The 58,385-nt window shown below is 32.7% G+C and overlaps 8 protein-coding genes across 14 annotated transcripts; 6 read left to right on the top strand and 2 right to left on the bottom strand.

Annotated features, from left to right (window-relative positions):
- The first annotated feature begins 578 nt into the window (after positions 1–578).
- Positions 579–3,729, top strand: LOC105256344 (HEAT repeat-containing protein 3). Its single transcript, XM_011266177.3, has 6 exons — positions 579–816; positions 951–1,211; positions 1,907–2,841; positions 2,929–3,211; positions 3,277–3,450; positions 3,525–3,729. Exons 1-6 carry the CDS (start codon positions 679–681, stop codon positions 3,645–3,647), a joined length of 1,914 nt encoding a protein of 637 aa, XP_011264479.1. The 5' UTR covers positions 579–678; the 3' UTR covers positions 3,648–3,729.
- Positions 3,730–3,961: 232 nt separating this feature from the next.
- Positions 3,962–24,130, bottom strand: LOC105256345. 2 transcript variants are annotated; one of them, XM_011266180.3, is made up of 7 exons: positions 23,871–24,130; positions 11,291–11,619; positions 8,891–8,958; positions 8,194–8,449; positions 6,381–6,500; positions 5,918–6,197; positions 3,962–5,344 (listed from the first exon to the last, which is right to left on the bottom strand). In XM_011266180.3, the coding sequence occupies exons 2-7, from the start codon at positions 11,491–11,493 to the stop codon at positions 4,313–4,315; spliced, it is 1,959 nt and encodes a 652-aa protein (XP_011264482.1). In that variant the 5' UTR covers positions 11,494–11,619; positions 23,871–24,130; the 3' UTR covers positions 3,962–4,312. The 2 variants fall into 2 exon arrangements, with proteins under 2 accessions (XP_011264482.1, XP_011264481.1); XM_011266179.3 differs by lacking the exon at positions 23,871–24,130 and adding an exon at positions 17,703–17,929.
- Positions 21,273–23,652, top strand: LOC112638394. Of its 2 annotated transcripts, XM_025410028.1 has the most exons (4): positions 21,391–22,164; positions 22,406–22,667; positions 23,309–23,386; positions 23,464–23,643. In XM_025410028.1, exons 1-4 carry the CDS (start codon positions 21,911–21,913, stop codon positions 23,611–23,613), a joined length of 744 nt encoding a protein of 247 aa, XP_025265813.1. In that variant the 5' UTR covers positions 21,391–21,910; the 3' UTR covers positions 23,614–23,643. The 2 variants fall into 2 exon arrangements, 1 of the variants encoding a protein (XP_025265813.1); XR_003122981.1 differs by lacking the exons at positions 21,391–22,164; positions 22,406–22,667 and adding an exon at positions 21,273–21,372 and having other exon boundaries at positions 23,487–23,652.
- Positions 24,131–24,473: 343 nt separating the features above from the next.
- LOC105256346 (solute carrier family 12 member 9) lies at positions 24,474–30,105 on the top strand. 2 transcript variants are annotated; one of them, XM_011266181.3, is made up of 10 exons: positions 24,474–24,784; positions 25,000–25,274; positions 25,352–25,486; positions 26,677–27,014; positions 27,387–27,600; positions 27,666–27,935; positions 28,018–28,225; positions 28,298–29,086; positions 29,165–29,587; positions 29,668–29,866. In XM_011266181.3, exons 2-10 carry the CDS (start codon positions 25,010–25,012, stop codon positions 29,864–29,866), a joined length of 2,841 nt encoding a protein of 946 aa, XP_011264483.1. In that variant the 5' UTR covers positions 24,474–24,784; positions 25,000–25,009. The 2 variants fall into 2 exon arrangements, with proteins under 2 accessions (XP_011264483.1, XP_025265834.1); XM_025410049.1 differs by lacking the exon at positions 24,474–24,784 and having other exon boundaries at positions 25,010–25,274; positions 29,668–30,105.
- Positions 30,106–30,591: 486 nt separating this feature from the next.
- Positions 30,592–32,475, top strand: LOC105256350 (enoyl-[acyl-carrier-protein] reductase, mitochondrial). Its single transcript, XM_011266185.3, has 5 exons — positions 30,592–30,982; positions 31,078–31,314; positions 31,393–31,614; positions 31,690–31,920; positions 31,999–32,475. Exons 1-5 carry the CDS (start codon positions 30,791–30,793, stop codon positions 32,227–32,229), a joined length of 1,113 nt encoding a protein of 370 aa, XP_011264487.1. The 5' UTR covers positions 30,592–30,790; the 3' UTR covers positions 32,230–32,475.
- LOC105256348 (protein OSCP1) lies at positions 32,472–34,232 on the bottom strand. Its single transcript, XM_011266183.3, has 4 exons — positions 34,055–34,232; positions 33,293–33,612; positions 32,935–33,212; positions 32,472–32,860 (listed from the first exon to the last, which is right to left on the bottom strand). Exons 1-4 carry the CDS (start codon positions 34,164–34,166, stop codon positions 32,497–32,499), a joined length of 1,074 nt encoding a protein of 357 aa, XP_011264485.1. The 5' UTR covers positions 34,167–34,232; the 3' UTR covers positions 32,472–32,496.
- LOC105256347 (ubiquitin-like modifier-activating enzyme atg7) lies at positions 34,053–39,286 on the top strand. 3 transcript variants are annotated; one of them, XM_020029096.2, is made up of 9 exons: positions 34,053–34,416; positions 35,712–35,944; positions 36,143–36,614; positions 36,729–37,048; positions 37,134–37,434; positions 37,655–38,002; positions 38,148–38,263; positions 38,416–38,707; positions 38,992–39,286. In XM_020029096.2, the coding sequence occupies exons 2-9, from the start codon at positions 35,739–35,741 to the stop codon at positions 39,046–39,048; spliced, it is 2,112 nt and encodes a 703-aa protein (XP_019884655.1). In that variant the 5' UTR covers positions 34,053–34,416; positions 35,712–35,738; the 3' UTR covers positions 39,049–39,286. The 3 variants fall into 3 exon arrangements, with proteins under 3 accessions (XP_019884655.1, XP_019884656.1, XP_011264484.1); XM_020029097.2 differs by lacking the exon at positions 34,053–34,416 and adding an exon at positions 35,107–35,200; XM_011266182.3 differs by lacking the exon at positions 34,053–34,416 and adding an exon at positions 35,116–35,415.
- Positions 39,287–42,778: 3,492 nt separating this feature from the next.
- On the top strand, positions 42,779–57,950 carry LOC105256351 (transcription cofactor vestigial-like protein 4). Of its 2 annotated transcripts, XM_011266186.3 has the most exons (5): positions 42,779–43,041; positions 48,868–49,156; positions 55,208–55,372; positions 57,092–57,286; positions 57,766–57,950. In XM_011266186.3, exons 2-5 carry the CDS (start codon positions 49,099–49,101, stop codon positions 57,843–57,845), a joined length of 498 nt encoding a protein of 165 aa, XP_011264488.1. In that variant the 5' UTR covers positions 42,779–43,041; positions 48,868–49,098; the 3' UTR covers positions 57,846–57,950. The 2 variants fall into 2 exon arrangements, with proteins under 2 accessions (XP_011264488.1, XP_025265869.1); XM_025410084.1 differs by lacking the exons at positions 42,779–43,041; positions 48,868–49,156 and adding an exon at positions 53,285–53,510.
- Positions 57,951–58,385: the final 435 nt, after the last annotated feature.

Raw genomic sequence — 58,385 nt, 5'->3', positions numbered from 1 at the left:
CAGGAATAAGAAACAGACCTATTCATATATTCATTCATACACAGAAAAAAAAGAAGTGTCAAATCAAAACTTATATATACTGAAACTAACGTGTTCATTGTTTCGTATATACGCAACAATTTATAGTCTTCTTGGAAGAATTTAATAATTTTAAATTTCAACAATATTATAATCTTATTTTAATATTGCAATTGTCACCTCAAGAATATATAATTATTTAATTTTATTTTAAGAAAATTATGATCTTTGATTTAAAAATGTTATTTTCTATCCAACATTGTTTCTTTTCCATTCAAGAAAATTAAATCTTAAATCATAAGAATATTTTTCTTGATTGAACTATGTAAAATGGCTTTATTCAAGCAATTATATCTTTCTTTAATCAACGCAATATAATCTCATTTCAAGATTTCCACGTTAAAACTAAATATATTTTCAAAACAATAATATCCTTTTTTTCTGTGAATGAGTGACTGACGGTGAATGGAATCATTCATGCATTCATTCATATGTAAAAAGTGAGATTGTGGAGACCTCTGTTGGACAACTAGAAGAGATTTGTTCTCTTAGCTGCGCTGGCGTGGACGTGCAACCATGTGCATGTCGTTTAACCTCCATTGTGAAACATATCCGAGTATATTTGATCATCTTCGATATATCTTGAATTAATTTTTTACAATGGGAAAGCAAAAGCGGCAGCGGCATAAGCCTCACAAGGAAAACCCCACTGGATTGCCATCCGTCAAAGAATTTGAATTAAGTGAGGGAATTACGGAGGGAGCCAAAGAGAAAGTTTTGCAGAATGCTTATGGAGATGTAAGCACATGTAAATTTATCAATGTGATGTATATTGTCCAACAAAGGATTAAATTAATATAATTGATAAAATTATATTAACAGAACAGAATTCTTTGATCTCTTTATTGTTTATAATATTTTTTCTCAAATAGGTTCAGTCGTGCAATCTTGAAGAGAAATTATCTGCTTTGCAAATATTGGCGTCAATGTCATGTGATTCTTCTATGGCCAAGCAAATTGCTAAAGATGGAATAGCAAAAATAATTGGACCGCTACTGATGGATCGTAATGCCGCTATACAAGCCAATACTATACATACTCTAAGAGATATTGCTGAAAATGGTAGGGAAGATGCTTATAATGATTTAATTAAGGATGATATTATGACTCCACTGACTGCATTCTTGAAACAGGTACAAAAAATGCATCATTAATGAATTATATATATATTTATTAATTATATATATATATATATATATATATATATATATATATAACACAAGCATTAAAACTCACCCTGTATATATATATATAATAAATATATATATATATATATATTTATTATATATATATATATATACAGGGTGAGTTTTAATGCTTGTGTTAATCTTTTTATCATGCAGGAGATTACTGACTGCATAATAAATTAATCAGTACATAAATGTCAATTATTTGGATTGACTGTATCTAAGGTCCGAATATAATGTGTACAATTAAAGCAAATTAAAAGCTGAAATTATATAGTATGGATTTATTATTATTATTATTAAAGCTACATATTTATTATTATTATTACTATTATTATTATTACTATTATACATATTATATTTAGGCCTTCGATACGGTTGATTCAAATAATTGACATTTATGTACCGATCATTTTTTTATGCATTCGGTAATCTCCCGCATGATAAAAAGATTGACACAAGCATTAAAACTCACCCTGTATAAATATATATATATATATATATATATATATATATATATATATATACATATATATATATTTAACATATATATTATATTTTAATATATCTAAAATTACTATACATTAAAATCAATTATTATAATATATAATAGTATGATGAATTAACGTTTTTGTCTATAGCATTCAGATTGGGAGCCGAAAAAAGCAAGAGAAGAGAAAGAGACATTTATTCAGGCAATTGATTTATTGCGAATATTATGTGCAAATAATGAAATTGCACTTAAGTGTGTCAATGAGGAGGATTTAGTCTCATTTTTAATCAAATTTTTAGATATTAACATTTATGGAATGGAAATTGTTACAATTGCTACGCAATGCATGGTATGTCTATCGGATGAGAATGACATTGCTATTAAGAAAATTAAACAGAGTCAGTCAATTTTATTTAATCTACTGGATTTGAAAATGGATGATGAAAAAACTGCCTCTAAAATGCTGGCCTTAAAAACTTCTGTAGCTAATCTATTAATCAATATAAATAATTATGCAGATAGTAATCAGATGCAGATGTTTTGCAAAATGTTATTGATACTTTCTGAAGTACTTGCTGTTGATCATAAACAAGTGTTGGCTTGTTTAATATCTATTTTGCCTCATGAAAATAATGCTGCCTCGAACGATAAAAGGAAAAAGGTACAAGAAAATAGAAAGATATTGGAGTCACAAGAACAAGCTTTGCAAATTCTAGCAAACTTATGTTACGAAGACGAAGACAGTGACAGTGACATCGATTCTGACATTGATAATCCTGAAACAATAGACATAGAGTCTGAATGTTTGGATGATGATTCTATGAATGACAATTTGAAAATAACGTCGACATTTCCAGTAGAACTGATTGAAGTTGTAAGCAATTGTAACTTAATTGATAAAATTTGGGATAAGACTGAACTCGTAGTAGATAAAGACAGCCAGGAAATATTGAATCAAACCACGGAAGGTAAAGCTGTAATAAAACAGTTTCATGATATTCGATGCGCAGCTTATTTGTGTCTAAACAATTTATTATCCAGCATAGAAATCGACGTTTTTGGTGGAATTGATAATTTGTACAGGTAAATTACCTCTAAATTCTTTGAACAGCAAAAACTACTATTTTTCTGTTATATGTTATAATAATTTTCATTTTATTACGTATTCAGGAAGTGGCTGGAAATCGGGACGGCCATATTTAAGGACGTCACTTCGAACGATATAGAGCTGCTGGAAGCGGCTACCGCTGCTATGAGAGCCATTCTTCAACAATTGGCAGAAGTGCGGGCGAACGTTTTTAAACAATTAACTGTTGACGACTGTCAGCCGATGTTAAATGGTGTACGTCAATGTTCCAACGCGAATGTCCGCGTCAACTTGATAAGGATGCTCTGCAATTTGGTACAGATCCTAATGAATAACAAAAATTCCGAAGATTACGAAATGATAAAGGTAATAACTTTCGCGCTTTTCAATCCAATTAGAATTTTCTTACAACAACCGTTTGTCATCGACAGTTTATTTCCACGTTCTTATTGAACATCTGTACAACGGAGACTCAAGCGTGGATTATAGCGGAATCTATAGACGCAATTATGGACATATATGCGGAGGACGAGACTGATTGTTTAGCAGCAGAAATCGAATTGGTGCCAAAATTGTTATCTATAATACCACACTTTAAGAGCAAAGTAATATATTGTTTTGTAAATACATTTCTTAGAATAATACAAATATACTATCGGTATAATTTTTCATTTTACAGGTGCGACAGCAGAAAAAACAATTAAAAGATAACATGTCAGTGGTATCAACTGTAAATGCAAACTTAACAAGGTTTATAAAATATAAACAGAAACAAATAAGAAATCTTAGACAAAAGAGTTAAAAAAACTCTGTTAAACGGTTATTTAAATGAATTATAGAGATCATGTGATTGGAGCTATTTTTACAATAAATAATTTATTCAAAAGCACTCCTTCGGAAAAAAAAAAAAAAAATATATATATATATATATATATGTATATATATATATGTATATATGTACTTGTTCTTTTTTTCAATCTTTGCACCCTTTTTTATTTATTTCAAATTATTGCTTAACTTATGCATTTTTAACTCAAAATAGGATTATATTTCTTATCACAGGATAGGATTTTAACTTTATTTCTATGGAGGCTTAGGTTTTATTTCTCATATCAATAAATAATGAAAAGTATACTTAGAATATTTCACAGTATAACATATCGCAATGTGTCGGAAACGTAAAGGTAAATCACTATAATCATGTAGCATAAAAGAAATGCTAGAATTCCGTAGCGAATTTTATCGCAGAAAGATAAGACATCGTTAGTATGAAATCGTCAATGATCAAAACAAGGAAACGTCGAAACGAAGACACGTAATATACAGCCTTCGAGTAATAGCTCGTTTGTATAGAAGTAGTAGATTCTTTCGTTGCATCAAAGTTAAGAACTTACAGGCGACATTTGCGCATAAAAATCGCGGTAAGATTTCACTGGTAAATCTGAAATCAGACGAAACTTCAAGATTTCAAAAGGATCCTCTCTTACCATTGTTTTCCAGGCTCTTGTTTCCATTCTTTGAGAGCCTGGACTCGGGAATATCTTTTAGACTTAGCGCGCTATGCCTCCTAGGCTTTGGTATGGGGTTCACCTCGTCCAAGAGTTCGGATTTGTGCCGGATCGGTTCGGAAATGTGTAGCTCAATCACCTTTACCGCGTCCCGTGGTGCCGCGACTGGTATTGGTGGATCTGTTAATCGGACAATATGAATATCTTTCTGCTCGCACGGTAACTTTTTAAATTCTAACTTAATCGGACCCGATGGACTATCCACCATATTCTCGAAGAAGTGCCGCCGATTCGTCTGAATGGACAATCGGGTGTTCGTCACCTGGTCGTGATCCGGATCGTGACACGTGTCATTATCGATATTTTCTTGTTCTTTGGACGCTTTGTTTCTACTCTCCAGAGCTTTGATTTGCTTTTCGATCTTCTCAATCTCCTCCTTTACGGAAAAACTATCGCTTCGCGTTAACGTTCCGGATGAATCTTTTTTTCTCAAACAGACTTCGTCAGATTCTGGATCGACATCCTTGATAATCTCAATTTTTTCTTGGGACGTTCTGTTGTACTCTATGTTTATAGGATCTTTTTCGATAGGATCCTCGGTAACCGTATTCGTCGTTTCCTCTGCCTTCATCTCCAGTTCGACTTCCTCCAAAGTTTCATCGGAGTTACACGCTGATCTTTCTTCTGAAGAATCCTTTTTCTCATTCACTTCAGGCACACAATCCTCCAAAACTTCACACGATTCATTTTTCTCGGTACTTTTCGCAATATCATCGGATAATGTATCTTCGGCAGTTTTTAATAGTAACTCATCCTGCTTCTCTTCTTTTTGCGTTGATTTTTCATTTAATTCCTCACAGCTCTTCTTTGTCATCTCATCGATATTTTCCGTGGCTTTCGTGATATCAATAGGCTCGATTATCTGAAGCTCGAGTTTACTCGCTTCTGGTTTAAGCTCTGTTTTATTCGTCTCTGGTCGACTGTCAGTTTCCTAGGAAAATATTGTACAATTAATTCTCTCGATAAATATATCATTTATTATACAGGGTATGTCAGATCACCCGTACCACCCATTTAAAAACTAGAGAAGTGGTTATTTCAAAAAAGTAAAAAACATTTTCTTTATAAATCGGGTGCGCTCTATCGAATGATATGGTGATATTTTCAATTTCTGGTTCCGGCCAGAAATAGGCGATTCAGACTGGAAGTGCATTTTTTTAAATGAAACCCCCTATTTTTCATTGCATATTCTTGTAGCTTACCTCGAGAGCTTTCCAAAACACTGTAATAAATTATTTTTCCATTAAGTATTTTTCGAGTTATGAGGCTTGAAATTATTTCTTAATTTTACATAAACCATAAAATATCTTGTTTTAAAAAATGCACTTTCGGTCTGAATCGCCTATTTCCGGCCGGAACCAAAAGTTGAAAATGTCACCATTTGATAGAGCGCACTCGATTTATAAAGAAAATATTTTTTGAAATAACCACCTTCTCTAGTTTTTAAATGGGTGATACGGGTGGTCTGAAATACCCTGTATATAAGTATTCTATTTCCACATACCAGAGGAGTCTCCAAAGGCTCCTTCCGTTTCGGTGGTTGCGGTGCTCTTCGTTTTTTACGTCCGTACGTGCTCGCCGTACTGGTAACGGATACGCAACTGTTAATAGACAAATTCGATTTCCTCACAGCATCTTGGCTGAATCTCTTGAAGACGTAATCTTCAGGCACGTTTTCATTCTCATCCTTCAAGCTCACGTTGCCGGATTGATTGGCCAGATCTTCCTCGAGGTCCGACGTGGTTCCGTTCAACCTCTGCGACGATCTATTGCCGAATCTTCGCCTAAGCCAAGAAATTATATCAATATAAGCAAACTTTGTAATAATTAAATTTATATCTGTAGTGAGGAATTATTTTGTATTGTTAATAGAAATTTAATTTCATTACTTGATACTTGCAACAACTGAAACTTTGAACTATCACAAGTGTTAAAAGGGTTAATATAAAAGAAGCAAAGGATCTTACATTGGTGGAACCGGAGTTCTTTCTGATTTGTCATGTAGACCACCATTTTGCTTGGGATGCTTCTCCTCGAAATTTAAAGGTGGTATCTTGTCCGTTGGCCTCGGGCTGACCTGTCCAAACCTAGATAAAATTATCGAATATAAATAAAATAAAGATGGGAAGGCGAAACTGTGCTGAGATGGACGTAGCGTATAAGAAGGTAAAAAATTGACTTATCATTTTTCAAACATATAATTGCAAGAATGACATTGCTTTATGTTAGATTTATTTTTGTTTACATGACATTGATAAGGATCCGGAATAGAATGGAAACGTACGTTTGTCAAATATCGTTAACGATTTATATTTGTTCTAATACTGTCAGCGTTTTACTTTTGCGAATTATTTTCCATGTTATTTTATAATGACTTCATTTTTGTCTGCTTTTGTCAATAAGAATATATGGTTAATTATTGATCACGACACCTAATTCTATTATTTTATTTTTACAAATAGCATTCTTGCAATTATACAGTGATGGGAAAAAGTTCCGGGACGGCTGGATAATTTGAAAAATACGCATCACAGAGGAAAATGACCTAGACAAAAGTTGTAGGATTTTTCCCGGGCAATCCGACGGTGACCTTAGATTTGACCTTGGATAGTCATTTGAAGGTCACATAAAGATTACCTTCAATTTCTTAAATGGAACTCCCTATTTTTCATTGCATATTCTTGTAGCTTATCTCGAGAGCTTTCCAAAACACTATAATTAAGTACTTTTTGAGTTATAAGGCTTGAAATAATTTCTTAATTTTACATAAACCATCTAGTAAACCATAAATATCTAGTAAACCATTCATTTTTCGATTATCTTACCTTCATACTTTTAGGTACAAAATAATGAGAGGAATCAATTGGTGTAAAGAAAACACATAGTTGTTTCTAAGAAAAAATATGTAATTTGCAATTAACAATTCCATATTTTTTCTTAAAAACAACTGTATGTTTTCTTTACACCAATTGATTCCTCTCATTATGTTGTACATAAAAGTATGAAGGTAAGATAATCGAAAAATGAATGGTTTACTAGATATTTTATGGTTTATGTAAAATTAAGAAATTATTTCAAGCCTTATAACTCAAAAAGTACTTAATAAAAAGGTACTTAATTATAGTGTTTTGGAAAGCTCTCGAGATAAGCTACAAGAATATGCAATGAAAAATAGGGAGTTCCATTTAAGAAATTGAAGGTAATCTTTATGTGACCTTCAAATGACTATCCAAGGTCAAATCTAAGGTCACCGTCGGATTGCCCGGGAAAAATCCTACAACTTTTGTCTAGGTCATTTTCCTCTGTGATGCGTATTTTTCAAATTATCCAGCCGTCCCGGAACTTTTTCCCATCACTGTATGTTTGAAAGCTGACAAGTCAATTTTTTACCTTTTTATACGCTACATCCATCTCAGCGCAGTGATTTCGCCTTCCTGTCTTTATTTTATTTTGATTGTTATCTATCAACCACTTTTATTAATTTTAATTTTTATCGAATATAATTTTAATTTTAATGAAAACAACTTCAATGCAACTCCCAAAATCGTATCTTTGTCACAGACTAATGATACTATATTTTAATTTCCGTTAAAAATTTTTAATTTATGTCAATTTTTTAATCTTAAATTCTAGCATCTTTGAACTTTAAATGCAAAATTTCTATTTATAATATCCAATTATATTAATCAATAAGAGAATCTCTTTTAAATATATACATATAATAATAATAATAATAATAATAATAAATTATTAAATGTTTTTAATTTTATGAAATCTCGCCTTCTGACTGGTGGTTTCGGTGTGAGATCAACACCCATGATAGACGTCGTTGTGTCTTGCGGATTTCCATCGTAGATTTTGGCAGGATCCCCGTTCACTGTCACATTCGAGCTGTATCTCGAGGAATTATTGTCGAGAGTGTACTTCCTCCTCCTCGTCAGAGTACCCAGAGCTTCATCGAACTCCTGCTGATCCTTCGAGAGACGTGGTGGAACTATTGGTTTATCGTAAGGCTCCCTCTTGTACGTCGTCGAAACTGCAGCACGCGATAAGTTGCATTTTAATTTACATGGTAAAGTACATCATTGATTACATAAACGTTGCGGCACTCCATTCTCTTATTTTGCATATACACTCTACGAAAAAAGAGCTTATTTTTACATTTCTAGATTGTCTTAAATATATGTAACATGAATATATGTGAAATTAATTGTAAAATAAAATATTACACATAAATATTAAATAAATATTAAATTAAAAATAAAATATTAAATAAATATTAAATATATATAACATTAATTATATATAAAATATATATTTATAAAGCACTTTATATAAAAATACAATAGATTTAAGACAATTTGGAAAATAATTTTCTCATTTATTATTGTATTCATATTATGGTACATTTTATTTTCCAATTTAATTCAGATGGAATATGTTTTATGAACGAATGTGATTAACTGGATGAACGAACCTGTTGTGATCGTCGACCGTTTTTCTACCGGTTCCGAAGGTTCTTTGCGCTTTCCAAACAATCCACTCCTAAAACATCGAAAATCAACATTGAATCAAATGTTCAATATTATCTTATTATTGAATCATAATAAAAAGGCGCAAATAGTGTTTATATAGACTGAGTTTTTAATTTATACAGGGTGTTTCAGATCACCCGTATCATCTATTTAAAAACTAGAGAAGTGGTTATTTCAAAAAAGTAAAAACATTTTCTTTATAAATCGGGTGCGCTCTATCGAATGGTGATATTTTCAACTTCTGGTTCCAGCCGGAAATAGGCGATTCAGATCGCAAGTGCACTTTTTAATGGAACCCTCTATTTTTCATTGCATAATCTTGTAGCTTACCTCGAGAGCTTCCCAAAACATTATAATAAATTATTTTTCCATGAAGTACTTTTCGAGAGTTATGAGGCTTGAAATCATTTCTTAATTTTACACAAATCATAAAATATCTTATAAAATATTCATTTTCCAATTATTTTACCTTAATACTTTTATGTACAAAATAATGAGAGGAATCAATTGGTGTAAAGAAAACATACAGTTTTTAAGAAAAAATATGGAATTGTTAATTGCAAATTATATATTTTTTTCTTAGAAACAATTATGTGTTTTCTTTACACCAATTGATTCCTCTTATTATTTTGTACATAAAAATTAAGGTAAGATAATGGAAAAATGAATATTTTATAAGATATTTTATGGTTTATGTAAAATTAAGAAATGATTTCAAGCCTCATAACTCGAAAAGTACTTCATGGAAAAATAATTTATTATAGTGTTTTGGAAAGCTCTCGAGGTAAGCTACAAGAATATGCAATGAAAAATAGAGGGTTCCATTTAAAAAAATGCACTTCTGGTCTGAATCGCCTATTTCCAGTCGGAACCAGAAGTTGAAAATATCACCATTCGATAGAGCGCACCCGATTTATAAAGAAAATGTTTCTACTTTTTTTAAATAACTTTTAAATAACACTTCTCTAGTTTTTAAATAGGTGGTACGGGTGGTCTGAAACATCCTGTATATAATGATAACTTTTTGGATTAATGTATAATGATTATGTCATTCAGTCAGGAATGCTCTGATTCCGCCAGTAGGCGACAAATAACAATCGCGTTTCGTGTTAGTTCCTTAACGGATTCACGTGGCATTTACGCGCACGCAAAGATGATGAAATTGCGGGCCGCGTCGTTTGACATACTTTGTACATGCGCCAGAAAATTTATAATCAAGCTAGCACTGCTTATCATTCACGTTCTAAAAATTTTTGCCAATTGAAAGATCTTTCGAACTGAAATTTAATTAAACTATACGACGTCGCTCGGCGAATTTAAAAATAAAATCGTGAAAGTCATCGAAAAAAATATCGTACCGGATATATACAGCACCCGTGACGTCCGCAAGCGCATTCTTTAGCCATCACATGCGAGTCAAGTGCCTCTAGAATGCCTCGAAACACATAATCGACTTATTGTGCGAAGGAAAGAAAGAGAGGGAGAGAGAGAGAGAGACAACGAATTCCCTAAAATAAGAGCTACGAAATTCTCCCATATGCATTTGTAGTCGTGTTAGAGGCGTTGATTGTATTCATCCTCATCATCCGTTTAATGTCACTTCCATTTTACCGACGATAATTTGAAGCGCACTTGTATTCGTCTCATTCCATGTACTCTCGGGTGTAATTTAACTTTCGGTACGACGCAGATTCTTCGGCTTCTCGCACTTTTCCGGTCAATTCGAAATATTCCGATTGCCAATCAGACCAGAACTCTCTGTTGTTTCTAATGAAAGTATTTTTAGTCACGCGAATAACGCGAGAGTATCCCTTTATATACAGGATTGACTTTCGGAAAAAATGTGGCACGACTTTCATACAATGTAATTATACGTGATATCGCGGATAATTAATTTTCCCGTTTTAGAAGAAGAATAGATTCAATTCAAAATTGAAAAAAAAAATAGAAGAGGCTCGCTAGGGAGAATATTATTATGTTTCATATCAATATCGATATCAAAATCAGCTGTTTTACGGATTATTTATATTTCTTTGTATCTTCTTTTGTAAAAATTGTGGACAGAAATTTCTGCACGATGCCCGGACGTGCATGTGTCGGAATTTTAATGCATCATAGTCTATAAATATCCTTTGATCGTTCGCCAAGTAACAGTGCTATCGATAATCTAAACCGCGAGTGCAAGTTCAAGTTCAATAAACCTGCGACGATAATTTGGGAATATCCGCCAATTTTGATTCATATACATTATCGCTGCTCGCATAATCTTCACAAATGTTTACATAATCTTATCATGCAACGAGATGCAAGGGCAAAGAGAAAATTTATTTCGAATCACTCACCAAGACTTGATCGAGAAGCTGTTCGACCTCTTCTTCCGGCTTCTGCCGAACGTCCAGAATTTGTGCTTGGATTCCTTCGATGATTTACCCTCGTGATGCATTTGCGACTGAGAATTCGTCGTATCATCGTTAAATGGATTTAAGTGCTCCGGATAATCGTAGATCGATACACTGGGTCGTCTGGACCTCTGGGACGACGACATGATTTACCCGTCAAATTTCGATCGGTGTCTCGAGAGAGATGTTGGGTGAAATGTCGTGGGAGTCCTTCGTGCACAGGTCATCGATTTTTCGTTACAGCTCCTCCCACAGTCCTCGCAATCTGCAAACTAATTTCGCCGGCATATTAATCCGAATCGATCGAGTAGGCTATTCATGTATTAAAAACCCGTGTTAGAATATTTAAATATCAGCGTATATCGGATACAAAAAAAATACGCCTCCAAAGTATTTAAAATATGAAACATTATAATTGCGTTATATATAAATATATATTTTTTAATTTTAATTTTAAATGATCCGCTCCCGACAGCTCGATCATGTAACTAAATTGAGAAAAAAATTGTAAATTTGACTAAACATTTTCAACGAATTATTATTTTTTTAATTGAAATATTTAAATATTTAAATTAAATACGACATATTAAACCTAATATGACAATCTACTTAATTTAAATACTTAAATATTTCAATTAAAAAAATAATTAGTTGAAAATATTTCATACATATATATTTTATTTATTTTATGTATTAATCAAGTTTACAATTTTTTTCTCAGTGCAGTCGTATATTAATCAACATTTTGATTTTAAATGGTTAAAGATTCAGAGAAGCTATAGAATGACACTTGGACGATTCTAGGACCTAATAAATAATAATTATGTTAACGCTAGATATTATTCCATAATATTATTAAATATAATCGCATTTATATTGTATCTTATAAATACAATTAAAATAAATTGATTGACGAAGTAATTAAGATAAAGATGAAATAAAATGTTTCGAAGTCGAAAAATAAATCGTCCTGCCGACTGTCTTGTACACTACTTTCATTAAATTAATGTGTTACGTCACTAATTGAAGATCACGAGAACGATAAAATTTGTCGGCATTTGTTCGCAATTAATTACTAAGCGAGCTATCAGCAGCTGGATCATAGACGATAAATGAGAGGAAAGGAGAGCGATAATTGTTGGACGTGCGTACGTCAATTCGGTTAAAATTGAATGATCCGGAATGAAGCACAACGGCCGATATTGCTACAAGCCGACGAGGAATTAAGTTGGTGACACTAAAAGACCGTAAACATGCGTCACGCATAACCAGGTTAACAAGATGTCTAATCGTCCGCTGGATTAAAACGCAGCTGTATGTCATTTACATGCAGTTACAATGCAATTGCAAGCTGTCCTTCTTATCCTTTCGATTACGCGATGGATCGATACTTTCATCTTTATACAATCTTAATGCAATTTTTTTTCCTCGATTTTAACGTAGAGTTTTTTATGACAAAATTATGAAAATATTCTGAAAATATTTGAAATCAAATATAGTTATTTTGATTCGCAAGGATTTTTATGACTTGGATCGTTTAAATGATTTGTGTATTTTTAGAAATAAATATAATCTTAGAGATCTTAAGAGATGGTAGCGAGAATAGGAAGAACGAGTGCGTACTAAAATGCGGATTGGTGCGTGCAAATAATGTCTAATAAATGCAATTAGTTCAATTAGCTCGTCGCGTTCGCGCTTCGTTTTGCTCATCTTACGCATAGCGACTCGGAATTATTCGATCATGCGTAACTTTCGAACACGGTTCGCGTGTGTATTCTATTTTAGTCTAAGACAACGGAACGCAAAATACGTTTGAAGGTTTTATGCTAATACTTGTCATATAGTGCTGATGCACGCGTAAGTCACTCACGAATAATAAATCGTTGATGATCTCAGGAAAAAATGTATAAATATCGGTAAATATACATATTTTGCGAGGCGGAAGGAAATCAAGATTGATCGATTTTTTATCGTTTAACATAAAAAATATTATAAAAAATGTTACTTGTAATAATTTTGCGAGACATACAAATATTTATATAGTTTTTTTTACTATCACACACACACACACACACACACACACACACACACACACACACACACGTGTTCATAAAATTAAATTTTCCACAATTTCTGTTACAAAAAAATTGTATTTTGACGAAAGGCGAATTTCATTGTAAACGACATTCGATTAAATTTTTCCGCAGTTATTTTGGAATACGTTAACCCGAGTGAACTTTATAAGGTATGCGAATGTCCAATAGTCATCCGAATCGTTTCATCTTGTAATCCGAGGCGCCATTAAATTACACAGGATATTCTACAGTGACCTTTCAACTCTCGGATATTTTGTCCAATTTGAAATTTGAAATTGACCTTTTCTCAGCAGGAATATCGAGGAAGGTCATTAATCATCGATGTTATTTTCCTGACATTTCCTTAATGTTGCTTAGTAAACAAATCTTTGTAAATAATCCACGCGTTATAAAATATATTAAACACGCTATTAAAATACGATAAAGAGAATTTTATTATCCTTTAGATTCTGCATCCCTGAAATTCGATTCTCAGAAAATAATTTCTAACTCTATCGTTTCGAAAAATTTTGATCGACTTTTCGTCCCAAGTTCATCTGCGGACAGATAAAAATGGCACGATAAATAATTTCGAGACACTCCGTATGCTTACGCGTTTTATTATCGGACGCCGAGCACAATCGATCGATCTTTGATTATGACGTAACCGTCTGATGCACAAGTTTCGCAACTCGCGAGTAATGCGCTTGGAAAAAGATCTCCTTGTGTCTCGAGTTAACACGCGTCGAGCTTCTCCTCCCCCTCATCATCCTTCCTCATGTGCTCTACAATGCATACCACGTGGCACGTATCATCTGCGAGAAGCGACCGGAGCGTGTCGCTAACATAACGAGCACAATAAGAAGGCATACTAAATATACTCAGGCGTGACGGATACATGGAAAAAAAATAAGTGTCAAAACTTACATACTTAAACTAACGCGTTCATTGTTTCGTATAGACGCAACAATTTATAATCTTCTTGGAAGAGTTTAATAATTTTATTAAATTTCAACAATATTATAGTCTTATTTTAATGTTGCAATCTTCTTGGAAGAGTTTAATAATTTTATTAAATTTCAACTGCAATTGTCACCTCAAGAATATATAATTATTTAATTCTGCTTTAAGAAAATTATAATCTTGGATTTTAAAATGTTAGTTTCTATCTAACATTGTTTCTTTTCCATTCAAGAAAATTAAATCTTAAATCATAAGAATATATTTTTCTCGATTGAACTATATAAAATGGCTTCAATCGAGTAAGCAATTATTCAAGCAATTATATTTTTCTTTAATTAACGCAATATAATCTCATTTCAAGCTTTCCGTGTTGAAACGAAATATATTTTCAAACAATGTCCTTTTTTTCTGTGCACGTACTAATTCCTTAAGCGAGTAATAAGCGACGTTCTCTGTCTCACCTGTTATTTTCCGAATAATCTGATTATCCAAGTAATAGATAGATCCAAGTAATTTGCTATAGATTCCGGGAGCTTCGGAAAATCCTTTCAAAGATCAGCCGCTGTGCAAAGTCGACCGCGGGCAGAGAGGGGATTTAATCTAATCTCTCCCTCTCTCGTTGTTGACGGGAGAAGCATTTCACTGCATAAGCAAGTGCCCTCGCACTTTATTTAATCGCTAGGATGACGCGAAATCGATCGCTGATTTCGATAAGACTTAATAGGGGCATCCCGTTTTTATCTCTCTTTTTATCCTGTCTATACAGGATATCGCGAAATTTTTCTTCTTCAAGCGTAGTTTACAAAATGTATAATAACAAAAGCGTTTCTGGTATTCTTTGATACATGGGTGACCGCGAAATAATTTCTGTGTTTTGCATTTGAGTTTACGTGGCGGTAAATCGTCCTTGAAGGTCGGATTGAATAATAATAATTTCAATATTGACGTTACCACATTTGTCAGCTGTATATAATTTAAACAAGCGATATATCTAAGTTTAACCGCAATGATTCATTATCCCATGGGACTAAACTCGCGAACAATGTAACTTATCTTATTCTCATCGGACTTTTCGATGCGTTGGAATGCAAACTGATTAAAAATTGAGTAAAAGATCGGGGTGATAAAAATAGTTAAAAACAAATATAATTAAAAACAAATATAAGTAAATATAAATAAATAAACAATATCTCTCAAATAAATCTCCCTTTTATTAATTTCTTTTTGTACTCTTTTTTAACAAAGATTGTGTTAATTTTAATTAAAAATTTTCAAAAAAATTTTTAATTAAAATTAACACAACCTTTATTAAAAAATACATAAATGGTCCAAATGATAAATCAATCATAATAATAAGATAGGGTTATTTAAGACCAGGAAAAGCGCAGGTGGTTTTTTCCAGCGGACTTTTTTTATTCAATAAAAATTGAATAACTCGATATAAATAAAAATAATTAAAAATAAATGAATAAAGGATATCTCTCGAATAAATCTCGAATTTTACTTATCTTTTCTGAGATTTAGAAAGAAATTGAAAGAGAGAAAAAGAAAGCTAAATTTCTCTTGTAAATGTATGTAATAAAATTACAATTAAAAAATTAAAATTGACAAATTACAATTAAAAAATTATAATTAACACAAATGTATGCGCTTTAAAGAAAATACGGAATATCATCGTCACTTACAAATCGAGCAGAACATAAGGAACGTTTTATATTAAATGAACAAGATCTCTATATAATTAAAATCAAGTACACATGAATGTACAAAAAAAGTATCGACGCATCGGGATCTGATGCGCAAAGCAAAGTCGAAAGTCCACTCGGTTAAGGATACGTAAAAAGCCTTTGTTAAAAGTAGGAAACTTGAAAATCGGGCCTCGCGCGTGTGAAAACGCAACAATTTTCTGGCTTCGACCCAGAATCGCGTCCGCTCTGTTTCACCGGAGATATATTTTTGGATCTCGAAAAATATTTTAACGAAATTACATGTCGTACGTGCCTCACGCGATATGATTCTTCTCCAGGATATCGCGGTTCTCTTTCCTTCCTAAAGATTTTTCTAGCTTTTTGACCAAGAAATTAACGGGCATCGATCAATACTCGAAAGTCGCCTGATTTAATTCAATAGTTCGCAGAAAAAGGAAATTTATACAATCAAAGACACGATTTATTTTTAAAGGAAAAAAATCTCAATTGCATTTTCTATGAAATCGTTAACTTCTTATTCTTTTTCAAATACGCGATACTGATATCGCAATTTTAAAATGTGCTTTTTTTACTTGTAACGCAGATAACGTAATCTCTGGGTGACAGCACAAAAGTAAATTCAGTAAAAAAAATCTTATTTTTTATCTTTTTCTGTCTCTCTCTTTCATTCTCGCATTGAGTGAAATTTATCAATTTCCGACAAATAGAAGGCGCAAAAATAAGAGCAAGCACTGCAGACGTTATGATTACGTTATACATGCAACGTTATGATTACGTTATATTGACGTTTCATGTTTGGCTGTGTTAGAACAAGTGTTATCGATCGATGACCTTCGTTACAAAATCACAGTCATAAAATTCTTCATGCAAGTTTCGATACGAATGGTAGAGGGGGACGACACGGTCGCCGGCTCTTAAACTTCGGGGAGACTTCATTAAAGGAGGCCGTTCGACCAAAAATAGAATCTCGTTACAAAGTCGCAATCTCGACGATCGGAAATCGTATTCAAAAATTATTTCGGAATGAATTCCGTCGCATGTGTGGATAGATTTCCGTATACAATATTCGTGGCACACGTAAATCATTAATAACTTTATTACGGGCCAAAGCGGGCCAAGGATTCGCGGCGCATTCGACGAAAATACGACGAATCGAACATCGCCTCGCTATAATTGCGAGACGGAGGAATTTATACGCTTATATCTCGAGCCTTTAACCATATTATCTCATTGGCAATTTTTAGGTATGACGATAACAAGTGACTTGCAACGGTTTACACACGGCTGTCATGTTTTCGTGAGCCGCAAGCGAGCTTATCGCGAACGTGCGGATTATGCTAATATTAAACGCGATATATATATTCGATTCCCGTGTCTCGACAATAAGACAACACGAATGAAATATCGTCGGCATGTGTTCTCCAATCGTTTTAAAAACATTTTGTACGTATACGCAATTGTACGCAAGTGACACTTGGCGTAGCAACTGTCTGCAAAGACGCATCGCGCGATTTATCACGTCGAGAGAAGCGGTGTCGAACAAGACGGTGAAAATTTGCGTTTCACTCTAGGTCCGCGAGAAACTCGCTGCGAAGTCATTGTACTTACGTAAGTGCATGTGTATGTGTGTGTGTGCTGTCGCCGTGACGTGTCGGACTAAGCGATCGTCTCCCAAGACGTAGCTCGATCAAGCACGATGCACTTTCACGAAACTGATCACAGAGCCGTATGGGAAACGCGCGAGGTGGCGAAAATCAAAGTTCAATATGCGACATCGCGAGCGTGCGAACGCGAGTGACGCAAATCCACCCTCCCCCTACGAGTCACGCCGGCAGACTGAGGCCGGCCCGGCCCGCGCGGCTGCGCCGCGTCGACCTTCGGCCGTCTTCGGCCATCTTCGGACGCCTTCGGCCGCCCGCGAATTTCGCGCCGCGTCCGATGATGCGCGAGATTAGCCGAGCGCGCACGGTGCGCAAAATTCAAACTTCGGGGTTGCGCTTCAAAATTTACTACTTTTAAAGTACAGCTGCATTTGATTGACATTTAGGATAGACATTTTCGTTTTTTGTTTATAGAATTCTTTTTTTCACAAAATTCTAAAATCTTCTAAAATTTACGAATCAAATAATTTCATTTGTATCATGTAAATTCTTCTTAATTTCTTAATCTTAATTTAATATTGTTGATTAACGACGTTTACAAAAAAAAGTTTATTAACTACGTTTATTGATTTCCAAGTTTACACAAAAAATGAAAAGTAACGTGATAAAAATCAATTAAATGCTACTGCTTCAAGGAATATTTAAATTTTAGAATGTAATCCAGAGACATGTCATGGTATATAACTGTGCTCATTTATTCATAATTTCGTAATATCATAGATTAACATTAATTTTATTATGCTGATTTATACAAAATTAACATTTTATTGTGCTACTTTTGATTTTTGTGTAAATTTAGAAATAGATAAATAGAGTTAATAAACGTTGTTTTAATCAACAATAAATTGGGAGATAAAAATCAAGAAGAATTTACCTAATATAAATGAAATTGCTTGATTCCTATTTTCGTAAATTTTGGAAGATTTTAGATTTTTATGGAAAAATATTATGTAAACAAAAAAAGTAATTAAAATTTAAACATTCTTTTTCTAATAACATTTATTTAGTAAATCGCAATGTTACATACGCTGACTAATGCTGATTGAATGCAAGCCCGCACATTTCTAAGTGCAGGATGCATGTTTATCGCGTAGGTAGGCGTTAGTAGAACTGGCTTGGAAAATTGCACAAGAAAAGTTGCAAGTAAAAGTACAGAGGCGCAAATTTTGCATTAAGAAAATTAAACCCATTCTACACGAATTAAATCTTTCGTCTCTTCATACGAAACTTTTCCAAATTTTTTCTTTTCAATTTCTAAGAATTCTAAGTCAATCTAATCTTAAGGAATAATTTTCAAATTTTGTTAAATATATTCGCACGTTAAATAAATAAATAAATATAGCACTCGATAAAAGAGACTCTGTGATAACACGAAGTTAAGATTTATTTTATTCGCATGATGTAATGCATGTTTGCATCAATAACGTAAAAATGCAGAATGATGTAAAAATTATGTCCAGAGCGAGCATTATTATTTTTTCTCTTTCAACATTCTCCTTTTATATCATCTCACTCATTGAGATACAATTAGACAGTGATCTCAACAAACGCGATATCTACACTGTATATTTTGATCGATGACATTGCGAATGAAACAACTACGCGTGACGCGTTTACGCACGAATGGCTGCATCTTTATACCATAATTCGCAAATTCGTGATCAACGATACGCACGTCTTCATCTCGCGAAAAATTCAGATGCAGGAATGATTTATCCCATGCTACACACCTCGATTCAATAGTACTGATTACATCGCCAACCTGATAAGATAACTTTTATCGTGCAACTTTATTCAGTAAAGTTTGTTAATATTCCCGGTAGGTGCCTGAGGCTTGTTGAAATTGATAAAAAAAAATATCGACAGGAAAAAAAAGGCGAGAAGGTCTCTTTGCTAGAATAAGGTATCGATAATCCCCGAAAAACAAGCAAAATCAGTCAACTTATAGATATAACGTTGAACGGCTTGAAGTCGTATTTAAGATAGGAAGGATCCGTGAATCTTTTGAAATCATTAGACTTTATTATCCCATAATTCGAGCATTGTACGCGAGTATAATGGAGCCGGCTTTCAAGACTGGCAACGCAATGAGACTCTCTATTGAAAATAATTATGGGTTGATCCCGATGCAACTGATACGAAAAGTTCACCGTACAAAATCTTTTTATTCCTTTGACCATCGGTCTAGTGACGTGACCTTGATGAGAAAAAGAAGATGTCACGCTTTTAAAATAAATGTCACGTTAATTCTCGTCACGGGATAGAATATTATCTATGTGAAGCTAATGCTAATCTCAACAAAAGAATTTCTTTGTGTTTTGCGCGATATATAGTTCGCGATTTTCTTCCACTTATATGAAGGACTAATAGAGGAAAATAAGATTTCCTTATCACGCGCGCATTTTTCAATCGAATTATCAAGTGCCGCGATGTGCTGTAATAGAAGAACAGCTTACGAGATGACCCATTTTCACCTTGACTTGACTGAAATGCTCGGTAGATCAACAACGTTAAACTTGGTTATATTATAAAGTGCAACCTCTATCGTCGCATAAAAATAATACAATCTTCTAAACATTCTTAGGATTAATAACACGAAAACTTGCTCAATTAAGAGATAACAGAGAGTAGATTTTACACAAAACAAGAGAATCAAAGCCACATATGCAGAGTCACAAGCAAGCTTCTCTAGATACGCTTTTAAAAAAAATGTGCTCGCCAGAGGTCATTCAATAAATGTCAGCTTAAACTGCTCTCCCGCTTCAATGACATCTTAAGGAGATCTTTAATGTCTCTTCGCGATTCGTCAAGAATACCCTGCATTATTATTATACGCTCGCAATTAGCTGCCAAATATAAATTTTGTTATACAGGGTGAGCCATTTTAAGTTACCCATCCCAATAACTTTTTTATTTTTCAATGTACAACAAAATGTTTCAAATAAAAGTTGCTTGACTTCGAGGGGGACAGAAGATGGTGGCAAAACATACAAAGAAAATATACAATTGTTTTTAAGAAAAAATATGAAATTGTTAATTACAAATTATATATATTTTTTTAAAAACAACTGTATGTTTTCTTTACACCAATTGATTCCTCTCATTATTTTGTACATGAAAGCATTAAGGTAAGATAATCGAAAAATAAATATTTTACTAGATATTTTATGATTTATGTAAGAAATGATTTCAACCCTGATAATTCAAAAAGTACTTAACGAAAAGGTACTTAATTATAGTGTTTTGGAAAGCTCTCGAAATAAGCTACAAGAATATGCAATGAAAAATAGTAGGTTCCATTTAAGAAATTGAAGGTGACCTTTATGTGACCTTCAAATGACTATCCAAGATCAAATTTTTGCCACCATCTTCTGTCCACCTCGAAGTCAAGCAACTTTTATTTGAAACATTTTGTTGTACATTCAAAAATAAAAAAGTTATTGGAGTGGGTAACTTAAAATGGCTCACCCTGTATATGAGACCGAAAATCGCGGTCGTGTCCTAAATAGAGTGATAATGCAGAATTGTCAGCCAGTCTTGAGAGATTAGCGGCGTTCGTCTAAACGAGGAATGAACGGGTGACGAATCTTTGCGCAAGAAATGCGTAAATTACGAAGGTAAGGTGTGCGAAAACGCATTTGCGCATCGCGCTAATTCTTATGTAACTGAAACAGAGGCTCAGAAATTGAGGCTTGTTCGGTGCGCGCGTACGCGATATGTGCACGCAAACGACAAATGGCTCGGCAACTATGCAAATTTAAGTGCAGGATGATCCATCCGTTCGTTAAACGGGGCGAAGGTCTTCGTCGCGTTAATTCACGTGATTTTTTTTTCACGCTTCGCATCGCGTGGAACGCGTGGAAATATAAAAGTCGCGGGAGGAGCTCGATTAAAACCGCGCGGAAAATCGTTGTCATCAAAATCATTGTTCTAAGGAAGATATAAAAATTAAATCGAGTTTTAACGATCATAAGATACGAGAACAATTTTTTATATCGCGAGTTTTCACTTGAACAGTGTCAGTGATTTTAATCGAACGCTACGAGAGAAGTTAACGACGAAAAATTTGTACGCATGATGAATGTATACATTTGTATGCATTGATGTATACATACTTCAGAATGTTGCGGAAGGAATTATCACGGAAACGTTAAAATGCTAGAAATTAGCGGCGACACGGTTTTAGAAAGACAATCAGAGGAGAATGCACACGAAGAGGATGAAGGAGAACAGCTGGAGGGAAAATCAATGGAAGAGATAGAAGTGATTAAGGGAGTAAAAGAAACAGAGAAGAATAAAAGGGACTTGGAAATTGATAAAAGTATTGCGACATTTTTGCGTGACAAAGGTTTGAGTGAAAATCTCGTCAAGACATTGATTAATGCTGGTCTTACGGATGAACATGTCAGGTTAACTGATAGTGAAGTTGATAAATTGCATAGATGTTTTTCGTATATTAATCAAAATTGTGTAATTTATAATCAAAATGTTATAAGAGAAATTACTTCCGATTATATTAGCAAGATGTAAATAAATATTAAAAAAATAATATGAAAGCTAATCTTAAGAAATAAATCCACAAGACTCATTTTCCTTCCGCGTATCTTTTCCTTAATTTTTTTGTCTTCTATGTTTCTTTTGTCTCTTCAGACTTTTAAAAGCTTTAAATCTAAATGATGATGACATCAACAATTTGCGAGATTTATGGAGAGCAAAGATCGAAATTAAAAGCGACGATTCTTTTAATTCCTCTACATCCGATTCATCATCCGATGACGTGCGCTTGTCATCAAATAATGTCTATTTAAAAAAAGTCTTGAGCAAACCTTTAATTCAAGCTCTTTGCGAAATTGTGGCGAAAAAACCGATCGATCCCGTGGAATATTTAGGCCACTGGTTACTTCATTTCAAGGTCAGTTAATTTGGAAATATAAAGATTCTTCAAACATTGTAACATTAAATATACAGGAGCAAAAAAAATAAAATATTGTAAAATAATTAATATTGTAAAATAAAATTACATTATAAACAAAATTATATTATATATTTTGTAAAATAATGAACTTAAATTATATAAATGAAGAGCGGATAAGAAATAAAGATAACAGAAAGTAAACTAACTCGTTTTCTGATAAAAATGTTAAATTTAGAAAGTACGAGTCGTTAAGATTATAAAGTTTCGATTTCTATTTAAGTCCTTTTTACAGCCTAACTGAATAAAACTTTAAATCTTCGATGGATATAATGTATACAATCTCTGATGTTCGGAGATTTCGTACCAATGAGTCATTATAGACAAATAATGTTTTTCGGATCTATTTATGTACTTATGATGTCATATTTCGTGTTGCAAGAATAATATTCGCTTTATTCAGTAAATTTCTCGATGATGAGAAGATTTGTAATTTTAACAATTTGTACTATAATTTTACTCAAATAAGAATTTTTTTTTTTAATGTCAAGAGTTCAAGAGTTTTTTTACATGTTTTTTTAATATAAATAAATAAGAAATATATAAAAGAAATATATAAATAAGAAATATATAAATTTTAGGTTTGTGAGGAGCGAATTATGCAGCAGAAAGAACGTGACTTGGAACTTTTGATCGATAGAGAAAAATTGAGACTGAAAGTATGAGTAATATTTTATGCATTCTATTGAATTTTCTAAATCATATTTTTCTGAATTATTTAATATTTGATATTTAGAAAATATTTACTTTGTACAATAGGAGGTTGAAGACGAACAAAATGTTTCTGTCGAGGAAAAAAAAGAGGACATATCCGGCGAGGATGGAAATTATATCAATATTTATAACGACACGTTCAATATTTATGAAGACACGAATTGATTATTAATTCAATTTATATATGTATATGCTTAAAAGAAAAAAAAGGCTTAAGAATTAAAAAAGTTTCTGAAATAATTTTACATAAAATATTCTTTATATTAATAATAAATAATTAATAAAATACTAATTATAATTAATAAAAAATAATCACATCCTTGTCATGAGGCAATTTTTTATCATTCTACCTTTGCATAAGAAAAATAGGAATAAAATATGAGCATCGAAATAAAGGAATTTTTAAATAAATAAAAAAAATGTACTCACCAGTATTTGTATTGTTCCTTCGTCTGCTCCATCGTACTAGGAACACAAATCGACTGAAAGACGCACTCAATTAATCCACGACAAAGTGTTCTAATCTTTTCACTCTTTATTCTTTGTATTCGCGCACGTACGTTACAATTTTATCGTACATGAAAACCAGTTGTTTGTCACAATATTCTTTATCAACATAATGATGGATTACTCAGTACTGGACTCTCCCGATTACACAATTAAGATAATTTGAAATACATTTCGTCAAGTACCGAACGATATAGAATCCGTTTGAATGACGTTATATCTGAAAATTATTTAATTAGATATGCCAAGTGACAGTTCCTTTTAATAACAGTATACGACGCGCCCTCTAGCGAGAAACTTGTCAAATCGGAATCATCTGTATAGGGAATTTTTTTTTTGCTTCCATGTCACGTTTGCCAACCTGAGATCGTATTCAGTGCAATAGGTCGCCCTTCTTGAAAAAATCGCTTATCAATGAAGAAAGAGAGAGAGAGAGAAGAGAGAGGTAGGAAAAGAGAGAAGATGGGGGGAGGAGAGAGAGAGAGAGAGGGAGAGAGAGAGAGAGAGAGAGAGAGAGAGAGAGAGAGAGAGAGAGAGAGAGAGCGTTATGTCAACTGTAGAGTGGAAGTCGTAGATGCCTTTGCGTCCAACTGTAACTTGGACAATTGCGCATTGATTGCGTGGATTATTGTGCACCCCGTGCACTCTAGTCCGGGAGTTTTCACCTTCAGACATGAAGACGTATATGACGTCAAGTGTACCCCGAGTTTATTAACCTGAAATCGAGACGCGAGTTTGACATAAGAACGCTGGGTCGATGTATGACATCACACTTGATATATGACTAATTCGGTCATATGTTTTTTTATATTTTCTTACGCATGCAAGTAAAGAGGGTAAGTTATTTTCCATTATTTTGCCATGTTTCTAATCGATGTCGTAAATTTAATTTCTATTTACTCCAAAAATCTGTCAACATTCATTATACATGATTAACTGTTGAATCGTTGATGAAGACTGCAACGTGTACATTTTTTCTTTACACGTTAGAAGAACGATTCTCTTACTTGATTTTGTGTGATTATTAATTGTGCTGAATTTATTTATCTAGCGATTTCGAGATGATTGCATCGGAAATTGGCTCCACGAACACAGACACTGTGAATGTTAGGATTACAAATGAAAAAGCCCCGTTGATCCATGGTAGAGGTGTGTTTCAACGACTGAGTAATATTTTTAAAATCAGAAGGACACATACGGAGGGAGATGGCTATGTCGAGTTTGGTAATCTTGGCGTGGACAGCACCCGTACATTGGGGACCTTTGCTGGTGTATTCAGTCCGGTTACTTTGTCTATGTTCAGTGCCTTGGTTTTCATTCGAATGGGTGAATAATAATTTGTAAAAGTTTGATATCCTATGATACACAAGTACCTGTCATTAACATAGATAATTTTATTACAGGGTACATTGTGGGCAATGCAGGATTATTTGTCACTCTAACTCAATTTCTCATAGCGTACAGTATTTTATTATTCACAGTCGCCTCTGTTTGTGCAATTTCGACAAATGGCGCTGTGGAAGGTGGTGGTGCTTACTGTATCCTTTTCTTATCGCAAGCAACAGTGGCATATATATATATATATATATACAGGGTCTACCAAAAGTGTGGAAACCCCTAAATATCTCGGAAAATATACGTTTTACAGAAAAGTGTTTCCAACAAAAGTTGTAGGGTTTAAGAAGATCTATATACTGATTCTATCAGTTTGACCTTGGATGGCGTCGTCAAGGTCAGGTCAAGGTCACATTGACTTTTTTAAATGACACCCCCTACATTTGATTGCATATTCTTATAGCTTAATTCAAGAGCTTTCCAAAACACTATAATAATGTTCATTTTTATTAAGTACTTTGCGAGTTATGAGGGTTGAAATAATTTCTTAATTTTACATAAACCATAAAATATCTAGTAAACCATTCATTTTTCGATTATCTTACCTTCATACTTTTATGTACAAATTAATGAGAGGAATCAATTGGTGTAAAGAAAACACATAGTTGTTTCTAAGAAAAAATATGTAATTTGCAATTAACAATTCCATATTTTTTCTTAAAAACAACTGTATGTTTTCTTTACACCAATTGATTCCTTTCATTATTTTGTACATAAAAGTATGAAGGTAAGATAATCGAAAAATGAATGGTTTACTAGATATTTTATGGTTTATGTAAAATTAAGAAATTATTTCAACCCTCATAACTCGCAAAGTACTTAATAAAAATGAACATTATTATAGTGTTTTGGAAAGCTCTTGAATTAAGCTATAAGAATATGCAATCAAATGTAGGGGGTGTCATTTAAAAAAGTCAATGTGACCTTGACCTGACCTTGACGACGCCATCCAAGGTCAAACTGATAGAATCAGTATATAGATCTTCTTAAACCCTACAACTTTTGTTGGAAACACTTTTCTGTAAAACGTATATTTTCCGAGATATTTAGGGGTTTCTACACTTTTGGTAGACCCTGTATATATAATACATTATTTATCAGAAATATGCCAATTCAGCCAACTTGTTATTTTGAGAGCTTATCAATAGATAGCTTATCAATAGATCAATTTACATGTTCTGCTTATATTTCCCAATATGTTATAATATGTAATTAAAAGAAACTTTCATTCTTTCTCTAAAGAGAAATCTACAAAATATTAATTTAATTATAACAATCTTTGGAAATTGAATCTAAAAATGTCAAGGATATTTTCCTATTAATTCTTATGTAGTTATGATTAGCCGTACATTAGGGCCTGAATTTGGTGGTTCTATTGGCACTCTCTTCTTTTTAGCTAATATAGTATCCAGTGCACTTTGTATCTCTGGATGTGCTGAGGGTTTGGTTGAAAATTTCGGTCCATCTGGTTATTTGAGCGGCAAAACTGGACTTATACCGGACGGTCGATGGTGGAGATTTTTATATTGTTCCGTGCTGAACACCGCTAATCTTGTAGTTTGTCTAATCGGAGCTGCAATGTTCGCGAAAACCAGTGTCGCAATCTTGGCGGTTGTCTGCATCTGTCTAAGTAGCGTTTTTATCAGTTTTTTGACACAAGGCGCGATGGAGGTAAATATTATTCCAATAAAATAATAATAATAATAAACCTAAAAATGTATTTATATTATATATTTAATATTTTAATTTTTATATTTATATTATATATTTAATATTTATTATATATTATATATTTTATATTTATTATATATTTAATATTTTAATTTTTATATTTATATTATATATTTAATATTTATTATATATTATATATTTTATATTTATTATATATTTAATATTTTAATTTTTAATATTTAATATTATATTATAATTAATTATAATTAATTATTATTAATTATTATATATTTATATATTTCATATTTATATATTTTATATTATATATTTAGATATTTAATTGAATTACAAAGTTAATGAATATCCCTTCAGATACCAATACCAGATGCGAATACGTTGGTACAAAACATAACGGAACATGTAAATGGAAGTTACACAGGTCTAGTGTCTTCTACGCTTTCTAGCAATCTTTATTCGAATTATAGCGCCGATTATTCAAGCGGAGGCACCATGACGAATTTTGCGAGTGTGTTTGGTGTACTCTTCAGCGGTGTAACTGGAATAATGGCTGGAGCAAATATGAGCGGTAAATAAAATTATTCGTTAATGTGTGATATAATTAACTTATCCATTTAACGATTCGTTTAACAGGCGAGCTGAGAAATCCTGGGCAAAATATTCCGCGTGGAACGTTATCCGCGGTATTATTTACATTTCTGTGCTATATTTTACTCTCGGTATTGACGGCTGCTACTACCAGCCGCTTTTTACTGCAAAATAACTTCATATATATGATGCCAATCAATCTCTGGCCACCATTTGTCGCTGTCGGCATTCTTACAGCAACTTTTAGCGCTGGTTTAAGCAATTTGATAGGTTCCAGTAGAGTATTGGAAGCATTAGCTAAGGATAATGTATTTGGTAAGTAATTAACGACAAAATAAAAGATGGAAATCTTCTTAAATATCTTAAATAATTTTTGTTTCATCTCTCGTGTTTCTAGGATCGGGATTAAATTTTATAATACAAGGTACATGGCGTGGCAATCCGATAGCAGCGGTCTTAACTTCGTGGGCTTTGGTTCAGACGATTTTACTCATTGGTTCATTGAATACTATCGCTCAAATTAATTCGGTACTATTTCTGTTAAGTTATCTCGCTACCAATCTTGCGTGTCTTGGACTGGAACTCGCTAGTGCACCAAACTTTAGGTACATATAATTATATTTTTAAATATATAATTTTGTATAATTTTATCTCAAGAATCTAATTTTTTTTTGCAGACCAACGTTTAATTACTTTACATGGCATACGGCGACTATAGGTCTCCTCGGAACGCTGATAATGATGTTTGTAATCAACAGCATCTATGCTTCCAGCAGCATAATATTGTGCTTAATCCTGATCATTGTGCTGCATTTATTCTCGCCGAGTAAAAACGCTCCATGGGGCAGCATATCTCAGGCGTTGATATTCCATCAAGTCCGAAAATATTTGTTAATGTTGGACTCGCGCAAGGATCACGTCAAATTTTGGCGTCCACAGATGCTACTGATGGTCGCGTCCCCGCGTTCTGCCTGTCCTCTCATCGATTTCGTGAATGATTTGAAGAAAGGCGGACTTTACGTTATCGGCCACGTGAAGGTCGGCGAATTTACCGGCCAAAATAACGATCCCACGATAGACGAATATCCGCAATGGCTAAGTTTAGTTGACCATATGAGAGTTAAGGCCTTTGTTGAGTTGACAGTAACGAAAACTGTGCGCGAAGGCATGCAACATTTAATAAGACTGTCCGGAATGGGAGCGATGAAACCAAACACGATCGTTCTCGGCTTTTACGACGAGGAAACACCAAGGAATTTTTTCCTTGATTCTCAATACGCGACGATGATGTTTGAAAATACCACGACACTTCCGAATAACGCTGTATTTCCCCTGAGACAAGCAACGGGTGAAAAGAATCTGGATTCTATTCAATATGTCGGTATGTGCTCGGATATTCTGAGAATGAAGAAAAATCTGTGTTTATGTAGAAACTTTCATCTGTTGAATAAAGCACAGTTAACAAAGTGAGTAAAAACTTTTCACAAAAAAAAACATTGCTTCTGCATTATTATATAATCACATGTATATGTCTGTTTTTTTAGAAATTCAAATCTAAAGTACATTGATGTATGGCCGGTCAATTTCTTTCAACCGACCGATCAAGATCCATTCGACACAACGTCCTTGTTCATGCTTCAGCTCGCGTGTATCATCAACATGGTTCCCAGTTGGAAGAACTTACATATCAGAGTGTTCCATTGTGAAATCGCGGACGGTACCGAAAGCCTAAGTATCTCAGATTCTCACAATTCGATAAGTGAATTCCCGAGAATCTCAAACGAGCATAGAATACGAAAGTCGTTAAATTTGCTGCGAATTTCTGCGTCGATTAAGAGAATCCCGGAATGGGGAGAGCAAGTTCGAGGATTAAAGGGCAGGACTCTGCTTGAACCAAAAAGTCAATATGAACCAAGCACCGATTCCAATAGTGCTTTGAGCAACATGTCTCGAGCTTATATATTGGGGTAAGCATCAACTTATTTTCTGATTACAATTTGTTCTCGCAATAATTTCTCTTACTTCCTTTTTTCATTTCATTTTTTAGCGTTAATCAACTGATAAGACAACATTCTTCTCAAACTGCAACGACATTTATTTATCTGCCTGCACCACCAGCTTCCAGCACCTGGGATGAAGACGACATGTATCGACAGTATTTGCAATTGTTGACGGAATTGACTGTCGATTTACCACCGACAGTTTTGGTGCACGGAGTTAGTGCCGTGACATCGACCACTTTATAACATAAATAAATTCAAATAGATAATAGATTCAAAATCTTCTAGTAGGGAGAAATCTACATGAGAAATATGTAAATTATATGATTTATTAAATTCTAATTTCACAGTCATATCATAGAGGAGATTTTGTACACATACACACATATATTTGTATATGTCTATATATGTATGTATGTGTATTTATTTTGTGTATATCAAATGCACAAAAAGAGATTGAAGATAATTGTATTTTTTCTGATTTTATGTATATTAATTAATTTGTTAATTATTTTATAATATATATAGTAACATAACATTACAAAGCAATAATTATTGGATTTTAGATCAGTAAATATCTCATGTTCGAAAACAAATTTGACATCTTAATACTAAAATTTATTACTGTGATAACAAGTGTATTATATAAGGGTCTTTTCAGAACAAGTATTTTTTAACAATGAATGATTCTAAAACCATGTAAATATATGAGATATCTTAATATATTTCCATATATACATAAGGAGCTATTTCTGTATTTCTCACTGTTTTATATACATATTTCATATTTTATCATAAGTATTATTTAATAATAATTACAAAAACATTTAAATAAAAATTTATTGAAAACAATTCTGATATTTATTTATTAAAGATCCAAAAACTGTGATTAAAACAAATCAATCTAATCGAAGAATTTAATTATCTTCTCATCTCCCGCCTATAAGTAACCTTGAATATACTAGGCGCAGTAGGCGTGACAGGTGACAGCTGATTATAGCTTCTCTCTGACAAGAGAGAAATTGATGTTTAAATTTATTTTTCTTCAATAAGATATATAATTTTTCAAAGTTTAAATTTTCGCAAAATATTAACGATTGCTAGAGTGATTTGAGATTATCTTATCAATGCGCTTAACGTTATCAAACGTCAAGAGCGTGATTCATTAATATGGTTATGTATGGAGGCAAATTGGCTTTATTGACTTCACGATTAGTCAAAAGTAGATTGATGAGCATTCGAGAAATGAGTACAGCGGTTAACGCCGATTGCGTAAAATCTCTATTGTATAAGGAGTATGGCGATCCCATCGAGGTTCTTCAAGTAACCACTCAAACGGTAGAACAACCAGCAAATGATCAAGTAAATGTCATTATTATACTAATTATACCCTGTCAGTTTTTTTTGCTAATATTTTCTAATTGTTACATAATTTAATTGTCTTTTTTACGATGTAGGTATCTGTAAAATGGCTATTGGCCCCAGTGAACCCAGCTGACATAAATACGATACAAGGAAAATATCCTAGCAGACCTCCATTACCAGCAATACCAGGAAATGAAGGGGTCGGAGAGATAGTAGCGATTGGTTCCAGTGTGCAAACTTTGCGCATTGGAGATAAGGTGGTGCCAAATGGCCCCAATTTTGGAACATGGAGAACATTGGCTAATTATAATTTTAAAGATGTCATGAAAGTACGTATTATTCTCACAACACCTTGTAGCATATTATATTTGCCGCTTGTATTATTCCTCAGCCTCTGATTTTGACAGATGCCGAGTGATGTTGATCTAGTTGCAGCTAGTATGATGAATGTGAATCCGTGTACAGCGTACAGAATGCTGAAAGATTTTGTTCCACTGAAGCCTGGAGATACTGTGATACAAAATGGTGGTAACTCTGCAGTTGGTCAATTGGTCATTCAATTATGTAAAATATGGAATTACAAGTCTGTCAGTGTTGTTAGGGATAGACCAAATATACAGGAATTGAAGGTACTTATTATTGTAATCGTAATAATTTTCTTATAGTATTATAACTGTACACATAATGTAACAAACTCTATTCAGAATCAACTGACAAGCTTAGGGGCGGACGAAGTTTTGACCGAAGCTGAAGTTCGAGGTACACAAATATTCAAAAGCAAAAAATTGCCCACACCTAGATTAGCTCTCAACTGCATCGGTGGGCAGAGTGCGCACGAAGTATTGAGACATCTTGCTCAAGATGGTATTATGGTGACTTATGGAGGCATGTCTAGGGAGCCATTGACCATACCAATAGCTTCGCTTATTTTTAAAGTAATCATAAACTATCTAGCAAATTGTACAAACATTGCAAAAGATTAAAAATATAATTTATATCATATATATTTGCAGAATATATCGTTTAAAGGATTTTGGATGACAGCTTGGACGCAAGCAAATACAGAATCTCAGGAAAGAGAAGATATGTTTAAAGATCTAGCGACTCTCTTTAGAGATAAAAAGTTGCAGCCACCACCACATAAATTGGTACCCTTCTGCGAGTATCAAGAAGCTATCAGTAAAGCGCTCAGTTTCGATGGTAAAACGGGTGTAAAATACATCTTAGATTTGACGAAATCTTAAAATTGTTTTAGTATTGCAGTATTGTACATACAAAGTCTGTTTTTGTATCAGAACTTTCACCAATGCATTTAAAATCATTGCAATATTTTGTAATATATGCGTAATGTTTTATATGATTCACATAAACTGATGCACTTTTTGTAAAATAGGGGAATCTTTATATAGAGGTGTATTTATCTTTAGCAAAAATAGTGGGAATATATAAATATGTGGGAAAAATATAGAACATATAATTGCAACTGCAGATTTCGTCAGTTAAAATTCGAATTATTCGATCTCGTCAAGAAGATCCAGCAAATCCATGCTGCGTTTTAAAGTTTCATGCTCGTCCTCGAAAAAATCCGCGTATACATTGTCGAGTTTAGCTTTATAATCCTCGTTCAATTTCGGCTTTTCATTTTCTACATTATTTCGTTTAGTATTGTTTGCTTCAGCATCGATTTCCTTATTTGCGTTATTTATATTCTCCTCGTCTACGTTTGAAAGTAGATTAAGCGTGAATGGTCTCTCATAATTGGTCTCCTCAGTCCCGAGCTGGACAGCCAGCATACCTAGTTCTGCTTTCGCCCCGCAATCTTTCAAGAACTGTTGACTATCTCGCCTTCCCATTACACCGTATGTCGGCAAGTATCTAGTACATAATGAAATAATAATTATTAGTAGCACAATATTATAGAATCGAATATTGGATACTCTTTGTCTTACATGTTCTTGCCTAATAATGTTTTTCTATCACCAAAAGTGTCAAAGGATCCGCCACCGTACGTTTCAGGGCTCACGTCTTTCAACTTCATGGCTCCTAGAGTATCTCTGTGCTCCATGTATCTCTCATTGTACCCATGAGGCGTGAGGTTGAAGCTGGCGTCCTCATTCTGTAGACCACGACGCAGGAGAATTGAGACTCGCACGTGATATGATTCCAGTTCCTTCAGACAGTTCTCCCGCGCATTCCAGATCTCTTCAAAAGTCAGGCATCCGTAGAACTGCCCGTTGGAAAGGAGTTGGATTAGTTCATCGTTGGTTCTTCGTACATCCCGTTAAAGATACGAGATATTATACTCACGTCAACGACCATCTCCTGTACTAGGGTGACGCATTTTTGCGCATTCACATCGCTGACCATGTCGCGTATCGCATCGATGTGATTCAAAATAATGAGAATGACTTCCCTAGGTCCAGTAGCTGCCTTTAATTGATACTTGACCATCATAATCATCAGGTCGAATAGTTTGTCCATACTAGTCCTGTCTAGCTTCATAATGGACGAGAGAACGACACTTTCCAAGGTGGTGCGTAAATGTGACACACCGATCATCGGCGACTCTATGAATATCGATGACAATATCTTGGGATTGAGCAAAGCGGCGGTTACCTCGTCCAATACTGTAATTAATTTATAATTAAATTAGCGCATTTTAGCGAAACATAAATATCTATAAAATCTTCCTAAATTAATATTATACATTAAGATAATAGAGCATACAAAAAAATTAATAAATATTCATCAATATACTTAAAATTAATTATTTCAAAGAATAGTAATAATAAAATAAAATATTTTACTCTTATCTTGAAATATTTAAAGACATTTAAGAAAATAATATATATATATATATATATATATATATATATAAATGATATAAATATATATATATATAAATGATATAAATATATATATATATATATATATATATATATATGAGATACAATTACATAAAAGATTTGTTATAAGATTAGAAAAATTCATTATACAAATTATATAAAAGTACATAGTGCAAAACATATATTTATATCTTCAAAATATTTTAAGCGTGCGCGGCCTCGCCTTGTATTGTTTTGTCGGCGTCGATTTTTTGCGCCTTCAGCCTTTGTCGCAAAACATACAGCATTTCACCGCCCATGTTTAAATACAAAATAGGTGTCGAATGTAGAGACATTTTTTTCACGTAGGAGCGCGATTATTGTTAGGATGATACATCGGACAAGTACACAAGTGGTAAAGAGCAAGGAAATTGATGCGTCGTCTTGACAACATAAACGTACATAATACTTTCCATTGTTGCGATCGGTACCGAGACTGCGCGAAAAAATTCGCGTGCGAATCCACAAGATTAACATTAATAATCTATTCGAATTTTTGTCAAGAAGATTTTGGAATTTTCATATAGAATACATAAAATTTCACAGGTAAATCTTGCGAACGTCTTTTTATACAACAGCTGTTTCTGTAAGTATGTATATGTCAGGCTTTATGTATATTTTTTTATCTGTGATATGTTCTTTCGTTTCGAAATTTCGATAAAAGATTATTAAAGATAATCTTATGATTTTCTTTTTTTGCAAAAAAATAAAAAATCATTATTCAATTATCAATTATTCTTTAAAAGAGTTTTTGTTTCATTATTCTTTGTCTTTTTTGTTAATTAATTATATTTTTATTCTTATTATTTAAATAAAAAAACTTTCTATGTCATATAAGTATTCAATAACTAAAATTTATTCTTTAATGAAAAGTTCACAATAATTATAAATAACATTAAACATGCTATTGAGACAAAACCTTAAGAAATAAATTTCTTCTTTAAAAATTAAATCAATAAATATTAGCAAGATTACAATTAATCATGATGCAGTCATAAAAAGTATAATGTAATAATAATAATATATTATATAATAATAATATATTATAATAATAATATATAATAAGATTAATTGTTCTCAAATTTTTCCTAGAAAAGATTCTGAATTTATGACAATACATTTATTTATGAGAATTCATAAAGAGTTTTTCACAGATAAATTTTGCGAATATATATTCTCTTATACAACAGCTGTTTGCTGTTTATCTTTTCACATCTGAAGTTGGTCACTTTCGTGATCGAACACATGTGATACGTTAACCTGAAAAATACCTAACTTCAGATAGGAAGAGGTTCGCAATACGCAGCATACGAATGTAACACGTAACAACGTGTGTTTCTTCATAAATATTCGTCTTTATTCGTTGAATATGCTCTCTTTTTGCACTTACTTTTAGTATAATTTTATAAGAATAATGAGTTGAGTGTGTGTTAATATTGTTTACTTTACAAGGACATTTCTGATACGTATATTTTTGTTGATGTCAATTTGTAGTTGCAAAAAATAGATTTTGGAATTGTATAAATCACACGCTATCAAAATAAGGTCTGCTATATTTTTCAACGCAATTTAAGAGATTTTTAGAAATGCTGATGTGTCGTCATATTTAACATTTAATTAATAAATTTGCTCCAAAGTAGAAAAGAACATTTTTCCATATTTATAACATAACTTTTGTAACAAAAAGATATGTTTTTTAGATTAATCTGTGTGTATATTTTAAAATATATCTAGCAAATGTTATTTATAACAAAAAATATACTTATATACTTTATTTTTACTTAATTTATAATATAACCTGTATAAACTGTATTTATGTCACAAGTTTTTGAAATTTTCAGAGTAAAATAAACCATTAAATACCAAAGATGACATCTGAAGTGGTAAAATTTAGAAAGTTGAGGACAGTGATGAAAGATGGAACTTTTTGGGCAAAATTTACAGAATTAAAAATAGACAAATTGAAATTAGACGAAGAGTCTAAGATACATTTATGGGCAAGTTTTGATCTTGATGAGTATGTAGATGATGGACTCACTACTCACTTGACACTTAATTGTACATCATTTAATGAGTGAGTATTATACAAATATAAGAATGAAGGTTTTCCATCCTTTTTATAAAAAATAGATTAATTTACTTATAAATTTATTTTTCAATACAATTTGCATCTGTAGTATAATATTATTAATCATTAACAATAATATAAATTGTATTGTACGACGCATCAATTGTTAAATATCAGAAGAGGCTTCATTTAGATGAGTTTCAGAAATTTGGATACAACTTCTCACAATTCAGGAGTAGCTTGCTATGGATATATGATTAATACAAATACTTATGAAGCATTTAGACAGATAAATCATGAAGAGTTTATTGACACCATGGGCAAATGCATTATTGATAGCATTATAGATGGTACAGCTTTGCAAGAGCCTTGGCGTCTCTCGATATTCTTTATGATTGCATATTCAGATTTGAAAAAGTATCGATATTTTTATTGGGTTGCGCATCCGACTCCTTTCACATTGCCAGAAATTCGTTTGATTAAATTAGAGAACATATATGTTGAATTTACAAAGAGTCAATTAGATAAATTGCGAAAAGATTTCCTTCACTTGGATGCAAAATCAAAGAACTTTTTCGCAATTTTTGTATCTGAGGATGATTTAAATATTGCGGATTTGTCAAAAGGAGTGGAATATATAAAATTAAACACTAATAGCCGTGGAGATCCAAAACAGGTATAGTTTCATGAACTTACTTATTTTTATTTTTTTTCTTACTGTTCATTTCGTTCGTTTATCGAATAAGACACGTACTAATAATTAATTAAATTTGTCTTTAATATTATTCAGGAAGGGATTAAAGTGTATTTTGTATTTTATGATCCTTGGGCAACTAATGAACCTGGATGGCCCTTGCGAAACCTTTTGTGCCTATTATTGTGGCATTGCCCTACATATTGTTTGACACACAATATTAAAGTTGTAGCTATAAAGAATATATTTGAAGAAGGTCTGCGAGATCGTGTATTTACACTTAAAATCAAAGCTAAGGATGTGGAAAGTATAAGGAAAGCTATTTCTGAGGATCATTTAGTAGGTTGGGAAACTAATAGACATGGAAAAATGGGTCCAAATATAGATATTTTAGCCAAGTTCATGAATCCTATCAAGTAAAAATTTTTTGAATTCATTGAATTAACTAGCATTGGCATAGATACTCATGAATATTATATTTATATTTATATGTTACACTAGTTTATCAGATGCAGCGGTCAATTTAAATTTGAAATTGATGAAATGGCGTCTTGTCCCTAAACTAAATTTAGAAAAGATTAATAGTCTAAAATGCCTTCTGTTGGGTGCTGGTACATTAGGATGTTCTGTAGCGAGAGCACTCGTTGGCTGGGGTGTTACTATTATAACATTCGTAGACGGCTCTAATGTCTCTTTTACTAATACAGTACGTCAGAGTCTATATACATATACAGATGCGAAGGAACATCGATTCAAAGCGCTTGCCGCGAGAGATGCTTTGCTCGACATACGTCCTAACATGGCAAGTGTACCTTTATCAAATTTATGTGTTTATATGATAATATTTTGATGAAGAAAAAATTTATACAAAAATAATTTCATAATAATATGTATAATAATCTCTTGTGACTTTATTTTTTAAATCTATTAAAATTTAAATATATAAGACATACTTTTACACATATATATATAATTTATATGTATACTTTATTGAAATTTAATCTTTAATTTTAATCTTCTAGATCGCAGACGGTGTGGTTTTGGATATTCCTATGCCAGGTCACGTGGTCGGCGAAAGCATGATGGAAACAACCAAGGAAGCTGTGAGAAAATTGGAAAAACTCATAGCCGATCACGATGTGGTGTTCTTGTTATTGGACTCGCGTGAAGCCAGATGGCTGCCAACCCTCTTATGTGCCAAAATGAATAAAATAGCCATTAATGCTGCTTTAGGCTTTGATTCGTATACAGTACAACGGCATGGCACGCGTGATCTTGACGATATTGTCGCACCCAATCTAACGATACAAAATCCTGTAGGACGAGATCTTGGATGTTATTTTTGTAATGATGTAACTCAACCCGGAAATGTGAGTGTGTGTGTGTGTGTGTGTGTGTGCTTTATTTCAAACATATTCGGTTTTAAATATTTAACATGAAAATATAAAATTGGTATATGATAATTTAAAATATATAATTTTTTTAATTCTATGATATTTTTCATTTTTATTCTAGTCACAAACGGACAGAACACTTGATCAACAATGTACCGTCACTCGACCGGGTTTGTCGCAAATCGCTGCAGGTTTAGCAGTTGAATTACTCGTGGCCATAACACAACATCCAGAAGGGTAAGTTACATATATAAATATATTATATAAATTTTGTTTTCATATAAAATTTGATTTATATATTTTATAAATTATTATTATAATATTTAATCTATTTTTACATAGATCTTGTATAAAACATTTATATTCATCTACTTTTATGTAATTTCAAGAATTTCAGCTAGGGCGTTTATGAATAACGATAGCAATGATTGTCAAGCGAATAGTTCGTCGATAGGATTATTAGGTGGCATACCTCATACAATACGGGGTTCGCTTTGGAACTATGAAACGAAACTGACAGTCACACACAGATTTCCATCCTGTACAGCTTGTTCTATACCTTTAATTAAAGAGTATGACTATAGTCGTTTTAATTTCGTACTCAACTCTTGCAATGTGCCAAACTATCTTGAAAAATTATCAGGTCTTGAAGAAATATTGAAAAGACCAAATTTGGATGAGGTATGTATTGATTAACCGATTAAATATTAACATTTTAAGAATATAAATATATGCAAAAATATAAATAAAAAATATTTTGAACATTCTTTTGAATCGACTTATAAAATTTTTTATAATCACAGTTTATAATATTTACATTAAAATATTTATATTTGTACTATTTTCAATTAGAATTCTTAAAAATTAATTAAATTAGAATTTCTAAATATTCTAATTTTGCGTTTGATTTTATATTATATATATACATACATATATCATATATGCATATATCTTTTAATTTTAAGTTATGTTACACAATGGACAGTTCAAGTGAAGATGAAGAGGCAAAAACTATAATTTAAATGATATGGAAAGTGGAAAAATTCACATAAGAAACATAATTTAGATACAAACTATTTGCACTGTTTATATATAAAAATGATATATGATATTTATATATATACAAAATATAAAGAAAGATAACATCCAAAGGATTTCATCAAAGTAACACACATTCTATAAAATCAAAAGCTTTAAATACAAAAATTTGTTAATACATAAGAAAGATATACTGTAAGTAAAAAGTCTGCTTCTTTAATTTTGCATTTTACTTATAGTTGATGCATCATGCATATTTATATGTATGTTTACTTCAAGGCTTTATGTGTATTATTAACATATTGATTTCTTTATGCCTTTTTTTAAATATTATAATTTTTATATTGCTGAAAATAATGTTTACAAAACAAAAAACTTTTAATTTCAGTTTTTTTAAATTTAGTTTTATAATGAATTTTTTTAAATATAAGAGCTGGTTCAATAGAAAATATATATAAATTATGTAATAACATATATATGTAACAACAATTCTCAGATTATTGCTAAAATGTTAAGGAATAACTATCGTTATAACTATCATATTTAATCAATGTTGTTCATTTTATCGTTTCATAAAATATTTGTTATACATTGATTTTTTATGTCATATTTTTATTAAGATGTACCTGTAAGAATTTGCATTTGTAAAAATGGCATATATATAGCAAAATTCGAAAATATTTTCAAATAAATCACATCAGTGTTTCTCACATCTTAAATATTATATCACTAAAAATAAATTATTAAATATTATTATTAAGTATTATGTCACTAAAAATAAATTATTCATGTAAACATTATAAGCTTAACTAATTATTTTCCTCTTTTCTATACGATTAATCAGGAAATATTTCAAGGAATTCTGTTTCAAACAATATTTTTTATAACATGAAAAATTAATCATTGTTAAAGGTTCTTCCTTTTTCTCCTTTTTTTATTATGCGAACCGTAATTTTATAACTATTATAATTTTTTTTATATGAATACATTCCTGCTTTTCCCGGAAAATTTTTTGAATTTTTCTATTATCGCATGTTACATATTATATATTATCTTTCCATTATAAGGAACGTAATATATATAAATATATGAATGTTCTTTATCGGGTTTGCCTAAAATATATATTTATTCTTCTCTGCCAATTCTATTTCTTTTCTGTTTCGTCGACTACGGTTATTTTGTTGCAACAGCTGTAAAGAAAACTATAAGAATTTCGACAAACAGATATATGTCAACAGTTATATCGATAGGAAAATGTACGATTCGATTATTTACATTCGAAATATTTTTCCTCTTTTTTCTATTTTTATTGATTGAATATTATATATTAAAATTGTTAAATATATGTAACTATTTAAAATTTTAATAAAAAAATGTTCTTTGTAATAATTATTTTATTAGAAACACAATTTTACAATATAATATATATTATACAAATATATATCTTTTGAGATAAGAAGCGATAGAAGTCCAGAAATTGATCGAACTTTATGCGCTGATGAAGAATTTACTTATCTATTAAGGTGTTCACAAAAATTCCGATTTCCTATCGGAGTCTATACCTCAATATATATGAATAATCTGTTATCATATCTTTTTCTAGATAAAAACAGAATCTTTGAAAGAATTTCACGTAAAATTCGATTTATTCATTATGTATCTTTGCACTTCTAATTATAAAAATAAAGATTATAAAGAGAAGAGAATTTTTTCATGAGCATATCTCGACATACACTTTAGTGTTACGATTCCAAAAGTATATACGTGATATAATTTATATGCATGAATAATCTCTGTTATATCTCTGTGTATATTATTGACTTATACCCCTATAAGTAGAATGACCGCATTTTTCGTATGCGACTAAGCAACGAGGAGAAAAGTAGGACATTGCCATTTTTGGCAAAAAGAGCAAAATCAGAGACCAAGTCTTAATTGTATTTAATTATAATTATATTGTTCTTAATTATAATTATGTATTTTTTTTCTTTAGATCAAAATATTGACATCTTTTATACGCACTTGGATATGTTCACTTAATGTATACGATACATTCCGCGTGCGCGTTTTTTCACGTATGTAAATATTGCCAAAAATAAACTAGGACAATGTAAACGTTAAGCGATACGACTCAAAGTTTCCGAGGTTCTAACAAGCCAAGTCAAACAGAATAAAGTATATATCTACGCCTCTTTAATCATCATATATTATATAAATGCGAAACTAGGACAAACATTCTAGAGAAGAGAAGGAATTTAGGACGTATAAGAGAACACTTTGAGAAGGAGGACGCGTCCTCGGAAAGCAGGACGTCCGGTCCACAGTCATCCTAATTATGTATATATTATGTAAATTATATTATGTGATATATATATATATATATATATATATATATATATATATATATATAGAGTGTTTCTTAAGTGCGAAACATTTTAGGAAATAATTCTTTGTCGCAAATTAAGGGGGGTTTTTCATATAAACGTGTACTCCATTTTTTATGTTTTTATTATAAATTTGTTTTTGTTCCAATTTTTCCAACATTTGTTCTAATTTTATTTTTATTTTAAAATTTAACTTCTCGTAATTCGAAACCTATGCTATTTAGCATCGTGCTGTGGACGATAAGATATTTTTTTTTCTTGGAAATTACTGATTTTATGAAAAAAATAAAAGAAATAAAAAAATTTCGAAATAAATCAAACTTTTTAAAGCATATTTTTAGATGATCATATTTCGGCCCGTTAAAAAGTTCTAATAAAAAATTGAATAGGGATTGCTGGTTTCATATTTTTATAACAATACGAGAAACTGAAAAGATATTAATAAATAACCTTTTTTACTAGTAGAAAATATCCATCTAATTTCATTTTTTTAACTTGTTCTAAATTTGAGAAAAAAATAAAAACCTAATTTTTATCCCCATTTTAGAGGAGTGTAACTCCACAGGGAGGGATGTAGGAGTATATGTTTATATAAAAAATCCCCCTTCATTTTCGACAAAGAATCATCTCCTAAAATTTTTCGCACTTATTAAGAAACACCATATATATATACAGAGTGTTTCTAAAACGATGTCGATTTTAAGGGTATATTCTAGGGGTTAAAATAAGAAAAAGTTCATATAAACATGGGTCCAAAAATGCTTTTCGTCCGAGTTATAGCCCTCTAAAGTTGAGAGAAAAAATGGTCAAAACCACATAAAAATGAAGCTCATTATTAATTATTACGCTGTGCAAAACTTTAACGTTCTATGAAAAAGTCTCCGAGAGTCAATACATTTTTCGATTTTTTCCCTCAACTTTAGGGGGCTAGAACTCGAAGGAAAAACATTTTTGGACTCATGTTTATATGAGCTTTTTTTCTTATTTTAATTCTTAGAATACGCCCTTAAAATCTCCGACATAGTTTTAGAAACACCCTGTGTATATATATATATATATATATATATGTATATATATATATATATACATATATATATGTACACACACATATTATATTCGTCGCAAGTATCGATATTGCGCGGTGCGCGCATAATCGCCGAGTGATCTTCGCTGCTGGCGACGAGAGAGAGAGAGACTCCCGTTGGCGTATTTACAATACCGCGACGCGCGGCGGGCGTCAGTTGGCGGTTTTGCCGGCGGGACGCGACGATCGCGCCGCATACCGCGCATTCCAGCGTAATGCTCGAGCGCGACGAGAGGGCCGGAGGAAGGAGCGGGGAGGTGGGGAGGCGGGTGGGAGGGTGGACAGCCGAGGCCCGCCTGTCGGTGTCAAACGGGCCGCGCGCGTCCACCCGCCCGCATGCCATTAGATTTTCGTCGTTTTCGATGAAAACGCGTCCCCGTTGACGGTACGGAGCACCGGCGACGATAATTCCGAGGCATCGACGTCGAGTTTAACCGAGTGTCAACGCGCGGCGTAGGAGTGTCACGACGTAAATCGCGCGAGCCTCTGCGACCAGTGCGTCTCCACGGGTGAGTAAAGCGTAACACACGCATACCATACACTTACGCACGCATACGTATGTCATGTATACGCACGTCAAATAAAGCGATGCGGCGAGACACGACGTGCCGGCGCGAATCTTTCGAAGAATGTGCGCGTTTCTCTCTCTCTCTCCTTCTCTCTTTCTCTCTCTCTCTCTCTTTTTCTCTCGCTTCTTTTCCCCCCTTTTTTTATTCTTTTACGCTACGCCGGATTCCTCTATTGATTCCTCGCGAACGTCGAGAGACGCGCCGCGCGGCGGCGCCGACGACGGGTCGTCGTCATCGTCCTTGCCGAGTTCGCGCGGTAGAATCTACTCGGGGTGTTCGAATAATACAGTCGCTCGGCGATCAATCCGCCGAGCGAGAATTCGAAAAGCCGGCGCGCGATCGCGAGAAGTTGGCCGTTTTCGAAACCACCTTCGAGACGCTCGCCGTCGTGTTTGTCAAGGAACTTCACGCAGCAGGTATATTTGCGTATATTTGTCGCGTGACGCGATTTCGCGCACGCACATTTCGTCCCTCCAAAAAAAAAAAGAAAAAAGAAAAGTCACTGTGTCGTAAGGAAATAAATCTCCGAGCGCGCGAGTTGACATTTCGCTCGCCTTCGGAGTTTTTGCGGCGAATTCGCGTCGCGCGTGATTGACGCTCGAGGGTCGAGATTTGACGTCGACGTCGGGAATAATCGTCGTCGGAGGAGGAAATCGTATCGCGTAGCGCGAGGCGATACGTATAAAGGGGAACGCGTGACACGAGGCGTAAGATATTCGGAATTTTTTCACGGCGATGTTATTCGCGCGGGACGAGTATCGGCGTTTGAAAAAAATGCCTCACGACGTTTGTATTTTCGGGGAGAAGCGCATTCCGCAACGTTTGGAATTCGCGAGCTCGTCTTATCTGCACGTTCGACGAATTCGGAGCGGAGTTTGAAACTCGTCGAGCCGGTATCGTTTCAACGCGAGCTCGGATTTCTTGCGCGAAAATCATTTTCACGTCCGCTCGCGCGATTAAATTTTAACTACGATTCATCGTATCTCTATATTTTCCTAGACTTTTTTACCGCTCTCGTTCTCTCTTTTTTAGCTCAAGAGAAGTGTCAATTTAAATGCATAAAGTGTAGAAAGTACACGCGACGCGGAGAAATTTATAAAGGATTAAACTTGCACATTTTTTTTTTCTAGTTGACGTAAATGTTTTTTAGTTATTAATCTGTTGGGTATTTTTTTCAGAAAATATTGATCATATATACAGTGTCAGATTTAAATGTATTTAAAATATAAAATATTTTTTTTTATTTTTAATAACCGCAGAAATAAAATACGCTCTTTTTGCGAAACCGGATATTTGTAATTTTATACATTCTTTTTTTTATCGTATATTTTTATATTTTATAAAAATACGACATTCGAGTATGCTCGAGCAAATCGAAGGAAAGTGATATTTGACGTTTCGTATGCGGCGTGTAAAAGTTCGGCGGAATATGCCCGCGTTTGGAATTCCATTGAGTGCGTCGAACTTTTCTCAAACGATCATACTGATCTTTGTTTGAGGGATAAGCGACTGTCGTTAGATTGAAAAGCCAATTTTACACGAATAACCAAAGGATTTCTTCAGGAATTTAAATAGGAGGACCCCGACTGGATGTTTCTTTGTGTTTGAACAAATTTCCTTTGCAGCTGCTCACAGTCTTCCTTTGTATTCCGAGAATTTTCTTTTGCAGGTGTGCGATATATAAGAATGTAGATTTTTCAAGTTTTATCGCGATCTCTCTGTCGCAACAAAATTACGATTCTTGACGCATGAGTTTGTTTATCGCTTAATCCTGTTTATTTTGGATAACATCCCGATTTGTTAATCTTTAAAATTTATAAATAGAAATTTGTGCAATCGAGAGAAAAATCTTTCGTTATTTTCTTACTAAATATTTTTGCAGAAAATTACTTGTCACAAAAATATTACATTTTTATTTTATTCAATTTTTATATATATATATTTTTTAGATATGTATATAATTTGAATGAAATGAACATATATTTGTGTATAATATAAATTGTATAATTACACTTTGTTGTGTTTAAGATAAATGCTTAACAATAAAAATCAAAATTAGAATGAAAATTATATTTAAAATGACGTAAACAAATGAAGAGAATAATTAAGAGGTAGATCCAAACGGAATATAAAATATTGAAATTTTTAATGATTCTCACTCGAATCAAATTTTTTTTCGCGGATTCGTCAACGAGAATGTTCGACGAGGAATCTCGATCGGCGGTTTCGAGTTCTGGCGTTCTCGAGCTCCGCAGTCGCGTGTATAATCGCCCGCATACCACGTGCTATTCAGTGCGTATATATATGCACGTATATATACACGGTGTGCGTGAAGTTACAGATTATGAATCAGTGAATTGATTTTTTTCAGCGAGAACTTTGTGAGGTTTTATTATCGCTAGAATTTATGATGTTTAATATTCATGAATTCAATTACGTCATCATTAATATCGAATCAAAAAGCACACTCAAAAAAAAAGAAAAAAAGTCTTTCAATCGTTAAAAATGAAATAAATTATACACGTCTGCTTTTAGCTATTAGCGATGTTAAACATCTTTTTAATCTTGCATTATTGCATATTGCTTTATATAATTCTAAATTTCGTATTAATATAATTTTTATGAGCTTATTAAATAAGCTCATATTTAATTAAATAGAAAGAAATGTTTGCCACTTATAAAATACGAAACTTGAAAGCTATAACGTTTCGAGATTGATGGCATTCCTTCTGGTATTTTGTAGAGATACTAATTCTTGATCACCCTATGTATATATTCGATCGAATCTTCGGCCGAGATAACACGTCGCGTGGGAATTCGCCGATCGAGTGGTTAGAGTGGCGTGCATGATGCTAGTCGAAGGTGCGAAGATTCACCGTTCTCTCTGTAGCTCACACACCGTTAATTTAACGCTCTGCCTAATCAAATTAAATTAAATATACGGTTTAAATTTTTACGGTCATAACTTTGATCGGCGCGAGAGAGAAAAAGAATAGAAAACTCGAGTTTTTCTCTTATTTTCTACAGATTCTAAAAACACGCTTTCAATGATTTAAATTCTTCTAATTTTATATCTCCAGATTTATATACTTTCTTCATGTATAAATATAATTTTCACTATTTTTAAATATTTCTGAATTAAACATGCTTTTCATTTCTTTTCTATGATTTTTATTTAGCTTGTAATTTTATAAGTTGCTGGAGATCAGAGATAATATAAGTATCAAAGTAAATTATCTTCGTTATTTTTATGACGCAAAGAAAATATAATTAAACTAAAAATTTCAAAAATATCCCAGAGAAATACGGAATAATATATAAAAAATAAAATTTTTTCCTGAATAAATGAGTTCGGAAAAATTGAGGATAAATTAAAATGTTTAAAACTGCACGTATCAAAATTGTAAATTTCACATATTTAGAATTTTAAAAGTTTTATTGCGTCTGAATTTCAACCTCTCTTACATCAATTCGTGTTTATAAAGGCGCATCATTTCGTGTAAATAACGTTACTACACATGCGATTTTCGCATGCATGCAATACACTTTATTTAGGCCGTCCTTTCATTTAAATAGCACGGCAGCTGAGACGACGCGTGATTCATAAAACGTTTACACTATGCGTTACTCGCGTAAAAAAAAAAGAAATGTGAGGAAGGGGCATGGCCGAGGAACGGCACGCCTTTATAAACCAGATTCGTCCTCAAGCTTATCTCGTTGTTTTATCACGCGAGGAACTCGATAAACATGCGACAACGCACGGAATTGGGTGGTATCTCGTAGAATTCCTTTGAATAAAATAAAAAGATTGATAATAATAATTTACATAATTTAAATTTATAAAAATTGATAATGATTGATAATTAATATAAATTAATAAAATAGTTAACAAGTAAAGTAACAATTAATAATTCTCGAGTTGGGGATTTATAATCTTTGCAATCAAGCACTAATCTCTTATAACTCTGGATTTTTTTTATGAATTTTCTTTTCTTTATTTATTACAATCTTTTTATTTTATTAGGAGGGAATATAATCGTTTTATTTCCATCGATTTACACAAAATTTGCAGTTCTCCGGATTATTGCAGTATCTCATAGGATTCCTTTGAATAAATTAAAAAGATTGATAGTAATAATTTACAGAATTTAAATTTATAAAAATTGATAATAATTGATAATTAATATAAATTAATAAAATAGTTAACAAGTAAAGTAACAATTAATAATTCTCGAGTTGGGAATTTATAATTTTTGCAATTAAGCATTAATCTCTTATAATTCTCTTATAATTTACTTATCACAATCTTTTTATTTTTTTAAATTAAACATTTTAACTCTTATTGTTAGTGAGAATTAAAAATATATTTCAGCGAATTAAAGAAAGGAGAAGGGAATATAATCGTTTTATATCGATTTGCAAAATTTGCATTCTCCAGATTAAGAAGAAAAAGCTAAAATACCAGAAAGAAAGTAGTACGAAAGAAGAAAGGCGTAAAAGGGAGGAGGATAAAAGGTTGTTTATATTGTTATGATGAAATCGTGATGTCGACCGTACGGTAGTATTGCGAGAAGTGGGAAAAGCATGCGAGGAGAACGAGAAGGAATGAGAGAGATCGTGATACAAGTAGCGAGGGGCTCGAACTAGCAATCAACAATTCTTTTTTTCTCACAAATCCGAAAATATCATTTCTCTGTTTAAAATGAGATTGAATATCGCGGAAGCGACCATGTATTAGGCTTCCTTTTTATTTTACGTTTTACTCAGAGGATCTCAAGAAAATAGATAAATTATTTCTTAAAATATGTAATGTAATCAAGTTTATTATACTACTTATTTATTATACTAATTATAATAATGCAAATGCATTCTTTTCGAGTTTTTTTCAAAATTATATATTAATGAAAAACTATGAAACACTTATGTTTATTCGCATACTTTAGCAAAAATAGACAACAGTAATAATGATATTTTGTTTTTTTAAATATTTTTAATATTAAAAAATTTATATATATTAATATTTATATTACTATTCCTATATACTATCTGTTTCTTTGTATTTTCTTTGTATTACAAAAAAAATGTCAGATAATGTTTGTCAAATTATTGAGACATTTTTGGAAATTTTTCATTAATGTAAAACTCAGTGTTTGTAATTTAAAAAGAATGTAAGCGATGTAGGAAATATATATCAGTCCAGTTTGACGAAAATCTCGGACGACAAATGGAAAATAAACTTGAGAATTATCATAATTGTCAATAGAAAACTTGTAAACATTCTTCAAATATTTTAAGTATATTAACACAATTAAGAACATAACAATCAAGAAAGAATGCATTTAATTAATAACAATATCAAGAGACTCTTAATACGGAAAAAAGGAGCATAATAATATAAATTGCGTTATTTAATCATCGCTAAAGAAAAATCGATTCTTAAGTGGTCAAGGAATGTGTCAGTGGAAATATCATTATAACACCTTGCATTTAATCGAAGCGATTATCTATCGGTATTTGATTGATCATACTTCGCGCGAACGTGTCGATCCTGCCGCTAAAGTACGTGGCACGCGAGAGAGAGAGAGAGAGAGAGAAGGAGCATTGCGGGGGTGGGGAGTCCCGCGAGAGGGGGAGAGGTGTTGGCGGTGAGGAGTCCGCATTCCACAGACAATGTCACGTTTTTTAATCCCCGTTTTACTTTATTTGCGCCGCCTTCGCGGTCACGAGGAAGGCCCCAAACAGTTACAGTTCGACTTCTGTCCTTAGAGAGAGCGCCTTCTTTCGCGACGTGGAAACGGACGAGGATAAAGGACGACGTATCCTTGCCGCGAAGACAACGAAAGGAGGTAGCTCTACGTAGTGAGAATTCGCGAATCATCAGGGTGCGCGCGAATTTCGGGCGAGGGTGGCACCCGAGAGGAGGAGAAGGAGAAGAAGGAGGAGAGGAGAAAAGGAGGAAGAAGTTGGGACACGCGAAAGGAGCGAGGGAGGGAAGATATGTCCGCTGTCGAGAGTGCCTTGGACGTCCTCTCCAGAGCGGCGACGATGGTGCAAGGTCAGTTTATACCTTTTGGAATATTTTGCGATTCGCGCGAACCTTAAGGCTAGAATTCCTGATAACGTGTCTTCTTGTTGAAGCATCCTCGGCCGAGGTGAAATCGCTCTCACTTTATTCTAATTCAATACGTGATTATAAAAAAAAGTCGAGGATATTTTATTCCGTTTATTGTATCAATTATTTTTATTTTATATCATTATAATTGCCATTAAAATTATATGGGGGGAAAAATATATATTAAAATGTTTAAGAAGTTTAATAAAAAAATTAAATATTAAAAGACAACTTTGTCTTTTTTTTTTAAATTGCAATATCTGTTTATTATTGTTTTAAACACATATTAAGCAATATAAATATGCCTAGAGTTCGCCGAATTGCGAGATATAATTTAATTTTCATAGAGAGATATTAAACTGACTCTTAGGATATTAAAATTTTGAGAGATCTTGTGTGTTTTTTATTATATAATGATTTAATATTATATAATATCTTTAATAAACATATTAAAATATATATTAATATATTTTATTAAATAATTATTAATTTTTAATAAATTTATTAATCTTCAATAAATAAATAGTAATTTCTTCAAAAATGAAATAATCTGCTATAAAATAAAATGCACTATCAAATATTAAAGTATAGGAATTTTTTCGAGGATTTAAAAATAAAAAATCAAAACGTTTATAGAATTTATAACAAAAAGTCTATTGCTCTCGATTCTATCTTGTTCATATTCTCAAAAATTCCTGCAATCTTTCCTATTCTCTTCCAGGAAATTTTAAATTATATATATATATATATATATATATATATATATATATAAATAATACACTCTCTGATAAATAATATACAAATAATGGGTATGGTGGTTCAGAGATATAGGGTGATGTAACGCGATCAAATTCGCGCGAAATGCACAGACTTTAGAAACAGCGACGACTACTTGACATGCCGTCGACATTCCTCGCATAATTCGTTTAATAGTCATTCTATATTTCGCGCGCGTGCACGATGGCGTTAACCAGGCTCGTTCGTATGCAAGCTGCGGCGAATCGCCTATTATTATCGCAGGTGCCTAGTCATAATGCAATATGCCATTACCTGACATAAATTCGCGATTGTAACATACGGTTACTATCTCGGTTACAATCCAATCCGCAATCGTATTTATAAGGAATCGATCGTACGATCGCGGGTGAGCAATCGCATTCTTCGCTTTGTATTCAGTCAGTTCCCTTACGAAATCATCTTTGCAGAATGATCCGAATGCTTTTGTACGATTGCTGAAATAAGGAGCAGGGCAACGAACGTATACTAGTACATTTTATTTACACAGTTACTTAATAAAATGTTTCAAATATTATATGTATCTGTAATTTTTGATATATTTTGAAAAATAAATGTGTGAAATATGGCCTCGAACCCTTCCTGCCAAATTTTGAGATTTTATAGAAAATTTTTAATTTTGAACAAAAACTTTCCTATAAATCTAAGAAACGAAATAAAATATTTCCATCTCAAAATATGATTTAATCCTCTATAATTTTCAATACTTTTTGTGAAAAAAGATATTTTCTTAGATTTTGTAAAAAGTATATATTGGAAAAACGTGATTTTAGAGATTTTGGACGGCTTATTGAAGAAGCATTTTTCGACCCATGTTTATAGAAAATTTTTTGTTCAAAATTAAGTTTCTTACGAGATTTCAAAATCTGGTAGGAATGTTCGTGGTCATCCTGTATATTTTGCTAGAAATTTATAAAACTACAGATTATTACGTTTCTTTAATATTTAATACAATAGTTATTTAAAATTTTTAATACAATAATCGTATTAAAAAATTGTATTAAAAATTTTTTAATATAATAATTATTTATAACTGTCATTATTTTTTAATAAAATTTATCTAGTCTGGAAAAGAAAGGCCTATGATATTTTACAAATATATAATATTTTCTATTTTTAAATATATAACACATTCTATTTTTTCTTTTTCATTCAGATCCGGTCTAGATTCTAATTTCAAAGTATTAACGAAAGATCGATTTAATTAATAAGAGGTTATTGGTCTGGCGTTCGTCATCCGCTCAGACGATCATTTTATTAAACGAATTCTGATCCCTGATTTACACTTGCTGAATAATACCTCCGTACCTCGAAATGTTGTCACAATGATTCCGCATAGTCGCCGTTTATAATCATGCAATTCTGCGTATTGCAGATTAAATACACATATTCAACTCTGCGCGAATGCACATTTGCTGATCTTGAATTTTTATTCTTCGATAGAGCGAACTCGTTTGTCCTCTGCTTACACCGATGCATTTTATCAAAAGATTTTAAACAAAATGTGCATTGGCTGCTAAAAATTCTCTGTTGCATTTCATACTTTTTGTTTCGAATAATAGATCGAATGAATAAAACAGTGATGCAAATTTATTCATGATGCAAATTAAATGAACCTTCCATGTGAACTCTCTCTCTCTTATATTTCTTAATATAATTTCCTTACAATTTAATGAGTCATACGATCTCCCACTTGAAAAAATGTCTATTATTTATTATTTATTTATTTATATTTATTATTATTTATTTATTTTTTATTATTTTTTATTTTTTATGTCTGCTGTAATTGTTCAGAAAAATTATATGTAAAAAGTTAGCACCTTTGTGAAAGTGTCGTAGACTTGGCGACAAAGTCGTGCGATAATGATAGTACATGAATATCGAAAAAATTAAAATAAACGCTCTCCGCCGCTATCAACGCATTCATGCGTGCGTTGCGTCGATGGGCCGTCTCCATCGATTCTCCATCGTATGTCTTCGTGCATATAAAGGGTCGAATAAAATTGCTTGTTCTATCATCCACGTAGTGGATAGTCTTCGACTTATGGACTCGATCTTTCCTATATATTTCCGATATTTTCATAATCGTTTTTTAACGACCACTCTATGATTAATATTGTAGAAAATTTTTTTATTAATTAATTGCATTAATTAATATTATATACTTTTTATTTTTGCATTTGACTCGCCCAAAAGTGTCTTGGAGATATAAAAATCGCAAACAGGACGGATTTCGAGTGGCTCTCTCATTTTGATGATTTTATTGAATCTTAATCAAATAATCAACGGTCATTTATGTGCAAATCTTTAAATCTTGGCACACCCTGTACATGTCCTGTCTACCTGCAGGAAAGAAAAAGATAGAAAGGCCGAGAGAGAAAGCAAGAAGGGAATCGAGTTGGTTTCGCGCGCTCGTTTGTAGTATCCACCTTACAAACACACGCTTAAATTCGCGATGTATCCGTGCAAGATGCCCTCCCCGTACATTCGTGTACGTGTCAGCGTGTTTGTGTGTGTAAAAAGCAGCCTCCTTCGGTTCCACGTGGATGGCGAGGGGGGAAGAAGGCGAGGTGGACGACGAACCGAGGAGGCGGTGGTGGATGAATGAATGAATCTTAAGACAGTCGTGAGAGAAGCGCATCCACGAAACCGCGAGCTCGCCTTCGGAGGGACGCGCGTTTCAAAGGACTCATCATCGTCCTGGACATTGTGCGCATTTCGCGATTGTGAGCTTCTTTCCCGCAAACGCGTCTCTCACTCTCTCGCATCTCCTGCGTTTTGTGGTTTTTCGCATTTTATCTCGTACTCTCGATATATAAATATTTCGTCGAATTCGCCTTTTTCTTCGATTTCGCCTGTCGCTTTCCGTCCAATCATTCTCAATTCTTCACCGATCTTTTTCCCCAATATTTCGATCCCTTCGACCGTTTTGTGATCGTGATTGGGTATTTTTAAAAGCAAAGTGATAATTTGTGTTTGTAGAAATTTTAGAAGAAAAAGAAGAAGAGATTAGTGCGCAGAATAAATTTACTCGAGAATGACATTTTTAGAACCGTGCGCAGATTTTTCCTCATCCCGGATAAAAGTGGCAAAGTGCTTCGAAAAATACGTCGAGCGATATGTCCTCTAAAAAGTTTTAATGCAAAAGTTACTTTTTTTGCTACACACTTTTGTATGTACTCAAATTAAGTGAAAATTACTCAAACTGTTGTAACTTCACCGAGTTTGAAGAGTAACGAGAAGTTGTTTCGAGGGAGCGTTTTTTCCGAATAAATAAAAAAAAGCTCGATTTGAGAAAAGGATGCAATAAACTTTCTTAGTGATTCCACTCGTCGGGAGACCAATCACTTTCCATCTCTCGTGACGAAGGACGGTCTCCTTAATTTGACTCGCTTTTGCAATTAATGCTCTCAAGGTAACATGGAGATCCCATCCAAGAGACGGCGTCTTTGGCAACCGTGGCGTAACATCGATAATCTTCGACTGGTTTGCAAATCGGAAGGTATGTTACTCTGTAGAGCGCGACGGAGACTGAGAGAGAACTCGGAGGCGATCTATAAAACGATGCAAGTTAAATGAAATATATTAAAAATAAATAAAAAAAATCCGAGAAAGTCTACGGTTGAATTCAATAATAAATTGAAGCCTTTTTTTCTGGACCGGTTCTCTGCTGAAGATTGCGGCGTTATTTGATAAGAACAAAGTTATTAATGGTATATGCACACATGTGTAGATTCAGAGACGTTGAATGAATGTTGAAGTATCTTATCTCTTATGTAAATTTTTGAGGAGTTTTGATAATCTCGATCCATTCTGGACAGGGCTAGCTGTATACTCTACAATGTGTCGATAAGGAACAAGAGTCATATGTTGGTTTGTTAATTATCAGCAGGCCTTATCGAGAAGTCAAGCGACTCGCAGACGGAAGACCCTCCCGCCCCGCTCACTTCTTCGGTCCATTCATCTTTTCCCTACGCCTCTAAACCAGTTTCACCATCTTCCTGACGATCCTCTCACGACTATTAGGCACTTCCTGCCCGTCCTGGGAACCGGACTCGTTTTTATCATCCTGCCCCTTCGTCCTTCTTCCCTTCCTGCTCCTCCTCTACCGATAGCAGCGAAGGAAGGGTTGTCGTTAGATCGGTTTTCCAATTCTAGATATCTCGTCGCGAGGAAATGGGCGACCCTCGACGATTTTATTTCGACCCATAATGAGAAAGATCCAAGGACACGCGTAGAATTTCGTACTTCGTTCTTCTTATGACGTCAACAAATTAAATCCCATGTAATAAAAAGTAAAAAATAAGGAGAGAAGGACAAAAATAAGAAGAGAAGAATTTTTCTTTTCATCGAAAAGAAAAATTCAATATTATACTTGTAGGTATTAAAGAAAAAATTTATACAGATATCGAAAGAAAAAAAGATTTATGAAGGTTCGTGAAACTTTCATTTTTTTCTAATCCGATTTGAATTTTCAATTAAGTTTCTATGATATTTTCGCATAATAGCAACGTAACATATACATACAGGTATAATATTTTATTACGAAAAAATATACTTTTTAAAATAACCACTTTATTTTACTTATTTCAGATTATTTTTTAAAGACATATCATGCCTATCATTCGACATATCAAATGTATTGAATATTGACATCGTTACCAATGATATGTGATGCACCAATCACAAGTTCGCAGATTTTTTTCTATTTATATATAGATTCTTTTTTACTTCCAAATATGCAACCATTGTTTTTTATAGCTCTGTTATCCCTGCTTTCACCCTGAATTTGTAGTAATGCGACCCATGCGTAACATTCCTTCGTTTCATTGTACGACGGGACGTCGAAAGAAAAAATAAGTTAGTATTTTTCCTCGAAGGTTTAGCGCATACCTTCGCTTCAAAGTTGAACGACACACACGTACCATCTCATACTTCTTTCGACTACGAACTATCTCGTATTGGAGTAAAATAATTCAAGGAATATAAGAGGAATTCGATTCAGAGCAGTGAATATATCAGTGGCACGATAATTATATAATAGATCGAGTGTAAAATCGATATAAAAAAGAGACACAAGATTTGAAAAATCAATCTTGATCATCTCTTCGCTGGTACAATCATCGATTCGCTAATCTATCATTTTCACTGATGTGACCGGCATTTACAGTAGCATCTTCGCTGCTTTGTATGTTGCAGAGGAGAGACCGAAATCGACGAATTTGCATCGGAAGCCGAGCAGCGCGTGGCGCAAGGAGCGTAGGAGAGATCCGATTCAGAGCGAAGCGTTGGATATGTCGGCGGCCCGGCAGCATCATCATCATAGCAGACCGAGTGTGATTGTTCCCACCATGCCACAAGCCGGTAAGCATTATTTTTCTTAGCTAAAAAAGAAAAAAGAGATTTTATTAAAAGATTAATTACGCCAGAAAAATGTTTCGCGTTGGAATGTAAAATTCTTCGAAGGACAAGAATACTATTTTTTTTAATTCAATCAATGAGAAGATGATGTTTCGGTATTTCAGCTCAGTATTAAAGAATTTTGACGTTGAGATAAAAAAATACAAAAATTTGATATCACGTTAGAAAATTTTCAGTGACGAAATATAGAGGTTCCAGTTTGAATTCGAGTTGTAAAATCTTGATATTGAAAAAAAAGTTTATTTTCATGATAGATTCACAAGTTCTGTTTATATTCTGTTGTAATTCCTTAAGAAGAATGAGATAAAACATTGAAATTGATCTAATTACAGCAATTAAACACTCGATAATTACAGACAAAAATTAAATTAATTATTGTGAGGGAATAAATCATTAATAATAAAATTTCTTATTTAATTACAAATTAAAAATTAATGTAACGTTAACGTTAATGTTTACGTTAATGAAATTACTAAAGTGGAATATTAAAATATATAAAAACTCATTAATTGTAAAAAGAGATGATTTTCATTTCTCTTTCATTGATATTCAAGATATGAAGAAATCATTTTAGAAAATGATAAAGATTAATCTATCGTTAGAGTACAGCTTGTATAAACAATAAATTTATTGCCATGCTTTGTGCTGTCCGGTATTTTTACCGGATTGCTTCCGACTAACAACGGATATTCTGACGATGTCGTTAAGCATTTCGCGTTTCCGGGACCCTATTGTTGTCAGAGGGATGCCTACGTTCCATGACAATGCAACGCCCGTTGCACCGAAATATCGTGCAGATGTGAAGTCACTTTCAATGGGGCTATATGGTTAATCCCGGCAGCATTCTTTGGTGTTTGCAGGCTTTCCTGAAACATTAATCCTTGTATTAGTCATGGATGAAATTAACACGATGACGAATAATTCGAACTACATCATATGACACTAAATAGATCTATTAGTCTCATAGATGTTGATTTGAATATTAAGATATTTCAGAAATATCTATATATATTGTTAGAAATTATAATAAATGTCATTTAAATATTTAAAAACATAACTAATATATAAAATTTATATACTAAACATATGAAACATAAACACGATTAATATGATTAATATATCTCTCCGAATTTATGTTTCAATAATTCTAGAAATGATAGATTTTTTACACATTTTAAAAAAGATGCTGCAATTTAAAAATTTCTATATTAAAAATTATCGAATTATTTATATAATTTTGCGAGGCTGTTATTCCTTATTCTAAATCTTTTATGAATTTATTTGTAATAATTAATTATATATAAATTCATAAAAGATTTAGAATAAAGAATAACAGCCTCGCAAAATTATATAAGTAATTCGATAATTTTTAATATAGAAATTTTTAAATTGCAGCATCTTTTTTAAAATGTGTAAAAAATCTATCATTTCTAGAATTATTGACACATATATTCGGAGAGATATATTAACCATAATAATTATACATATAATAACATATTATTAAATAATTATATATAAATAGTATGAAATTTTACAAGTAATGTCAATATAATATAAATTTTACTTATCACTATCAAAAACGCTATTTATTTGGAATTAATTACGATTAATTACTATTTATTTGGAATTAATAACGAAAGGGAATTGCATATTTTTCTTCAGGCACCACGATCGAAGACTCAGCGGAGACGCCGACAGCGATGCCTACCACGGCGGGTGGACAAAGGACCGGCATCAGGACAGCTGGTGGCGTCAGCGATCCCGCGATCGATGAACACTTCAAGCGATCATTGGGCCCAAAAAAATACGCGGCCGTCTTTAATGCCACTAATACTGACAAGGAAACCGGCCTGAGTGGTAAGTATATATTAAAAATTTTTCCACGTGTGAAAAAGGGGTAGAAAAGTAGATACAATATGAATCCACCTTGAGTCAACTGTGAATGATGGTATTTTTAATGGTCCAGGTTAGACTCGATCTGGATTCGATTTATCGGCTCGTTATTTATGAAGTGTGATTTTTATCAACTCTCTCTACTGGTAAATGATTTAAAAAAATATATAACATACATACATATATATATAATAAAATAATTTTTTATGATCTTTGTCTTACAATTAGATCAAGAAGGTATTTTTATAATTTCGATTAAATAGATGGGAAATTAATTATTCTAAAACATTCGTTTTGTAAGAATATTTTTCATAAAGAAGTCAAAGTTTTGGAACATGTGATATACAAGTAGATCAAGTGGAATTATTTAAACTCAACTGTATCGATTTAGTTTCCTTGGTGGTCTAGGCTGGACCAATCTGTCTTATGCATTCTTTGCGCAGTTGATGATCACTTTGCGAAAGCGCTCGGCGAGACTTGGACAAGGCTTAAGGCGAACAATCGAAGCAAGGAATCCACCTAACCATTGGAGAAATTCGTCAGGATTCTTAACGTCGTTCTCGTTGTCGTCCTCGTTGTCGCTTGACGACTATCGTAACCCATTTGGGTGAAATCGTTCCAATCTCGCTCGTTAATTATGCACTAGTGATAAGTTATTATTACCAATAAGAGTTAATTGCATTCGCGTCTGTATTCGAAGAGTCCGTACATTGAAGTAAAGCTGAAATTAAGAGTTTTTAAATAAACGTTGAGCTGAATTGTCAGGCGGTACGACCTTGTTACAGTGCACTTTCTTCGACTTGGATTTCTATATCGATACTCGACATTTAAAAGGATATTTAAAAAATGACAGATGTTTCAAAAATGAAACATGATAGATTAAAATCGAAAATATTTAGACTATATAAACATTAAATATTTTTATAGATTTAAAATCAATACACATTTATTCTTTTTCTTTGATTAACTGGCAAAATAATATGATTTATATTCTTTTATTCTTTCTCCACATCCGGGCTTTTTGGTAAAAATTAATTTGTATTAAAATATTTTGTTTTAATTG

The sequence above is a fragment of the Camponotus floridanus genome, unplaced genomic scaffold (genome assembly GCF_003227725.1).
Source record: "Camponotus floridanus strain SB8 unplaced genomic scaffold, Cflo_v7.5 scaffold3, whole genome shotgun sequence".
NCBI lineage: Eukaryota > Metazoa > Arthropoda > Insecta > Hymenoptera > Formicidae > Camponotus > Camponotus floridanus.
This window is presented reverse-complemented; position numbering and strand designations above follow the sequence as displayed.

Bases quoted from the DNA above. Each gene is read 5' to 3' on its own strand.
- LOC105256344 (XM_011266177.3), top strand. From the start codon at position 679: ATGGGAAAGCAAAAGCGGCAGCGGCATAAGCCTCACAAGGAAAACCCC. The intron at 1,212-1,906 runs GTACAAAAAATG...TTTTGTCTATAG, and splicing joins TGACTGCATTCTTGAAACAG to CATTCAGATTGGGAGCCGAA. The intron at 3,212-3,276 runs GTAATAACTTTC...TGTCATCGACAG, and splicing joins AAGATTACGAAATGATAAAG to TTTATTTCCACGTTCTTATT.
- LOC105256345 (XM_011266180.3), bottom strand. From the start codon at position 11,493: ATGTCGTCGTCCCAGAGGTCCAGACGACCCAGTGTATCGATCTACGAT. The intron at 6,501-8,193 runs GCGAGATTTCAT...AATTTTATCTAG, and splicing joins CCGAAACCACCAGTCAGAAG to GTTTGGACAGGTCAGCCCGA. The intron at 6,198-6,380 runs GTAAGATCCTTT...TTCTTGGCTTAG, and splicing joins AGAACTCCGGTTCCACCAAT to GCGAAGATTCGGCAATAGAT.
- LOC112638394 (XM_025410028.1), top strand. From the start codon at position 21,911: ATGCTAGAAATTAGCGGCGACACGGTTTTAGAAAGACAATCAGAGGAG. The intron at 22,668-23,308 runs GTCAGTTAATTT...TATAAATTTTAG, and splicing joins ACTGGTTACTTCATTTCAAG to GTTTGTGAGGAGCGAATTAT. The intron at 23,387-23,463 runs GTATGAGTAATA...TTTGATATTTAG, and splicing joins GAGAAAAATTGAGACTGAAA to AAAATATTTACTTTGTACAA.
- LOC105256346 (XM_025410049.1), top strand. From the start codon at position 25,010: ATGATTGCATCGGAAATTGGCTCCACGAACACAGACACTGTGAATGTT. The intron at 27,015-27,386 runs GTAAATATTATT...ATATCCCTTCAG, and splicing joins TGACACAAGGCGCGATGGAG to ATACCAATACCAGATGCGAA. The intron at 27,936-28,017 runs GTAAGTAATTAA...TCGTGTTTCTAG, and splicing joins AGCTAAGGATAATGTATTTG to GATCGGGATTAAATTTTATA.
- LOC105256350 (XM_011266185.3), top strand. From the start codon at position 30,791: ATGGTTATGTATGGAGGCAAATTGGCTTTATTGACTTCACGATTAGTC. The intron at 31,315-31,392 runs GTACGTATTATT...TGATTTTGACAG, and splicing joins ATTTTAAAGATGTCATGAAA to ATGCCGAGTGATGTTGATCT. The intron at 31,921-31,998 runs GTAATCATAAAC...ATATATTTGCAG, and splicing joins TAGCTTCGCTTATTTTTAAA to AATATATCGTTTAAAGGATT.
- LOC105256348 (XM_011266183.3), bottom strand. From the start codon at position 34,166: ATGTCTCTACATTCGACACCTATTTTGTATTTAAACATGGGCGGTGAA. The intron at 33,213-33,292 runs GTGAGTATAATA...TCCAACGGGCAG, and splicing joins TACAGGAGATGGTCGTTGAC to TTCTACGGATGCCTGACTTT. The intron at 32,861-32,934 runs GTAAGACAAAGA...ATTATGTACTAG, and splicing joins ACATTATTAGGCAAGAACAT to ATACTTGCCGACATACGGTG.
- LOC105256347 (XM_020029096.2), top strand. From the start codon at position 35,739: ATGACATCTGAAGTGGTAAAATTTAGAAAGTTGAGGACAGTGATGAAA. The intron at 37,435-37,654 runs GCAAGTGTACCT...TTAATCTTCTAG, and splicing joins TCGACATACGTCCTAACATG to ATCGCAGACGGTGTGGTTTT. The intron at 38,708-38,991 runs GTATGTATTGAT...TTTAATTTTAAG, and splicing joins AAAGACCAAATTTGGATGAG to TTATGTTACACAATGGACAG.
- LOC105256351 (XM_025410084.1), top strand. From the start codon at position 53,429: ATGGAGATCCCATCCAAGAGACGGCGTCTTTGGCAACCGTGGCGTAAC. The intron at 53,511-55,207 runs GTATGTTACTCT...TGTATGTTGCAG, and splicing joins ACTGGTTTGCAAATCGGAAG to AGGAGAGACCGAAATCGACG. The intron at 55,373-57,091 runs GTAAGCATTATT...ATTTTTCTTCAG, and splicing joins TCCCACCATGCCACAAGCCG to GCACCACGATCGAAGACTCA.